The sequence below is a fragment of the Oryctolagus cuniculus genome, chromosome 9 (assembly GCF_964237555.1).
Source record: "Oryctolagus cuniculus chromosome 9, mOryCun1.1, whole genome shotgun sequence".
Taxonomy (NCBI): Eukaryota; Metazoa; Chordata; class Mammalia; order Lagomorpha; family Leporidae; genus Oryctolagus; species Oryctolagus cuniculus.
This window is the reverse complement of record NC_091440.1, coordinates 25,548,310-25,620,398: the sequence shown is the minus strand read 5'-3', so window position 1 is coordinate 25,620,398 and position 72,089 is coordinate 25,548,310. Positions and strand designations below refer to the sequence as shown.

The following is a 72,089-nucleotide window of genomic DNA, read 5'->3' as shown; positions in this document are numbered from 1 at the left end:
TCTCTCTCTCTCTCTCTCACTCTCACTCTCTCTTGCTCTCTCACTCTTTCTCTCTAATGAATATATATTATTAAATTCAAGGTACCAGGTGGAAAGATGAGGCAGTACTCATGTTCCCTTGCTCCAAAGATAGGCCTACACAGGTAGTTTCCACACTCATGATGTGAAAAATTTGAAGAGAAATCTCTAATAAAATCTACAAACTAAGCTTGTATAACAATTTAACTTCTATAAAGACTTTAATATTAAAATTGAAACCCATTTGGTTTTAAATGGTATTGTACTTGAATGTATCTAAGACATAGGCCCCACTAACTACTATGCAGAAGCTAGTGTACATTCATACAGCATAGTTACATGTTAGGTACATGGGTAGGTAATCAGTGTCAACTAAGTAAGCCAAAAAAATAGATAATGTTTTCCAGTTTGCCAGTGGATAGGTATACCTGACACAGTCCATAAAGTATTAAGGAAAAATATTTAAATCTATACATATACAAATATATACATATCTATATGTAAATTTTTATTGAAGCAGATTTTAATCAAAATAAATTATGAAAAGAGTACAACTGATGGACCAGGTGGGCATCTCAGTAAAGAACAGAGAGCCCAGTCTGCATTCAGATTGAAATTTTTAATGGATTCAGTATGGGCCCTCTCTCTCTTCCCCGTTTGGTATGTGTCACTGGGTGGAGGGCTTTTTGGGTGTGTAATTCCCCAAAATTCCTAAAGAACCTCATAGTAGCCCCTTTGATAAAAGGTAGGAGAGACCACATTCAGCTGTCTCCTTCCCCAAAAGGCTAGGACCCAATGAGCCAGGTTATTGAAAAATGACAAAACTTTTGATATGTAAATGCTGGTTTGTCACTACATTTCTTCCCTCATTCAACCACATAATGGTTTAATTTGCAGTATTAATATATTCCAATCAAGACCAGTTGGCCATTTTATTAACAACTAATTTATTGATTTCTGTCAGTAAATGGGTATGATCAAATAGCCAAATGATTATAATTTTGCTCATTATTTGTGTTTTTGAGGCATTAGACATGTTTAAATAATTATTTGTAGTATATTACATATATTGGAAATATCTTTCGATAGTACCCTTTATAAAATGACTACAAACATAGTAGTATTGTTTGTGAGACATAGACCATTTTGTTAAGAATGGTACTTGTAAGAGTTGACTATTTGGGAATTTCTTGAAGAATATGTTGAGGTGAAAGGAATTAGTTAGAATGGAAATGGTAGTAAAGTAGAAAGGACTAAGGACCCCTTTGGCCATATGAAAATTTTCTTAACCTAGCTAGGAAACCAGCCTGGGCTAGGAAGAAAGTTTAATAATGGACACATAATGAATTTTGTTGGTGAGTCAGGAGAAAAGTAGGCTCTGATGTCAAGGCTACATGGAAGGCCAGGTGGCTGTGGTTGTCTGTGACCAGTCTCAGGAGTATTGTGAGGATAAACAGCTCCCCTCACAGGCCCCAAAACAGAACATTTTCTTTTTTTCTGTGAGAAATGTTTGATGTTTTTATATATATATATATATATATATATATATATATATATATATATAAACTCCACACACAAGAAAGCAGTGGAATTCTTCACTCCTCGCTATATTCACAGTTTTACCATTCCTTCCTAATAAACTTCTTTTTAAAGATTTATTTATTTGAAAGGCAGAGTTACAGAGAGGGAGGAACACACACACACGCATGTACGCACACACACACACACACACACATACACACAGAGGAGAGAGAGAGACAGATCTCCCATCTGCTAGTTCACTCCCCAAATGGCCACAATGGCCAGGAGAGGGCCATATTGAAGCTAAGAGCCAGATACTTCATCAGCCTCTTCCATGTGGGTGCAGGGGCCCAAGAACTTGAGCCATTTTCTGTGGCTTTCCCAGAGTGTTATCATGGAGGTGGATCAGAAGTGGAGCAGCTGGAACTTGAACTGTCCCTAACACGGGATATTAGCATATCAGGATGAAGCTGTAACAGGCTACAGGCTATTAACTGGCCATAGGGCCAGACCCCAAAGTAAACTTATTTTTGAAAATCATTTCATAGCTTGTCACAGATACAGCAAGTTCTTAGGGGTCATCTCAGCTGTTACAGAGGCATTGAGGCATATTGATAATTCTTAATTGAAAATGAGATACATTCAAAATGCTGATAATCAAGTCCTTTTTGATAGTCAAATATTATTGTATTGACCACACAGCCTGTCAATTAAACCTGACACCAATATTGAATGTAGTTAAGACAAATATCCATGTTTTAACTATTTCTGAGTATACCATTTTATGAGCACATTTGAGAAATACTATTTTAATCCCCAAAAGCCTATTAATAAGCAATTTTAGAGACTATATTTATTAAAAGTAATATTCTTTGTCAGTCTACTTATTGTATAAATGAAATAAAAATCCAAAAAATTATCTTGAAACAATTCAAGTACTTAACTCAGATTCTTCTCTCTCCATTATCTCCTTTATGAAATCAATTTTAATACTAGTGGACATTGGTACTATGTAGAATCCTATTTCTTTACTCCTTATTCATTGAAAACATTAGGAAAACACCTGCTGACCTCTTTTTCATCTATTATTTCTCCATGGTCAGCAATATCTTAATTAATTTAAAAAAATGATACTTAGATCCCAGTATCCCTGAGGAGTGTTGCATGTTGATGCCTTTTTCAGTCATGAATTGTTTGTAAGTAGAATTAGACACTGAGGACAGAATAAATGAAATTGAGAGGTATCTTGTAATGGGTGTTGCTATATATTGAAGTCTATATCTTCTATTATACATTATTGTTAAACAAAGTTGATATTTTTGTCACTCTCTTTTGTCCTTTTGCAGCTTGCCATCTAACACCATATCTTTAAATATGTTTTAAAATGTTCTTAAATTTTAATGTCAGTGTTCTTAAACTTAAGTGTTCTTAAATTTTAGTGTCAGGAGACAAAGACAAAGCTACACAGAGCTCATGTATTATGTTTCCCAAATGTCCACAAAACTCAGGGTTGAGCAGGTAACTCCTTCTGAGACTTTCTGGTGATTAACATGGAACCAAATACTTACACAATCACCTGCTACCTCTAAAGGTATGCATTATTAGGAAGCTGAAATCAGGAATGGAACTGTTTCTTGAACCCAAGAAGTCCAATATGGAATGCTGGTATCCCAAGCAGTATCTTAAAAATTTCCCCAAAAGCCCAACCTGACATCAATTTAAAATTTTTCCTTACAACCAACAGAAAAAAAAACAAAAAAAAAACAAAACAAACAAACAAACAAAAAAAAACTTTCTTTCAAAATTCCTGTCTCAAGTGACTTTTCATTTTCTTAACAAAAAATCATCCTGACTTTTTACTTCCTTTTCTTCCCCTCTGCAATACTAAATGATCTACTAACAAGCCCTATGTGAGATTTCGTTGTAATTAAGTCAAAAATACTTCTCAGTACATCTACTCCTATCCTGAAATCCCAAACACCAACATTTCTTCCCTGGACCATTTTAATAAACCTCTAGTCAATATCTTCACTTCTACGCCTGTCTAATAACCACCCATATAAAGAGGAGACAAAATGTATATCGTTTGGAGAAATAAAGGGATGTCCAAATACAGGAAGCACATATAACTCTTAATAGACAAGACCAGAAAATATTGTGAACACAAAACGTTGTAGTCAAACTTCCCATTATAAAACATAAAGATTCGGAAATATGCATGAGTGAAATGCCTGATAACAATCAGAAAATCTCCAATTACACTCACAGATGGCTTCTTATCAGAAATGATCCAGGCAGTAGAGAATGGCAAGATATATTGTAAGTAGTAAGAAAAAAATTCTCAACCCAAAATACTGTACCCTGGAAATTCAAAGAATTTGTCACCACTTTTCAGCCTTACAAAAGATGCTTACAGAAACATGGTAATCACTATGAAAGAAGGTGAAGGCAGAAAATATTGCAATAAAATTACAAAGGAGGTCCAAAGTATACAATGGGAATACTTATGGGAAAATGACACAGTCAAATTGTTACTTATCAATAATCACTTTGAATATAAATGTCTGTAACTCTCCAGTTAAAAGATACAGACTGGCTGAAAGGATTAAAAAACAAAACCTTCTGTATTTTGCCTACAAGAAACATATCTCACCAACAAAGACACACGCAGACTGAAAGTGAAAGGATGGAAAAAGATATTCCATTCTAGCAAAAAACAAAAAAGTGCTGGTTTAGCCATCCTAATATCAGACAGCATAGACTGTAACAGAAAATCCATTAACAAAGATAATGATCAATTCAATAGGAAGATATTGCTATTATAAATGTATATGCATGCAACTACAGGGCACCAGACTATTTAAAAGAAATGTTAATGGATCTAAAGGGAGATATACACTCCACAGTAATGGGGAACGTCTATACCCCACTTTCAGCAAGGGATAGGTCAACCAGACAGAAAATCAGAAAAGAAACAACAAAGTTAATAGACAATATAAACCAAATGGACCGAATGTACCTCTGCAGAACTGTTCTTTTTACAGAATACACATTCTTCTCACCAGTGCATAAAATGTTCTCTAGGATAGACCACATGCTAGGCCATAAAGAAACTCTTAGAAAATAAAAAAAATCGAAATCATACCATGCATCTTCTATGACTGCAGTGGAATGAAGCTGCAAATCAACAACTCAAGAATCTCTAGAACATATGCAAACACATAGAGATTGAAAAATTTGCTCCTGAATGAATAATGGGTTATAGAAGAAATCAAAAGAGAAGTCAAAAAATTCTGGAAACAAATGAAGACAACAACACAACTTGTCAGAATTTATGGGACACAGAAAAGCAGTTTAAGAGGGAAGTTTATGGCAATTGGTGCCTGCATCAAGAAATTGGAAAAGACAACAAATAAATGAGCTATCAATGAATTTCAACTACAACAAATCAAACCCAAAACTAGTAGGAGAAAAGAAATAATTAAAATTAGGGGAGAAATCAACAAAATTTAAACAAAAAATTCAAAAGATCAGCTAATCAAATCTTTTTTTTGAAAAAGTGAACAAAAAATTAGAGATGAAAAAAGGATTGCAACAGATACCATAGAAATAAAAAGAATCATTAGAAATTACTTCAAAGAGCTGTATGCCAACAAACTGGGAGACCTAGAAGAAATGGATAGATTCCTGAACACATACAACCTACCTAAATTGAGCCATGAAGACAACAAAACCTAAACAGACTCATTACCAAGATACAATTGAGCCAGTAAAAAAGACCCTCCCCAAAAAAGAAAAGCCCTGGACCAGATGGTTTCACTGCTGGGAGAAATTATTTGCAAATTATGCAACTGATAAAGAATTAATAACCAGAATATATAAAAGGATCAAGAAACTCCACAACAAAACAAAAAACCCAGTGAAGAATGGGCAAAGGACTTAAACAGGCATTTTTCAAAAGAGAAAATCCAAATGGCCAGGAGACCAATGAACGAATGCTCAGGATAACTAGCCATCAGGAAAATGCAAATCAAAACCATTATGAGGTTTCACCTCAACTGTTAAATTGCTTTCCTACAGAAATCAACAAATAACAAATATTGTTGAGGATGTATGGAAAAAGGTACCCTAATCCACTATTGGTAGGAATGTAAACTGGTCCAGCCACTGTGAAAGACAGTATGGAGATACTTCAGAAATCTGTATATAGACCTACCATATGATGCAGCCCATCCCACTCCTTGGAATTTACCCACAGGAAATGAAATCAGCATATGAAAGAGTTATCTTATCCCCATGTTTATTGCATCTCACTTCACAATAGCTAAGATATGTAATCAATTTAAATGTCTGTAAACTGAAGACTGGATAAAGAAACTATTGGCTATGTACACCATGGAATACTACACAGTGGTAAAAAAAAAATGAAATCCTGTCATTCGCAACAAAATGGATGAAACTGGAAAACATCATACTTAGTGAAATAAGCCAATCCCAAAAGGAAAAATACCATATGCTCCCCCTGATCTGTGATAACTAATAGAGCACCTAAAAGGTAATCTATAGAAGTGTAGTTAACACTTTAAGATGCAATAACTTTGAACAGCCCTTGTCTTGCCTGTTAAGGAACATTTTTTCATACGATTTGTTGAATTCTTTGCATAGTATAGAGTTAATCTTATGGTATAAAGTTAATTGAAAATAGATCTTAGTGAAAAGTAAGAAAGAGAGGAGGAAGAAGGGTGGGAATGCTGGTGGGAGGGTGGGCATGGTAGTAAGAATTACCATGTTTCTAAAATTGTATTTATGAAATCATGACGTTTGTACACCTTAAATAAAATATTTCTGGGAAAAAAAAAGGCAAGATGGTGTGATCTATTTCCTTAGATATTAACAACAACACACAATAGTCAGAGAGGGCTTTAAAATGTGTATAAGAATTTCAGAAATATAAAGCAATATTTATACTGGCTTCTAAAATTGTTTTATATACATAGAAATTTTATTTTAAAGAAAATGTGAATTCTTTAGTACATAAGAATAAAAAAGAATCATGACACATAGGATATTGACCACTTTGAACAACATTTTAAAAAAAGTATAATGATGTTTTTACAAATCATTAAAGATATTCTTCATAGCATGAAAGTATGTGGTGATATTTGGTTGTAGCTCTGTGGTAGTCAAGTAATATAGCAGGGAACTTCCTTTGAAACTAAATGGCAAATGAAAGTTCCATTTTAATATTGTTCAGGAATAGCCAAAATCAAATGGCTAATTATAGAATCACTAAATAGAAATGTAGCATCACTATATATAAAATGTGAGTTTTTATTTGATTCATTTATTTATTTTGAAAGAATTACAGAGAGAGAGAGAAAGACAGAGAGAGATCTTCCAAATGCTGAATCATTCCCCAAATGTCCAGAATGGCCATTATGTCTGGCCAAAGCCCAGAGCAGGGAGCCAGGAGCCAGAAGCCAGGAGCATAATCCTTCTCTTCCGGGTTGGTGCTGGGGCCCAAGCATTAAGGTTGTCTTTTCCTGATTTTCCCCAGGTGTTAGCAAGGAACTGGATCAGAAGTGGAGTAGGTGGGACAGGAACCTGTGCCCACATGGGATGGGTGTTGTAAGTGGCAGCTTCACTGGCTATGCCACAACACTGACCCAAAATGTGATTTTTTTTAAAAAAAAGAAGCAGTGAATTTCAATATAACATTATGCAAAATATTATAGTAAGTATTGTTTGAAAATCCCTTTAAAGCCACATAGAAGTTCTGGGAAAAAATTGTATTGTTTGGCTCAATTTTTTTTTACCATATCGTAGAGAAAGCATAATGCTAGCTCTGTGAATACTGAAAAGTCCTCTCCCTTGGTGGAAACACTTAAATCCCTGAAAGATGTACATTTCAATTTTGAAACTTTATAATTAGCTTTGCATTAAATTCACATTTTCAGTAATCAAACTCTAACTTGTGGTACAGAACATCACTTTATTTAGAAAGCATTGTTTATGGTGAATATATCCCTTTAGGCAGTGCATAACTTGAACAACATAAGTAAATAGACAAGAGTAGCCTGCGGGGAAATTTAAAGTTTTATTGTTCTTGCAGCCATGACATTATGATAGCATGCTTTGTACAATACTCACTTATAATTTATGTTATCTCCATATTTTGTTTTTTTTGACAGGCAGAGTGGACAGTGAGAGAGAGAGACAGAGAGAAAGGTCTTCCTTTTGCCCTTGGTTCACCCTCCAATGGCCGCCACGGCTGGCGCACTGCAGCTGGTGCACCGCACTGATCCAAAGGCAGGAGCCAGGTGCTTCTCCTGGTCTCCCATGGGGTGCAGGGCCCAAGCATTTGGGCCATCCTCCACTGCACTCCCTGGCCACAGCAGAGAGCTGGCCTGGAAGAGGGGCAACCGGGAAAGAATCCGGCGCCCCGACCGGGACTAGAACCCGGTGTGCTGGCGCCGCAGGCGGAGGATTAGCCTAGTGAGCCGCAGCGCCGGCCCTGTTATCTCCATATTTTTAAGCATTAATTGGGAGTGAACTCTTGGGATATTGTTTAACGTATCTTAGACATGTATTAGAATTCTCAGCTACGGCATTTATAAAGTATGTTGGTAAAAAATTGGCCTCAAGTTATATTAACTATTAACCTAAATCTGTATGTTTACTTTGAGAAATGAATATTCAATATGTATAGAATGTATTTAAAATTGCACAGTAAATGAGTAAAAATGAATACACAGGAGCAATATCCCATACTGCCAACCACAGAAAACAACTGTTTCAATGTCATTTCACTTTTTTAAGACTGTGAGGAAACTAGTAGCCAAACATTAAAATTCAAAATATAGCTCTAGGATGAACTGTATATGTCTATATAGCAAAAATGTGGAGCTAGTTTAATTTCAAAATGCTCACCATGAACTTGTGTGGGCCAGGGTCAAAGTCAAGAGCCTGAAATTCAATCCAGAGCTCCTGTATATGTGAGAGGGATACAGATACTTGAGCCATCATCTGCTGCCTCCCTGGGTGCACATTGGCCAACTAAAAAGGGAGGCGAAACTGAGACTTGAACCCAGGTGCCCTGAAATAGGATATTTACAACCTGCAGCAGTGTCTTAATTGTTGCACAAAACACCCATTGTCCCACACACTGTTTTTTGTTTTTTTTGTTTGTTTGTTTTGTTTTTTTTTTTTTTTGAACAGCTAGAGTGGATAGTGAGAGAGAGACAGAGAGGAAGGTCTTCCAATGGCCGCCACGGCTGGCGCACTGCGGCCGGCGCACCGCGCTGATCCGATGGCAGGAGCCAGGTGCTTCTCCTGGTCTCCCATGGGGTGCAGGGCCCAAGCACTTGGGCCATCCTCCACTGCCTTCCCGGGCCACAGCAGAGAGCTGGCCTGGAAAAGGGGCAACCGGGAAAGAATCTGGCGCCCCACAGGGACTAGAACCCGGTGTGCTGGCACCGGAAGGTGGAGGATTAGCCTAGTGAGCCGCGGCGCCGGCCTACATACTGTTTTTTTTTTTTTTTTTTTTTTTTTGACAGGCAGAGTGGACAGTGAGAGAGAGAGACAGAGAGAGAAAGGTCTTCCTTTTGCCGCTGGTTCACCCTCCAATGGCCGCCGCTGCAGCCGGCGCACCGCACTGATCCTGGCAGGAGCCAGGAGCCAGGTGCTTTTCCTGGTCTCCCATGGGGTGCAGGGCCCAAGCACCTGGGCCATCCTCCACTGCACTCCCTGGCCATAGCAGAGAGCTGGCCTGGAAGAGGGGCAACCGGGACAGAATCCGGCGCCCCAACCGGGACTAGAACCCGGTGTGCCGGCGCCGCAAGGTGGAGGATTAGCCTAGTGAGCCACGGCGCCGGCTCTACATACTGTTTTGATATACATGTTCAGATAAGGATAAAAAAAGCTGAATCCTCAAACATTTGCCATTTCTTTATGGCGAAAATGCTCAAAATATTTCCTTCTGCTTGAAAACAACACAGGACATTATTATTATCAATGTTGCACCCTTCTGTGCAAAAGAATATCAGAACTTCTTTCTCTTATCTAACTATAAGTTAGTACCTGTTGATCAACCTTTACTCACTTCTCCCTCTCCATCATTCTCCTCATCTCAGATAAACACCACTATGAGATTTTCAATTTTTATAAAATCAACTCTTTCACATTCCACATATTAATGACATCACATACTACCTGTCCATCTGTGCCTGGCGTATTTCACTTAATATAATGACCTCCATTCCCATTCATGTTGTTGCAGATGAAAATGTTTTATCTTTATTAATGGGTGGCTAATATCCCACTGTGTTTATGTACCACATTTTCTTCACCCACACTTACATTGTTTCCGTTGATTTGTGTTGAATACTGCCGTACTAAATATGGCAGTATAAATGTCTCTTTGACAGACTGATTTCATTTCCTTTGGATATACATTCACTAGTATGACTGCAGCATCATATGGTAGTTTTAATTTTACTTTCTTTAAAAATTTCCATATTGTTTTTCACAAGTCGTAGTCAGGTGCATTCATTCCCACATTATACAAGGGTTCCCTTTTCCTTCGCAACCTCATCAGCACTTGTTATCTTTTTCTTTCTTGATAATTGCCAAAGTGACTTGAGTGAGATTGTTTCACTTGCATTTACCTAATGATTAGTGATACTGAACTTTTTTTTTAAATGGCTGCTGGCCATTTGTATGACTATAAAAAATGTCCACTTAGATCTATTGCCTGTTTTAATTGCATTTTTCTCAATATGAAGCTTTTTTTTTAAACCTTGTATATTCTGATTATTAGCTCCCAAAGACTCTTTCAAAAAAACTATTAAAACTAATAAATGGGGCCGGAGTTGGGCATAGCAGGTAAAGCCAATAGCTGTGATGCTGGCATCCCATATGGATGCCAATTTGAGTCCCAGTTACTCTATTTCCCATCCAACTTTCTGTTAATGTGATTGGGAAAGCAGCAGAAGACGGACCAAGTGCCTGGGCCTCTGCACCCACGTGGGAACCATGGAAGAAGCTCCAGGCTCCTGACTTTGGACTAGCCCAACTCCAGCTGATGCAGCCAATTCGCGAGTGAACCAGCAGATGGAAAATCTTTCTCTCTATCTCTGCCTCTCCTTCTCGATCTTAACTCTGCTTTTCAAATAAATAACTAAATTTAAAAGCACCTAATAAGTGAACTCAGCTATGTTTCAGTTTATGTTATTAGTTATTTAAGAGTATGTGTATATACATATATGTACATATATATATATATTACATACATACATACATTTCACTATAGATTGAACATCTATTTCACAAATTCCCTGAATAGTCTTAGTAGTTTTAAAATGAGTCGCTCTTTCTATTTATTTTGCTGTATAGCTAATACTAGTTTGCTAGGATTACAGCATTGTGAACATTTTTCTGTTATATCAAAATTGTCCAAAATAAAATGTTGAGACGAGAATAAATTTCTTCCTTCCATCTTTGACAGATGTAAAATTTCTGCCCAATGCTTCCAAGATATAAAGTTATAATAAATGCATCATTATAAAATATGCAGTGATATATTTAATTCACTTTCATCTATTGAGCATATACCAAATTTTAAATATATTTGATATATAGTTTAATTAGTTACATTTTCTAACACCCATGTCTTTCAATAAAAATATACGTCATAATTATGTCAATATGTAGCCTAAATAGTTCATTATTGTACAAAAGATTCATAACATACATGTGGTTATACATTCTTAGAGATTTGATTATATCAACATACGGTTCTTAACTTTAATTGTGTGCTATATTTCCTAATGGACATCTATGTGAATTTCTTCTGTTTTGGAGTAGAGTATTACGTGGTTCACCCCTAGAAAGATCTAAAATTTACTTCTTCTTTGTTTGGTTTGGTTAGTCCTGTACAGAAGCATGTAATATGGGGTTCTAAAATTTGAATATGTACAGAATTTACAAGTTGACTACTAATACACTAAGGAATAAAAATATTCTAGTAAAATTAAACAAATTTAAGAATAATATAGTTATTAAACATGTGGCTAATTATTTATTCAAAATTTCCACAAAAATTTAGGTGGTGGTTTGCATATTTAATTATCAAATAATCTTAAAACATATAACTATTTTCTTTCTTTTTTTCAGAATTTTTTTTAACTTTTATTTAATGAATATAAATTTCCAAAGTACAGCTTATGGATTACAATGTCTTTCCCCCCCCATAACTTCCCTCCCACCTGCAACCCTCCCCTTTCCCTCTCCCTCTCTCCTTCCATTCACATCAAGATTCATTTTCGATTCTCTTTATATACAGATCGGTTTAGTATATATTAAGTAAAGATTTCAACAGTTTGCACCCACATAGCAACACAAAATGAAGAATACTGTTTGAGTACTAGTTATAACATTAAATCAAAATGTACAGCACATTAAGGACAGAGATCCTACATGAGGAGTAAGTGCACAGTGACGCCTGTTGTTGACTTAACAAATTGACACTCTTGTTCATGGCATCAGTAATCACCCTAGGCTCTTGTCATGAGTTGCCATAGCTATGGAAGCCTTTTGAGTTCACCGACTCTTATCATATTTAGACAAGGTCGTAGTCAGAGTGGAAGTTCTCTCCTCCCTTCAGAGAAAGGTACCTTCTTTGATGACCCGTTCTTTCCATTGGGATCTCACTAACAGAGATCTTTCATTTAGGTCATTTTTCTTTTACATATAATATAATATAATATAATATAATATAATATAATATAATATAATATAATTTGTATAAATCAGCCAGTGATATAAGTTAGTTTTAGCCATGGGTTTATGGCTGCAAATATTTTCCTACTTTGACAATAATACGGTTAATTTACAATGTATGTGTTTGCAAACAACTAAAATAATTTGCTTCTATTTAAAATTTTAATCCATCTTTATTAGTTTCACTTTTTACACATTCAAAATTTATGCAGTGAATATCTGTTACCGCTAAGATATTTGAAAGGCATTTAGAGCACTCCTGCGAGCAGAGAAGAACTAGTCATTAATCTTATTTTCTATTGAGAAAAACAGGAACAGAGAAGGAATATATAATTATCAGTGAAGGTGTGGAAGAGGGGTGGCACTGTTGCGCTGTAGATTAAGCCACGGCTTTGTACACCACATGTCATGTCAGAGTTCCTGGGTGGAGTCCTTGCCACTGAGTACTTACAATCCACCATCCTAGGAATGCACATGGGAGACAATGAATGATGGCTCAAGTATTTGTGTTCCTACCACCCACATGGAAAACCGAAAGTTCCTTGGGGGCAAAGTTCAGCTTGGCTGCCACAGGCGTCTGAGCAGTAAACTAGCAGATGGAAAATCTCTCTCTCTTTCTCTCTGATATTCTGCCTTTTAACTAAAAGCAAACGAATCTTTTAAAAAAGTAATATGAAGGCCAAGACTGAAGTGTCAAATACATTTATAAAACAGAGACCTTACAGGTCCAGAAGGAAAGTTATAGATTCCTGAGTAAGGAATAAATAACCTGACATCTGAAATTTGAGGAGTATTAAAAAGGTAACAGATGCTCTAAACACAAGTAGAAGCCAGAATGTTGGCTCACTAAAGAGGACTATACTGTCCTCTAAGCGCTGGAAGCTCTGACAGTAAGGGTTACGTTACCCAGGATGTTTTTATAGATGTAATTTAAGGATAGGAAGACTACCCTGGGGTATCTGAGTGGACTCAATATTATTACAAGGGTGCTTGTGAAAAGAGGCACAAAAACTAGACTCAGATGAGATGAGACAATAGAGTTCAGCATCTGTATGATTTTTGAAGATGATGTTCTCTTAAGAGAAAAATGAAGGGTTCACTATTCAAGGAGTTGAGGTGACCTCTGGAAGCATGAACTGGAAAGAAAATTTATTATCTAGTAGAACTTCCAAAGGAATACAGAAACCAACATCATAATTTTGCCCAGTAAAGCCTATTTTGGATTTCTGATCTCCAGAATTTTAAACTAATAAATATATTTGAAATGTTTAGGATGCCATTGTGTGTTAATTTATTATAGTAGTAATTGGAAGCTAACACAGAAGCATAAATAGAACATATGTGTACTGAGGTAGGAGTGAACACGATGTGTGCATGTAAATATAGTTCCAATGAAATTGAGAATGCGATTAAACTATTTATTAATGAGATATATGGAAATTTCTTTGCTTTATCTTTAAAAATTTCATATGATATTCATAATAAAGTCGTCAGACGTTTTATATCCAACAAATTGCCATTCTTTTCAGTCCAAATGTTGCATTCATTTTCTGGTATTGCCATAACAAAATACAGCAGGTTACATAGATTATGAAATATAAATACTGGGCTGGCCTGGCACAGTGGGTTAAGCCACTGCCTGGAATACTGTCATCCTATATGGGCAGTAGTTGGAGTCTCAGCTTCTCCACTTAGGATCCAGCTCTGTTCTAATGAGCCTATGAAAGCAGTGGAAGATGGACTAAGTACTCAAGGCCCTGCTGTCCATGTGTGAGACCAGGATGGAGCTCATGGTTCCTGCCTTCAGCCTGGCCCAGCCTCGGCCGTTGTGGCCCTTGAAGGAGTGAAATAATGGATGAAAGATTCCTTCTCTCTCGCTTTTTCTCTCTCTGTAACTCTGCCTTTCAAATTAATAAATACATCCTAAAAATGTATTTTCTGGGGCTGGCGCCGTTGGAGCGGTAGGTTAAGCCTCTGCCTGCAGCACCAGCATCCCATATGGGTGCCCATTCTAGTCCCGGCTGCTCTTCCAATCGAGCTCTCTGCTATGGCCTGGGAAAGCAGTAGAAGATGGCCCAAGTGTCTGGCCTTGTGGTACAGTGGGTTAAGCCCGTGGGAGCAGCCAAGTGGGACACCAGGAAGAAGCACCTGGCTCCTGGCTTTGGATCAGCACAGCTCTGGCCATTGTGGCCATCTGGGGAGTGAACCAACTAAAGGAGTCAAAAATTTTATATTCAGCTCATCTTTAATTAATTTTTTAAGGATTTATTTTTATTTATTTGAAAGAGTTACAGAGAGAGGTAGAGACAGAAAGAGGTCTTCCACCCACTGGTTCATTCCCCAGATGGCTGCAACGGCCGGAGCTGCGCCTATCTGAAGCCAGGAGTCAGGAGCTTCCCTTGTAGGTGCAGGTCCCCAAGGACTTGGCCCATCTTCTACTGTTTTCCCAGGCCATAGAAGAGAGCTGGATCAGAAGAGGAGCAGCCAGGACTAGAACCGGCACCCAGATAGGATGACAACGCTTCAGGCCAGGGCTTTAATCCGCTGCATCACAGCGCTGGCCCCTCATCTTTAATTAATTATCAAAGAGGTAGGCTTTGTAAGAGATATAAGAATTCAGAAACACTAATCCTATAAAACCCTCTCCAAGAAACCAAATGCGAATGAGTGCTTTATCTACCCAAGTAATTACTGTGGAAAACTCAAAACAGGGGTTGAACATTAAATACGTTTTAAAGTATGTAAAAATAAGACCGAAGAACTTACAATAGTTGAGTACTAGTGTTTTTATTCTAATACTAAATATGTAGATGAGGATGATGTTAAATAAAATGAACAAAAATTGTAAAAGAAGTTTTAATTTAAAGGAGAGTATATAAGTTTCTTGTTTACCTGAAATGAAATTTAAAACAGCATCATGTAAAGTTTACAAATTTTTGAGAAACAATAAGCTACATATTAATCCATAGAACAGATGCTAAAGAAGACAATGTCATTGATAAGATGCCTGAAGAGAGTAGGGCTAGGGATGGAGAGACCTTACAAGATAAATTTAGTTATTATGTGCTTGACTCATCTATGAGATTCGTTAAGTAAAATTCAACTATTTTGTTATACAACACCCAGACAAACATGACTAAACATAATAGGATGGATAAGGACATACCACATGAAGTCAAATAAAAAAGAACCAATAATTGTGCTTGCAATAGCCTACAAATGCAAAAAATTCAGGTCAGTGACACTGATCATATAGGCCTTAAAGCATAGCAGAGTTATAAGTATCAGCAACCATGCACAAAAGAGCTCAGTGAGAATATTTGAGAAGCAGAAACGACAAGATACGAAATATACAAAAGTATAGGTAGCAATAGGCAGGAGTACCCTTCAATAAGTCCAAGAAAAGATCAAGTGTATAAAAAAATCACACAAGGGGGTCTGGCACTGCAGCATAGTGGCTAAATCTCCACTGTGCTGGCATCCCATATGGGCTTGGTTTGTGTCCCAGCTGCTCCTCTTCAAATCCAATGCTCTGCTATGGTCTGGTAAAGCAGTAGAAGATGGCTCAAGTGCTTGGGACCCTGCACTTGACTAGGAGACCTGGAAGAAGCTCCTGGCTCCTGGCTTTGGATAAGCTCAGCTCCAGATGTTGCGGCCAATTGGGGAGGGAACCAGTGGATGGAAGACTTTTCTCTCTGCTCTCCCTCTCTCTTTCAAAACTCTACTGCTCAAATTAATAAATAAAATCTTTTAAAAATCATACATGGGGTCTAGTGCTGTGGCAAAGCAGGTAAAGCTGCCGTCTGCAGTGCCGGCATCCCATATGGGCGCCGGTTCAAGTCCCGGCTGCTCCACTTCTGATCCATTTCTCTGCAGTGGCCTGGGAAAGCAGTAGAAGATGGCCCAAGTCCTTTGGCCCCTGCACCCACGTTTGAGAGTAGGAAAAAGCTCCTGGCTCCTGGCTTTGGACTGACGCAGCTCCAGCCATTACAGCCAATTGGGGAGTGAACCTCTCTCTCTCTGCCTCTCCTTCACTCTTTGTGTAACTCTGATTTTCAGATATATAAATATTTAAAACAAAATCGCACCTGGGTATGGAAGGGATAAACGACATAAGAAGACAAGGTAGATTTTAAAATAGATCCTGTTTTAAGAAAAAGCAAATAATATCCTAATATATCTTTTAAAACATTACCCATGCATTCATATTTATATATAAACATATACATACAACATTCATATATATTTAAAACTTCCAAGTCATATTACATTCACCACACATCCTGTTTGTGCAGTGCTCTGTAGAACTGTGAGTACAGCTGGAAAACTTTTTGTTTGCAGCCCCTTTCTAATGGGCTTCTCACCAGACTCTGATTGGCATTCCGGTAATTAGAAGACAGAGCTCTTTCTTCTGGTGAGTCCATTGCAGGCAACTTCTGTTTGCAACCACAGTCATGAGGGGACAGGACTGGAGATCATTTCAAGTCGGCAGCTGCCTGGAAGAACATGAAAAACAATGAGAACAGCATCCAAGAGAGTACAGAAAAAGAAATGCTAAAGGCCAAAGTTATATAAGGTAATTGGTGTAATATTCTAAATAGTAACTACAAACAGCATATTTTACTGCAACTAGTAACCAATTATGAGATAAAAATTAAAAATAAATTTCTTTATAAATAGTAATAAGTCTAGAAAAATAATCAAAATGTACTATATCTATACTTGTAATGTTCTTACATAAGATGACTCTATAAAAAAGAAAAATTCTTCATAAATAAAGTTATATTTCTATAAAATACTACTAAGATCCAACAGGATTCTTTGCAACTTGAAATATTTTTGAAATAGGAAAATAAATAAGTTCAAATAAATCAAACAAACCCTCAAAGTAGAAGAGTAATAGAGAGGTTGGGGCAGAAAAGGGTTAGCTCTAACAAAATATGAATGTTTAATGCAAAGTGCTTACAAGTAAAATTATATAATATTGGCACAAGAATGGATTATTAGAAAAATAAAAGATAAGTCCCCACACAGAGAAATAATATTTTTTAAAAGTGCTTTGTTGAATTAGTGGGAATATATTTTTGCTAAGAATTCCAGGACAATAAATGCCAGTAACTTGAAAAAGTAAAATTTGGTATCATACTTCACAAAACACATTACAAAACTCCAACTCATTACTGATCTTCAGATAATTTTAAAAGAGGAAATTCAAATAGAAACAGACAGGAAAAGATGGTCAGGATCATCAGCCATTAGGGAAATGCAAATCACAGAACCAGAGGATTCTCCTCACCCCGGTTAGCATGGCTCTCATACAGAAATTAGGAATGACAAACGCTGCTTAGGATGTAAGGGAAAGGGTACCCTAACGGACTGTTGGTGGGAATGTAACGTGGTGCAGCTGCTGTCGAAGACAGTGTGGGGATCCCTCAAAAATCTGAAAATAGATCTACAATATAACTCACCCATCCTACTCCTGGCAATTTACCCAAATGGAAAGAAATCAGCATATGAAAGAAATAACTGCACCCCCATGTTTATTGTAGCTCAATTCACAACAGCTAAGATATGGAACCAACCTAAATGTCCATCAACTGATGATTAGATAAGAAATTATGGTGTATATATAACCAAATTGGCCAGTGCTGGGCCAGACTGAGACCTTGGGCCAAGAACTCAACCTAGATCTCCGACATGGGTGGCAGGGAACCAACTACTTGAACCATCACTGCTGTCTTCCAGGATGCACAGTAGCAGGGAGCTCAAATTGGGACTGAAAGCCAGGTCTGAAGTCCAGGATTCCTCAGTGACGTCTTAACTGACAGTTAAAACACCCACTCCTCCATGATTTTGGGGAGCTTTTATCTGATCTAGAGAATCTCTTATCAAACATTTTAGAAAGGGAATTAAGAAAGATGTTTGACTTAAATTGCTTGTAATTTCAATTTTAAAGCTTAGAGCCTACCTCTGGACCCATTTTCTACCACATACACTTGAGAAATATATAAAGCTAGAATGTATGCAAGGCATAGAAATAGAGGATGGTGGAGGTGAGAAACAACACATGAATAAGGAGGAGTAAGACAATCAGGAATAATAATAAGGATAATAAGGAATAAAAGAGATAGGCAGAGAAGGGGGGTGGTTTTGATAGAAAGCTTTTGAGCTGTTTGCATTACAGTCACAACCACATATCCAATGAAGATTTTCATAGTAAATTCCTCTAAATCCTCAGACTAGTGTAGTTTGATATGTCTGTCATGTGGAATCAAAAATGTCCTTACTCATCCAGAGTTATTGTAGAGATCAAATTATTTAAAGTAGTTGAAAGCATCTTATAAACCAGAAAGCTCTATACAAATATACGGGGTTATTAACATAATGACAATGCTTACCTCATGTTGGCTCAGTACTTATGGTCGCCTTTGTCACCTTTATTCAGAGATTTTTAGCAATTCACATTGTGGTGAAAAGGGACAATGAAATTATTTTAAGAACTCTTCAGATACAAGGAAAATGTTCAGCTATGAATGGATATCAAATCTCAGAGTTTAATTGCAGTACCACTATACGAATAAAAAATTTATATCTATGATTACAGAGCTATGAAAATGAACACTCCTGGTGCCTATGCAAAAACCAAAATTGTTTTGCATATATTATCACATATTAATTTTAAAATGTCATTCTAAGAAAAATGAGCATTTTGAACCCAGTAATGTACAGAAAATTCTTTCTGTAAGCTTTGGGAATAGAGTGACACAGTAGATGACTTTGGAAAGCAATCTTACTTAGTAATAGTTTTACAAGTCAATAATTCTTAATGTATTTTTATTAGTTATCTTTCTTTCATTTTACATGAAGTGAAAAATCACATTTTGTATTCACTGTGTCTACCACATTCTTTAAATCTCAAAAATGCAAATAGAATATATTGTAAGTTTTAGTAGTTCTACCCATCTTTAGTTTTTCTCTTTTGTATCCAGTTTCTGATCCTCATTCAGCCATCTATATCCTGTTCCTATTTTTCTATAAATACTAATTAATTCAAATTAAAAAAAAGAAATCAAGTGCTTCTATAAAAAGGTGTTTTAGATCATGAAAAAATAGACATGAATCTATAAAATATGATTTCTAATTTTAGTTCCTCACATTTTATATGAATGAGTACTCCAATATAATAAGTAATACATATTTGCTGTTTCCAGCTCACATTTCCTTTCTCCCAGGATTATCTGCTTAAGATAATAAAGTTTTTGCTTAAAGATATTTTTAAACTATGTTATTTGAACGAATTATAGGAAAAATGAGCTATTCCTATAAACAATTAAACAGTACGGCTGATGGTGATTTGTTGAATCCCATGTTTCTTTTTCCCCCCTCATATTATATGACCATAACACATTCTAGTGGACTAGAAGGGAGCATAGGGAATAAGTGGAAGATGAGTGAAGATGAGCTGTGATGCACTCACAAGGGCATTGGGTCTAGGACAGCATGAAGCCACCATAACCTGAGATTTCCTAGTTACAGAGAAAATAAACACCTTTTTTCTTAAAAATATCTTGATTTAGATCTTACTTAACTGTTAATGAAAATGAAGTGGCAACAGATGCTGTTACATTTTTATCAGTATGTGTATTAAAATGGAGATCAATTCTATTCTAAATATCATGTACATTGAAAGAATTTTAAGCACTACTGGATTTATTGTAACAATCATCATTGTGATTTCTCCAGGTATTTTTAGATTTCTAATTCTGATGTGCAAAATTATTCTTTGTAAATATTATAAAAAACATTTTAGCTTTACTGTTATACACTATGCACTTAAAAAGCACTTCAACTCTTTTTTTTTCTTTAAAGATTTAATTCTTTATTTATTTGAAAGGCAGAGTTACAGAGAAACAAGGACAGAGAAAGAGAGGTCTTCTATCTGCTGCAGATAAATAGCTGCAACGGCCAGAGATAGGCCAATCTGAAGCCAGGAGCCAGGAGCTTCTTCCAGGTCTCCCACGTGGGTGTAGGGGCCCGAGCACTTAGGTCATCTTCCACTGCTTTCCCCAGCCAGAGCAGGGAGATGAATTGGAAGTGGGGCACCTGGAATTCAAGCCTGCCAGCACTACAGGCTGTGGCTTTACCCACTATACCTCAGTGCCAGCCCTGCACGTCAACTCTTGATTACTCAAACTTTTTGTACCTTTTCCATATCAAGGAGTTACCTAGTCCATGTACTTCCAAAATATCTGGTTATCATGACTTCTGTATGATAAATTTGATTATTTACTATATATGAATCTATATTATACATTTGAAAAATTTAAATTTTACCTTATACAACAGGAATAATCTCACTTTCCTGATAACATCAATATTATAGAATAAAACAATTATATACCTTATGCACACTAATTATCTAAATCCCTGAGACAGAAATTCAAGGAATAAAAAATACACAATAAATACATATTTATGTGTATGCTTAACCTTTGGAAGTAAGTAAAAAACACATTTAAGAAGAAAATAGACTATGTGTATGCATTTGTATATTATCAAATCTTTGTTTCCATAATAGAGTCAACTGGTATTGTGGTAGGGATTTTAGAAGCTACTGTCACATGCGTTTCAGCCTTTGCAGTTGCCAATTATGCATTTGTAAACTCCATATATTGGAAGTAAAATAAAATATTATGTAATTAGGAACTCATTCATTCTCTACTACTGATCATTTGGACTATACTTTCTTTTAAAAAAAGTTCTATTTATTTATTTGAAAGGTAGAGTTACAGAGAGAGGAGACACAGAAAGAGAAAGAACTTCCATCTGCTACTTCACTCTCCACAGGGCCACAATGGCCAGGGATAGGCTAGGCTGAAGCCAGGAGCCTCATTCAGGTCTCCCTCTTGGGTACAGTGCGAAAATTGCAAGGGCAATCTTCAGTGCTTTCCCAGGCACATTAGCATATTAGCAAGGAACTGGATTGGAAGTGGAGCTGACAGGATTCAAACTGCAACCCATATGGAACAATGGCATTTCAGCATAACTGATATGCCACATCACCAGCCCTGGACTATACACTTTAATGACTCTTTAGATCTCACATTATGCGCTATATTTTCCCCTTCCCATCATCAGTAATCCAAGAAAAAAGAGCTAAAGATATTAACAATAAAAGAACATATTCAATTACCTTTAATTCTTGGAAAAATGAAGCCCACAATAAGAAAAAAAAAAATTGACAGGCAGATTGGACAGTGAGAGAGAGAGAGACAGAGAGAAAGGTCTTCCTTTGCCATTGGTTCACCCTCCAATGGCCGCCGCGGCTGGCGCGCGGCTGCCGGTACACCACGCTTGGTCTCCCATGGGGTGCAGGGCCCAAGCACTTGGGCCATCCTCCACTGCACTCCCTGGCCACAGCAGAGAACTGGCCTGGAAGAGGGGCAACCGGGACAGAATCCAGCGCCCCAACCGGGACTAGAACCTGGTATGCCGGCGCCGCAAGGCAGAGGATTAGCCTAGTGAGCCACGGCGCCCGCCAATAAGAAACTTTTGTTTTATCTATTGCAAATAAGACTAAAGGGAATACAAATTGAATAATTTAATTCCTTCTTCCTGAAAAAAGTGGTACAAATTGGAGGAAAGTATTAAAATAGTTTTTAAAGATTATCTGTTTATTTGAAAGTCAGAGTTACAGAGAGAGGAGAGGCAGAGAGAAAGACTGATCTATTTACTGATGGAACAGCCAGGATTTGAACTGGCATTCATGGCTTAACTTGTTGTACCACAATTCTGGCCCTGAAAAAAAGTTTTGCAAGAAGATTAATATCACACAACAGTATGGTGGGTGCCAAAGATTTTACAAGTATTGAGGCTCCAGTGAAATGATAAGCATGGAGCAAATACCAAAAGCCTTGCAACATGGAAGGTTTTTCTCCAACCTATTTCAAATAGACAGGCAATTGATTTGTATTTCTTCAGATTTCTAATCAATGTATACAATCTAGTCTACAATGTGAGTTTTTTTTAAACTTTTATTTAATGAATATAAATTTCCAAAGTACAGCTTATGGATTACAATGGCTTCCCCTCCATAACGTCCCTCCAACCCGCATCCCTCCCCTTTCCCACTCCCTCTCCCCTTCCATTCACATCAAGATTCATTTTCAATTCTCTTAATATACAGAAGATCAGTTTAGTATACATTAAGTAAAGATTTCAACAGTTTGCTCCCACACAGAAACATAAAGTGAAAAATAATAGATGATTTTTTAAATGATGATGAAATCAGATCAGACCTATTGTCATGTTTAATCCCAGTGAGAGTCAAGTGGGGAATTGATAATTTCTTTCTTTTTTTTTTTTTTACAGAAGATCACTTTAGTATACATTGAGTAAAGATTTCAACAGTTTGCACCCCCATAGAAACATAAAGTGAAATATACTGTTTGAGTACTCATTATAGCATTAAATTTCAATGTACAGCACACTAAGGACAAAGATCCTACATGAGGAGTAAGTGCACAGTGACTCCTGTTGTTGACTTAACAAATTGACACTCTTGTTTATGGCCTCAGTAATCACCCTAGGCTCTTGTCATGAGCTGCCAAGGCTATGGAAGCCCCCTGAGTTCACTGACTCTGATCATATTTAGACAAGGCCATGGTCAAAGTGGAAGTTCTCTCCTCCCTTCAGAGAAAGGTACTTCCTTCTTTGATGACCCATTCTTTCCACTGGGATCTCACTCGTGGAGATCTTTCATTTAGGTTTTTTTTCCCCCCCAGAGTGTCTTGGCTTTCCATGCCTGAAATACTCTCATGGGCATTTCAGCCAGATCCACATGCCTTAAGGGCTGATTCTGAGGCCAGAGTGCTGTTTAGGACATTTGCCATACTATGGGTCTGCTGTGTATCTCACTTCCCGTGTTGGATCATTCTCTCCCTTTGTGATTCTATCAGCTAGTATTTGCAGACACTATTCTTGTTTATGTGATCCCTTTGGTTCTTAGTCCTATCATTACGATCAATTGTGAACAGAAATTGATCACTTGGACTAGTGAGATGGCATTGGTACATGCCACCTCGATGGGATTAATCAGCCCTCACCCTGACTGTTGATGAGCAGCTTAATATGTTATCCCTCTTAGTATTTTTTTTTTGTTTGTTCTACTTAATACTTTTGGTTGAATACTGTAATCAATACACAATTCTTCTTAAGTGCTGAAACTTAACTGAAAAGTGATCACTGTTAAATATAAGACTGGGAATAAGAGAGGGAAGAGATGTACAATTCGGGACATGCTCAAGCTGACTTACCTCAAATGGTAGAGTTAGAAACATACCAGGGGATTCGAATTCAATCCCATCGAGGTGACAATGTGAGTTTTTTTTTAAAAAAAAAATGCATAATAGTCCAGACTGACAGAGCATGTCTTGAGTCAACAAGAAGACGCTTAACTAACACCAACTCACATTGCACCATTGATGCAAAATGGTCTGTGGTGCAATGAACATGTCACTGAGAGGGGGGACATGCTCATGCAGTCTCCTGCAGAGGATTTTCCCGGAACTGGCTCACTCACTGTGGATTTCAAATTTGAATGTAGCACACATTTGAGTTTCACCACTTTTCAGATATGCTCTAATTTATGCATTTTCTTAAATATGCTTGTAAGTTTTGTTTACCTAAACTTCTGTAAGGACTTATAACATGCTACATTAAACATGTACTAAAAGGAGGGATTTCTTATACAAACATTTTTTCTGCTTTCATTTAAGAATGGAGGATTAGCTTTAACAATGTTTCTGTTGAAGTCAAGAGTAAAGAAAAATATGTATCTGGGTTTATGAAACAAAAAAAATCACAATGGGTGGATGAAAAAATGTGAGAGTTTCAACTTGTAGTAGGAAAGCATCAGTTAAGGTTTGAAAGAATATTAACAGCATATGAAACATTAAACATAAGAAGAAAAAATTAAATTGCAATAAAATCAGATTAGGCATGGTCCTAAAAAAGAACAAAAACTTGGAGGAAAAATATTTATTTTTTTTTTTTAAAATAAAGAGGTTCAAGAATGTTTACAACTATATTTACTAGAAATAACTAGAAAACTAATTATTTTAAGGTGTAATCATGTGACTATGTATTATTTTCATGTTTTAGAGGTTGATTGGAAAAGATATATCAAGATACGAAAAATCAAATTCATAAAGCAATGGAATGGACTGACCAGATAATCTAAGGTAATGATAAAGTTTGCAAAGGTGATCTTAAAATGCACAAATAGATATTAAAGATAAAACTTACTTGGGTAATGTTTTTGAATAACTGGAATAATTAAGTACTAGCCATAAAGTTAAAGTTTTAGTAAAGGCAAAATTTACATGAGACTCATTACACTTTAATGGACTTAGAGAATAATGTTTGTAGGTTTGAAAACAGAAATTATATTTTCTATGAGGAAACACATCTAGGGATTTATAGTATTGGAATATATAAGAAACAATCATGGAGCAATTAAAATCAAAATATATAAAATATAGGTTAAGATAGTTGTTGGTTTCATAATTGACACCTGTGTGGACATAACCTTCTCTCGAGTATAAAATGAGAAATTCTGTTGGAAAGTGAATTATATTTACAGCAACACACTGGACTTAAGTATGCACTATCTGGGACCAACTACAAATTTAGAAAGTGAGTCCTTTTGTCTTCTTTTTTAAATAAATCTTTAGCAAATTTAAGATGGAGATATCAGAGCGTTAATACACAAGCAATCACTTCTCATATTGGGACCCAATGTGACTGTACACATTACCAGTGAACAATGTCTTAGAAACAGTGATCATTGTTGCAAACATGGATCTATCACATCTCTGACTGCAGGGAACATAGTTGATCAGTGGCCACAGTTTCTGTGACCTGAAATCCTGTCACTGCACACTCAGTAAGATCAAATATTCTGTTGAATACTTTATTCCTCTCTTCAACGTTTCCCTCTGTATTTAACAGGAGTCGGACCTGTACCATTGTTACTGGGGATGGCTGGATTTTTTGTCTTCCTACAAGAAAGAATTTCAGATGCAAGACAGAGAGTATGGTAAGTAAGGTGTCAAAATTTAATAAAGAGATTACAATTGACAGACCAATCAAGCATATCAGGCAATAACTGAGAGCCCAGTCTTCTTTGGACAGGAGGTCTCATAGATATGGGTATGGGACCCCCATTTTTCCTCTCACTTCCCTTTTCTTTTTCTCCACCAAGTCTCTGCCACATCCATGAAGAAAGAAGAACATGGATAAGAAAGAGTTAGCAAAGTTAAGGATGTTTATTAAGTGAAAAGACAGAAGAGACTAAAAGAGAAAGCTCTTGGCAGCACCAAGGGGGTCCCAGAAGGGGTGACCACTGAGGGCTGATTTCTAGGAGATTTATAAGCTGTAAAAGCGAGGTTCTTGTGAATGGTCCTATAGAAACATTACTTTGACAAATGTCTTTATCTCACTGCCAGAGAACCACATTCTATTGTAAGAACAATAAATAAAGGAGCAAATAGCAATCACTAAGATCAGAATCACTAGGAAGTTCAGCATGATCTTTCTATTGCAGGTGAGGTATGGCAGTAGGACAGATAATTATAGTTCTGAATTCACCAATACTCATGGTGACTAACAGGCATGGAGGCAAGGTGGCAGCTCTTAATTAAGGGAAGTCTTAACTCTACAGTTCTGTATTGAATAGTAAGGTTGGAAGGGATGACAAAGAAATTTTCAGATGGGATTGAGTGGATAGTTAACAAATTACAGTGTTCCATGGAAAATTCAACAATCATGGCAGTGCAGACAGTTAAAGATGGATGCCTCTGTTGAAACTCCATGACTCTTGATCAGTCCCAGACCATAACTGATACCCAATTCTGTATTCTATTGGCTGAGTAGGCAGCTGGATGCATAGGAGGAACATTATGTAACTGCATAGCATGTTCAATACACCCTTACTCCTCCAGTTTTTCAAAAGAAGTCATGAATATTTACTTAGTTGACCATTCACTGAAGAAAGAATTATCAGACATTTTGAAAACCATGGAATACAAATTTTTGAAATGACATGGGTATCTACCAGAGACCCAAGTGTGCTAAACTGAGTCTTCAGATTCAACTGTGTACTTATGGAGACCAAGTAATCAATGGCATCATGATTTACAGTGGGTTTACTGACTCAACAGACACACATACCAACAAATGCTATGCATGAAGTTACAGAATTTGGAATCATCAATAGAACAATTTGGCTTCAGAAATAATTAATTTTAATTGATTTCTGGTAGTATAAGTGTTCAAATAAGAAGAGTGTTTTCTATAATTCAACATTTTATAGGCCAAGGAACTTAAAAGACAAAAGTAAGAAGAAAAATGAATAATGAAAAAAAATGAGGAAAGCTACTAAATAAAATACACTTTAAAAATCTTTTGAGTTTCTGCAAAGACTGAAGCAGTTCAAAAAGAATAACATGTAATAGGATGAAAGTAAGAACCGTAGCATAAACTCTGGCCTGTCCAAAATTTGGAGTACTCTATTCATCACAGAAAATAATTTTGGGGGGGCCGGCACTTTGGTGTAGCGGGTAAAGCCACTGCCTGCAGTGCCAGCATCCATATGGGCGTTGGTTCAAGTCCTGGCTGCTTCACCACTTCTGATCCATCTCTCTGCTATGGCTTGGGAAAGCAATAGAAGATGGCCCAAGTCCTTGTGAACCTGCACCCATGTGGGAGACCTGGAAGAAGCTCCTGGCTTCAAATCAGCCCAGCACCAGCTGTTGCAGTCACTTGGAGAGTATCTCTGTCTGTCTGTCTCTCTCTCTCTCTCTCTCTCTCTGTCTCTCTCCCTCTCTCTCTCTATTACTCTGCCTCTCCTCCTCTCTGTGTGTAACTCTGTAACTCTGACTTTCAAATAAATAAATAAATCTTAAAAAAAAGAAAATAGTTTTTGTTGGGTAGAAACCATTTCTACACTGTGATTCCTGCATTGAATTGTTACAGAAGAAAACGGATATTGAGTGGTTTTAAATATCCTGGAGATCCATTATGGGGGGACGTTGTCATTAAAATAATCCTTATTGCAGCAAATTTAAGCATAAAAACAGATAAAATTTAATCTTCTGATGCATCATTTCTGTCATTTGATTTTAAAATATCTTCATAGAATCTGATCAGCTGATGAGTATCTAATCTTTCTCCACATATCAGAATCCCTCTCTTCAATGCATTTTTAAGAGAAGGCAATCACATGCAAAGAAAAATACACTATTTGATGTGTTAGGTTGTCACAAAGGGCATTTTCATGAGTTTAGAGTATATCAGTAATTTATAATGCATTATAAGTCTTTAATTCTCTGAAGCTACATTATGAATTTCAAGAAAATGTCTCATAGATAACATTGATAATAGTGATCATTCATGCACCCACCTGTATCTCAAAAATAGCCGTTAACAAGGTACTGAATGATGATAAAAGAATAAATTAATGAATAATACAGGTATGAATAATGTGTTTGACAGAGACTTGGGTAGCTCATGTGACATATAAGTGAGGTTATTTTTATCAAATAGTTTGAACAAGACAAGAATTATTATAAGGTTCATTGGTGGTGTTCATGAATCAAGAGTACTAAAAATAGACACACATTAATAAAATAATTGAATGGCAAGCTCCTAAATCCTCGACCGATTCTTTGTGTCAAATGTTTCCCATATAGGCCGGAGCCACGGCTCAATAGGCTAATCCTCCACCTAGTGGCGCTGGCACACCGGGTATCCCGGTTGCCCCTCTCCCAGGCCAGCTCTCTGCTGTGGCCAGGGAGTGCAGTGGAGGATGGCCCAAGTACTTGGGTCTTGCACCCGCATGGGAGATCAGGAGAAGCACCTGGCTCCTGCCTTCGGATCAGCGCGGTGCGCGGGCCGCGGCAGCCATTGAGGGGTGAACCAACGGCAAAGGAAGACCTTTCTCTCTGTCTCTCTCTCACTGTCCACTCTGCCTGTAAAAAAAAAAAAAAAAAGTTTCCCATATGAATTATGACCTGAACCAGAAGTATTTTATATATGCTTGAAAACATAATTACGTAGTTTGAATTTTCAGTGGAATTGTGTCTACTTTATTTATAATTTAACTTAATGGATAATTAACTATTAAATATAAATAATTCTTAAAATAAAAATACTAGATTAGCATCCCTATGAAAAATGTGACCAACATAATCTCACATATACACACTTCAAAAATCATGTAACATTATGAATTTGAACCAACGAATATTTCAAAGGTCAATAAGCAAATCAAAACAGCTTATGTTCTAATGAAATAAGGTTTAATTGTACTTCACATTTTTTTAAAAAATCAAGTTTATTGGAGGTAGAAAAAAGAAAAAGTAATTTTTTAATGTTTCAAAATTTTGTTATAAATTGATGGAAAATATTCATATAATTTTATATACTTTTTAATACTTTTCCTATTTTTCTCGATCAATTTAATACACTAATACACTTCTATTATTTTCTTTCTTTTTTTTTTTTTTTTTTGACAGGCAGAGTGGACAGCGAGAGAGAGAGAGACAGGGAGAAATGTCTTCCTTTGCCGTTGGTTCACCCTCCAGTGGCCACAGCGGCCTGCTGGCACACCGTGCTGATCTGAAGTCAGGAGCCAGGTGCTTCTCCTGGTCTCCCATGCGGTTGCAGGGCCCAAGCACTTGGGCCGTCTTCTACTGCACTCCCGGGCCACAGCAGAGAGCTGGCCTGGAAGAGGGGCAAGCGGGACAGAATCCAGCGCCCTGACTGGGACTAGAACCCGGGGTGCCGGCACCGCAGGCAGAGGATTAGCCTATTGAGCCGTGATGCAAGCCCACATCTATTACTTTCACACTACTTACTACTATTTTATGTTTTATGTATTTGTTTACTTAATCCTACTTATTTGTTTGGTATATTTACTATATTTTTATTTACTATGCCTTGCCATTGCATTGCCAGATCTGTAACACAACTGGGAACAGTGGTTAGCATATAATGGCTATCCAATAAGTGTTGGAAAACTGAGTAAATGAAATGAACATATGAATACAGAAAGATCATATAAAATTGGAAACTATCGTTTATGTGTCTGAGTGTGTATATTTGACACAGTGAAAGAGAGAGAGATCATATATTTCCCTTGTGTTAAAATAAAACATGACAAAACATTGACAAAAATATAAATTTAAATATGTATTAAAATTATTATAACTTGTTTACAACCCATAATAAATATTCAACAGCAGACAGAATAGAGTGAAATAAAGTAATTAGCAATTTAATTCATATAATTGGCAACAAATAATTGAATGGTTAAGTGGTTCCTGCCACAAGTATATGAGACATCAAAGTTAGTGCTACTAGGCACAGGGAAATCAATATTTGATGTGGGTTTCAGTGAAAGAAATTAATTAGAACTCAACTAAAACTATGGCTTTATATGAGAATAACTCATGTAATGAAAGAAAATACTGTTGAGTAAATACTTTAAAAGTATTCTGTCTTATTAATAGAGAAAATGAATGTATACTAAAAAAGGCTTTCTTTCTGGGAAGAATGTTTTTAAAATTTTCCCTGATAGTAATATTATTTATTTGGGGCTGTAAAGTGATATTTAAATACATGTGTGCAAAGTGTACTTTTATTTTTTTAATATACAGGATTTTTAAAAAAATTTTATTTATTTGAAAAGTAGAGTTACAGACAGTGAGAGAGAGAGACAGAGAGAAAGGTCTTCCCTCTGTTGGTTCACGCTCTAAATGGCTACAATGGCCACAGCTGCACCGATCTGAAGCCAGGAGCCAGGAGCTTCTTCCCGGTCTCCTATGAGGATGCAGGGGCCCAACGACTTGGACCATTTTCCACTGCTTTTCCCAGGCCACAGCAGAGAGCTGGATTGAAAGAGGAGCAGTTGGGACTAGAACCAGCACCCATAAGGAATGCCGGTGCCGCAAACGGAGGATTAACCTACTGCACCACAGTGCTGGCCCTGCAAAGAGTACTTTTCAACAAACTCTTTCAATCCTTCTAATCCATTTCACCCAGCCTCTTTTAACTACAATTCTGTGTTGAGATTTTTTTCACTTCCTTATATGAAGGAGAACCTGTAGCATTTGAGCGAGTGTCATTTGTTTCATACAACTACATAAAATTTCATCATATCTGTTCATATTTGTGTCTGCATATCTCTGTGTAAGTGCATGTGTGTTTGTGTGTTTATTCATTTATCCAATGATTCACTCCTTGGTTAATTTCCTGTCTTGGCTGTTGAGAATAGTGCTGCAATAGACATTTGGAGCAGGTGTCTCTCTGATAAAATGATTTTTTTTTTGGTCTCTTGGATATATAACCAGTAGTGGTATTTTGTAAATCACATGAAAATTCTATTTCTAGTTTTTAAAGGACTCTCATTCTATATTAAGCTTCTTTTCTCAATGATTTAAATACAGATATAGGGGTTGGGGCATTATCATGCAGCAGGTAAAGCTGACACTTGACATAGATAGCTACATCCCAAAATAGAGTGCCTGCTTCAAGCCTGGGCAAATCCATTACCAATCCAGGTTCTTGCTAACGTGCCTTTGAAAGCAATAGATGCCGACTCATATATTATAGTTTCTGCCACAAATATGGAAGGCCAGGTTGGAATTTTGGGTTCCTGTCTTCAACATGGCCCATTCCTGACTTTAGTGGGCATTTAGGGAATGAACCAGTGGATGGAATGGAAGTTATCTCTCTCTCTTTCTCCCTTTCTCTCTCTCTGCCTCTATGATAAATAAATAAATGTTTAATTATAGATCATAATATAATATTTAGTTTTCTTTAATATTAAAATACATATACTATTAAATATATTTTAATATTTTATATATTTTAGTATTAAAATTTCAAGGTGCATAGATCGAATTAAATAACAATCATTATTCTAGTATAATTTCACACTATTTTTTTTTTTTTGACAGGGAGAGTGGACAGTGAGAGAGAGAGAGAGACAGAGAAAAAGGTCTTTCTTTGCCATTGGTTCACCCTCCAAATGGCCGCCGCGGCCGTTGCGCTGTGGCCAGTGCACCGCGCTGATCCGAAGCCAGGAGCCAGGTGCTTCTCCTGGTTTCCCATGGGGTGCAGGGCCCAAGGTCTTGAGCTATCCTCCACTGCACTCCCGGGCCACAGCAGAGAGCTGGCCTGGAAATTTCACACTATTTCTATGCATTCAAATTTATATTCAACACAATCTTCATCTACTAAACTACCTGTACAATATTTTCTACAGTTTCTATCTTCATTTTCTCACAAGGAATGTGGACTAATTAAAGGTGGCTATTTTTATCATCTTTAAGTCTTTGATTTAAAAAAAATGTATTAATTATTTGAAAGGAAGAAAGCCAGAAAGCCAGACCAACAGGTAACGAGTGATCTGCTATTCTCTGGTTCACTCCCCAAATATCAACAAGCAGGGAAAGGTCGGGTCAAAACCCTGAACCAACAATACAACATAGGTTCTCCTACAGGGGTGACAGAGAAATCTCCACTTGAGCTTTAGCTTCTAATTCCCAGAAAGCACACTGGCAGGGAGCTGGAGTAGGGATTGAGGCCTGTTCTTGAACCTGGATGCTTTCCTATGCAATGCAAGCATTCCAAACAGCTTCCTAACTGTTAGGTCAAATATCTTCCCATAAATTTTGGATTTTATATGTTAAAATATATCAATCTTTTTCAGTATAAAATACTTGCATTTAAGAAATAGTCTAGCATGTTTATGAGAAGGATAATCTTACTTTATACTTCTTTCAGATGATTAGAGAACCACAACTACTTTATTGATTATGATATATTTTAAAGGGAGGACATATCTTATTGGTACACTAGAGACAAATCCTACATAGTGCAGTATGTGTGCAGATATTTAGCTATAAATCGAATTAAATATAACTAAATAAAATATTTTACATATGACTGTGGATAAATATTATAATATTACCTTGTTAAATTAATAACTATTATTTATAATATATTCTTTGTACCTGTGGGATTGTATTGTATAGCAAGGTGATAGTAATATTGTACTGCGCACCTGAAAATTGGTAAAAGAACATATTTTAAATGTTCTTACCACACTAAAAAATGCCATCCATCTTGATTTAATCATTCTACAATGTATATGTATGTGTTTGTGTGTGTATGTATGTGTGTATATAAATATTTATATAAACAGATATTTTACTTTGTAAATATATGCAATAAAACTTAATACTATTTGGATCTTTGTTATTTTAAAGATTTACTTATTTATTTGAAAGTCAAAGTTACTCAGAGAGAGGGAGAGACAGAGAGAAATCTTCCATAGCTGGTTCACTCCCCAGATGGCTACAATGGCCAGTGCAGGGCCAGGCTGAAGACACGAACCAGGAGCTTCTTCCAGGTATCCCACATGGGTGGCAGGGGCCTAAACACTTGGGCCATCTTCTACTTCATTGGAAATGGAGCAGCCAGGGCAGGAACTGGCACCCACATATGATGCCAGTGTCACAGGCAGTGGCTTTACCTGCTATGCCACAACATCAGCCCCATCCTATCTGGAAATTAAAGCATTTATGAAGCCATTTTTGAGTTGGATATGTTTATTTATAACTTATTTAAATTGTTAAATAATTTTACAGGAAAAGAGCTTTGAAACTTCTATATCTACCTGTACCTACATGTAAATATAAATGTGCATATACATACAAATGTAGTCATTTATAGTTGTACCTTATGTAGTAACTGTACAATTATAGTTGCTCATTAGGTGTTTGCTTAACTTATTAACAACTAGTAAATAGATCAAGAGTGGCTCAAGGATGTCCTATAATATCAGAAGCATCACTAATAGCTGCTGTAGAAGTTCATTAATTCTGTTCAATTTTAAAGCAGCTTTTTTTTAAACGTGTGGGTTGTGATCCTGACAGGCTTCTCAGAACTCTTATCAGATTCTGGTTTCTCCGGTGCTCAACCATCTGTTTAAACAGCTGTGACTTCATTTCTTTGCAAGATAAGAATAAAGAAATGCAGCACTCCTATTCTTGCTTCTTCATCATGCTATTTTGTTATGATGCCTTAGAAACTAGAAATCATGGACACTAGAACATTTTCATAAGAAATATTTTAGTTTTATCTAAAATTAAAATTCTGTGAACTCTAATAGCTTATGGTAATTCACTGATGAAATAAGTTTCTTAAATATGTAAAAATGTATATTAATCTACAATATAGACACAGGTACAGAATAAAGGGAAAACTTTTGAGATACATTTAAATGATTTTCACAGAATAATATTCTATTGAGGGGGCTGGCACTGGGGGGCAGCAGTTTAATGCCCTGGCCTGAAGTGCTGGCATCCCATGTGGGTGTTGGTTCGAGGCCCAGCTGCTCCATTTCTGATCCAGCTCTCTGCTGTAGCCTGGGAGGGCAATGGAGGATGGTCCAAGTCCTTGGGCCCCTGCACTGCATGGGAAGACCCAGAGGAGCCTCCTGGCTCCTGACTTCGGATCAGTGCAGCTCCATCCTTTGCAGCCAACTGGGGAGTGAACTATCCGATGGAGGACCTCTCTCTCTGTCTCTGCCTCTCTGTGTAATTCTGACTTTCAAATAAATAAATAAATAAAGATATTTTAAAAATATTCTATTGAGGTTATTCTCAAGGAAGCAGTAATTATAATTGATCCTTTTGGGGGGCTGGTGTTGTAGCACAGCAGATCGAAGTCCCAGCCTGAATTGCCGGCATGCCATATGGGTGCCGGTTCTAGTCCTGGCTGCTCCTCCTCATATTCGGCTCTCTGGTGTGGCCTGGGAAGCACTGGAGGATGGTCCAAGTCCTTGGGCCCCTGCACCCACATGGGAGACCCGGAGGAAGCTCCTGGCTCCTGACTTTGGATTGGCTTAGCTCTGGACATTGCAGCCGTTTGGGGAGTGAGCCAGCGAATGGCGGACCTCTCTCTCTGTCTCTACCTCTCTCTGTAACTCTTTTACATAAATAAAAATAAATCTTTAAAAAATGAAAAAAATAAATAATTGATCCATTTGGTTGGAAGTATGATATAAAAAGAAGAAACAAAAGGAGAAAAATAGACTATTTCTGGGAGCCGGCGCCATGGCACAGCGGGTTAACGCCCTGGCCTGAAGTGCCAGCATCCCATGTGGGCACCGGTTCGATGCCCGGCCGCTCCACTTCTGATCCAGCTCTCTGCTATGGTCTGGGAGGGCAATAGAGGATGGCCCGAGTCCTTGGGCCCCTGCACCTGTGTAGGAGGCCCGGAGGAAGCTCCTGGTTCCTGGCTTTGGATCAGTGCAGCGGCCAATTGGGGAGTGAACTATCGGGTGGAGGACCTCTCTCTCTCTCTCCCTCTCTCTCTCTCTCTGCCTCTCTTCTCGCTGTGTAACTCTGACTTTCAAATAAAATAAATAAATCTTTTTTTAAAAAAAAAAACTGTTTCTGCTATGCAACTAATAAAAGGATTAACATCCAGAATCTATAAAGAGCTCAAGAAATTCAACAACAGTAAAATAAACAATCCAGTTAAGAAGTGGGCAAAAGACTTGAACAGGCAATTTTTAAGAGAAGAAATTCAGATGGCCAAAAAAAAATACTCAGGATCACTAGCCATCAGGGAAATGCAAATCAAAACCACAATGAGGTTTCACCTCACTCCAGTTATAATGGCTGTCATACAGAAATTAAAAAACAACAAATTCTGGTGAGGATGTGGTGAAAAAGATACCCTGGTCCACTGCTGGTTGGAATGTAAACTGGTGCAACCACTGTGCAAGACAGTATGGAGACACCTCAGAACTCTAAATGTAGACCTATCATGCGATCCAGCCATGCCACTCCTGGGAATTTACCCAAGCCAAAAGAAATCAACATGTGAAAGAGTTATCTGTACCCCCATGTTCATTGCAGCACAATGCACACCAGCTAAAATATGGAATCAAACCAGATGTCCATCAACTGTTGACTGGATAAAGAAATTATGGTATATATACACTATGCAGTACTACTGAGCTGTAAAAAAAAAAAAAAAAAAAAAAAAAAAAAAAAAAGAGTGAAATCCTATCTTTTGCAACAAAATGGACACAACTGGAAACCATTATACTTAGTGAAATAAGCCAGTCTCAAAAAGATAGATACCATATGTTTTTGCTGATCTGAGGTAACTAGTAGAGTACCTAAAATGTAATATATTGGAGTGAAATTAACATTTTGAGATTTGATGATTGTTTATAGCCCTTGTCTCTTCTGTTGAGGAACAGTGTTTTTTTTCCTTCATACTATTTTTTGAACTCTTACTTGGTGTAGAGTTAACTTTTCGATAATCAAGTAAACTGAAAGTATACCTTTGTAAAAATTAAGAGTGGTAATGAAAGAGGGAGGAGAAGAAGGGTTGGAGTGTGGGCAGGAGGGAGGGTAAGGTGGGATGTATCACTGTATTCCTAAATCTGTATATATGAAAAACATGAAACTTGTATAACCTAAATAAAATTTTTAAAAAAGAAAAAAATAAAACAAAAGGAGAAAAATAATCTTAACTAATTGCTATGAAAAAATTTAATTCTTTCAATCATATAAAATTATGTGACAATATTATCAGGATATCTCCTTCTGCTTGGAAAGAAGAGGATCATACATACATATATATGTATGTATACATATATATACATACATATATACACATATACATATATATATACATATATACATACATATATACACATATACATCTATGTATGCATATGAAAAAGTACTAAGCAATAATTAAAAGATGTAGATATTCTGTAACTGAGTACAATAATTATCATGTATTTCTGAAAATGTAGTTCAAATAGAACTTTTAAATTTGAAAATTCATTTCTAAACACATTGCTTGAAAACCATAGAGTCAGAAACAAACCAGGAAGGTGAAAATGATAAGAAGAAAGAAAACATCATTTTAAAATGACAAATTTAATAAAAACTGTATTATAGCTTCTAAAGAAATATATTAAACTATTTATTACTTTAACTCTTTTCACTGTATGGCACAGAGGAGATTTTTCTTGATCTCTTAATAATACACAATGCCAATACACTTTAAATTTCATGAGAGTTCAGAAAATAAGAAATGCATGGTGTGAAATTATCTTTATTATTATCATTACCCATGACCATTTTTCTATTGCTACCATAACAAATTACCACAAATCTAGAGAGTCAAAATAGTACAAATATGGCAACTCTTTTAGTCAGAACTCTGACATAAATATTATTGGACTAATTAATCAAGATATGAGCAGGGCTATATTCCATTCTAGAGGCTACTTGGGAGAATGCACTTCATTATTCATTGTTGGCAGAATTCAAGTCCTTACAGTTGTAGGTCCAAATTTTCTTGATGTTTACAAACATGGGCATCTCTGGAAGTCCATTTTTTCTGCCTCTTTTAACTCTACTTGAAAATTTAAATGTAAAATGTATTTGTATATTATTTATATGTGTATTGCTAATGTTAAGATTGACAGTGTGGGCATTGTGGCATAGCAGGTTAGACTGTCATTTGGGGTATCTGCGTCTCCTATCAGAGTGCCAGTTCAAGTCCTAGCTGCTTCACTTTTCCTCCAGCTCCATTTTAATGTACATTTTGGGAGACAACAGATTCTGGCTTCACTGTATGGTACCTTGTTGCCCATATGGGAGACCAAATGGCCTTCCTGGCTTCTGATTTTGGCCTGACCCAGGTATTGTGAATATTTGGACAATGAACCAGCATGGGAGATTTTTGGAAGATTTTTCTCCCTATCTTTTTCTTGCTGTTTCAAGTAGACAAAAATGAACATTTAATAAAGATTGACAGAATCCATGAGAAATATTGAAATATTTGTTCAAAGCTAAGAACATCAACTCTTGAAATTTGTAAAACAAATTCTGAATAGTAACATTACCAGGCCCTATGTAAGAAAGCTACAAATATGACACTTACTATTCAAATAACAAAACAACACAATGTTCTACTCTATTTGCCAATAATGCACAGAAATACTTTATATGTACAATTATAAATATTTTTACATAAAGTTTGTTTTCTTTTCATATAAAAGCTGTGGAAAATTCTCTATTACAGATAATATTGTTTACTAATTTTAAACATATTAGAAATTATTCTCCTTGACTTCTGCTAATGAGAAAATTCATTAGATAGAGGAACCCAAGAATACATGTAAGGAAGAATCTTGACTAGGGACACACATTTCAAAATGGTTATCACATGAACAATAATTATAGTTATATACTAAGTAATATAAGAATGTGAAATGCAATATTATAAGTGCTACTAATTCTTATATGGAAATAACTGAAAATTAATTGTTACTCTATTTTATTCTAGTAAAATGTGATTAGAGTTGCCTTATAATGTTTAGTGAAGTAGGAAAAATCCCTTTATATATATGGAAAGAAATATTTGTATTTGTTACTTTGTATATCAATAATACAAAAAAGATAAATGCTAAAAAATGAGTTTTGCAAAGCTGCCTTGATTGTGCTCTGAGAAGATTAATTCTCTAAAAACAAATGATATGTAGAGATTTTGTTACTATATACCAAAGTAAGCATCTCTGTATAATAGGCCATATTTTTCGTAATGTGTACTCTTATGTTTCTATCAAATTACATAATGTAATGGACAGTCTTAGCAAGATGTTTCAGAAAGATGATATATAAATTACTAAATATAAACACTTACACATATAAAAACACACAATCACACGCACATACACTGAGTTTGAGATTATTGAGATACAGGCAGATGAAAAACCAGCTAAAAGAACAAAATTAATGTACTTATTGTACTATCTCCAGTAATCCTAAAAGAGAGAGAAAGTCAAACAAAATTTACTGTCCTAAAAGCGAACAGTCTCTTCATCATAGACTCAGTGCTGATAAATTAACTGACCCCTGCAGATAAAAATAATAAAATATAAGACTATATTGAAATATTTTATACCATATGAAGAATGTGATTTAGCCCCTAAGTATCTATTGTTTGTAACATTCTGGACAAAAAAAAATTCATATAATTCCTCAGTTCTTTGTATTTATCAAAAATCACTTCTGGTCCTTCTTCATATTGAAAAACGTAGCAACATCATCGATATCATGATACAAATGAACTGAAGGCACTTTAAGTTCTTTTTTTTTTAAATTATTTTGACAAGCCGAGGTAGACAGTGAGAGAGAGAGACAGAGACAGAGAGAAAGGTCTTCCTTCCGTTGGTTCACCCCACAAATGGCTGCTACGGCCAGCATGCTGTGCTGATCAGAAGCCAGGAGCCAGGTGCTTCCTCCTGGTCTCCCACGCAGGTGCAGGGCCCAAGCACTTGGGTCATCCTCCACTGCCCTCCCATGCCACAGCAGAAAGCTGGACTGGAAGAGGAGCAACCAGGACTAGAACCCGGCGCCCATATAGGATGCCAACGCCACAGGCGGAGGATTAACCAAGTGAGCCACGGCGCCAGCCCTGCTCTTTAAGTTCTTAACTGAAAAGAAGAATTCAAACAAAATCAAGAGGATTGTTTCCATGGAATTTGCAAAAACAATCCTGGATCTGAATTAATTTAACTAATAAAAAGTACACATTATGCACATTTTTCTTAATAATCCAAAAGTCTCTTAAAAGGAAAGACTAAGTGGACTACAATGGAACAAGTAATAGATACATTTAATTGTATGTTGAGTAAAGAAAATAGTTTCAGAGTGACTTAGCCATTAAATTTTTCATACCAATTTATACTTTACCTTCCTCTCAAAATGTTGTTAACTTAAAATTCCAAGATCCAAGATGACAGCACAGAGAGGCTCTGCACTCACCTCTACCACAGAGAATAACCAGAACAAAGGGAGGGTTGTATTTCCAGGAGAACAGAAACTTCTTCTTTACTGAAATAAAACTTCAGTAAAGAAGTCTCAGGGACTCTCACAACACAGAGACTCAGAAAGCTACACAGAGTGAGGAACAAAGTATTCCTCAACTCCTTCCTACACAGCTCCCAGACCGGAGAGACTTCCTCTTGCCAGGAAATGGTAACTGGAAAACTCCCGCAACACCTGTCATCCTCACAGACCAACAGCCATGACTACAGGAAAATTCCACAGTCCTCAGTGCCTTTAAATGACTGGGTTCCAAGCAACTACTTTGCTCCAAAAAAGGAACTTACCTTGCCTCCTTCCACCCACAAAGCCCCAGACCCGAGCTGCTGCCACACAGTCACTGCTTAACACCATTCCCTTTTAGGAAACAGCAGACGGCCCCCAGAACCCATCGAGCTCTCCAGCCAGGGCAGTTCTCAGTGCAGAGACAGAGCTCGTCTACATCCTGAAGCTACGGGTTTACTGGGTACAAGATCCGCAAACTACCTCTGCATCATCCATGGAAGTACTCTTGCTTCTTGGAGCTTACTGCCAGTAACAGCAGATACACAAACCCAGAGGAATGCACATGATGAAGTACTCATTTGCATTTCTTAGCACAGGAAAAATCCCAGCATCATCCATGCATGCCCTGTGGGAACTACAGTGAGTCTCTTCTGTATCATGTAGCTCTGAAAATGGTGACTGTTGATACTGTAATCTCTGGAGAAACTTGGACTCACAGATGGAGACTAGAGATCCCTATTTATTCTTCTGTTGCAGGTTGGTGAGAGCCAGTTCATCATAACTTGTAATTGCCCAGAGAGACCTGGATAAGAAATCTACTGCATCCTGTGGCTCTGAAACCATGACCATTATGTCTATGAAGTCCAGGAACACCTGTGTTCACCTTGGTGGACAGACATATCATCGGGACAGTACATCAACAAAGACTCATCAGAGTATAACCATTCTGTGAAGCAAATGAAACTAACAGACAGTTATAGAGCATTTCATCCAAAAGATAAAAAATCCAAATTCTTTTTATCAGCATATGAAACATTTTATAGGATGCTCTCTATGTTGGTCTACATATCAAGTATCAGTAAATTTAAAAAAATTGAAATCATACCATGTATTTGGTTAAAATACACCAACCAAAATAGAATGAAACTAGAAACCAACAATAAGAGCAACAATAAAAAAATTACAAAAAATGGGAATTGAATAACATGCTCCTGAATGACAAATAGATCAAGAAATAAACTACAAAGAAAATCCGAAAGTTCTTGAAATAAGTGAAAATGAAATACAACATAGCTAAATCTATGAGTTATAGGAAAAATAATAATAAGGGGAAACTTGTAATATAACTGCATGTTAAAATGTAAATATTTCAAATAAATAACCTAATGATGCATCTCAAGTACTTAGAAAAGCAGGAACAATTCAAACACAAAATTACCAGGAGGTGAGAATTAATAAGGTTCAGACCAGAAATAAATGAAACAACAAACAACAAAAAATACTAAAGATCAATAAAATAGAAGGTCAATTTTTTGAAAAATATAATCAAAATCAATAAACCTTAGCCAGTCTAACAAAGAAAAAACTCAAATAAAATTAGAGATTAGGAAGACATTACAACTGATATGAAGAAATACGGAGGATCTTAAGATAGCACCATAAACAACTATATGCTAACATACTGAAAAGTCACATAGAAATTAATAAATTTCAGGATATGCACAATCTACTGATACTAAATTATAAAAGATATTAAAAAATCTAAACAGATCCATATCAAGCAGTAATTAACTGTCTTCCATCAAAGTAAAGTCCAGGATCTTGTAGCTTTAAAACCAAATTCTGGGCCAGCCCATGGCTCACTTGGCTAATCCTCCATCTGCGGCGCTGCACCCCAGGTTCAAGTCCCGGTTGGGGCACCAGGTAATAGTAATGGTTGCTTCTCTTCCAGTCCAGCTCTCTGCTATGGCCGGGGAGGGCAGAGGAGGATGGCCCAAGTGTTTGGGTGCCTGCAATCTCCCATCTCCGCATGGGAGATGGGGAGGAAGTACCCGGCTCCTTGATTTGGATCAGCGCAGCACCAGCCTTAGCAGCCATTAAGGGGGTGAACCAACGGAAGGAAGACCTTTCTCTCTGTCTCTCTCTCTCACTGTCTAATTCTGCCTGGCAAAAAAATAAAAATTAAAAAAAAAAAATCCTGGAAAACATTAAAGAGGAACTAATTCCAACACATTTAAAAACATTTCAAATATTAAAAAGGGTGGAACTCTGAAAAATGTTTTTACAAGGCCACCATTACTGGGATATGAAAGAGAACTCAAGAAAACTACAGGCCAATATCTTTGATGAATACAGATGCAATAACTCTCAAAATAATATTAGTAAACCAAAACTAACAAATGTGTTCTATGTTTTCTTCTTAAAAATTGAATAGAAAAAAGGCCATGCTATTTCTGAAATATGCAGCTAGTAACAAATAATGATTTATTAAAATAAAAAACACTGAATATATATTATTATAATTGTTTATAACAAGTAATTATCAATATGTGATTTGATCCTTGACTAAAGAACTTGGAGCACCACTGTGAATAAATATTGTGGTATATGATCAAAATCAATATGAACACAAAATGACACATTGTTCATATGCAATAAAGACAGGTTAAGTACCCTTATAATGAATTGTATACATTCAATTGTAAGGAACACATAAGTAGCATGGTAGAATGCAGCCAACCCAATGATAGATTTTTTTACTATTTACTTATTTGTAATTCAGAATTATAGAGTGTGAAGCACAGAAGAAGCTCCTGGCTGCTGGCTTCAGATCAATGCAGCTCCAGCCATTGCAGCCACTGGAGAGTGAACCAGCGGACAGAAGACCTTCTCTCTTTCCCTCTCACTGTCTGTAACACTACCTCTAAAATAGATAAATAAAATCTTAAAAAAAAAAAAGATGCCTCTTGAAATGACAGCATCCTTTATCAGAATGCCTGTGTCGGAGTCCCAGCTCCATTTTAGTCCAGATTCAGAGATTCAGAAAGTGTCCACCTTGGGATGCAGAAGTTGATGCCCAAAATACTTGAAACCTGCCACCCATGTGGGGGAACCAGCTTTTGTTCCAGACTCCCCTCTTTACCCAGCTGATGGCTAATATGGGGAGTGAATTAACTGATGGTAGATCTAAGCCAAACAATTATAAATCAGAGACCCCAATGTAAATTCATTGTACATCCAATATAATTGAAACATACAGTTCTTAAAAACACTGTGGATTCTGAAACATCTCATGATAATTACTTTTTTGGAAACTAAGGCACATGACATTTGAAGAACTAACTGAAAATTCTGTGAATTCAGTAGTCAATACAAATGCATGTGACTCACCAACAAGACCGAAAAATAAGCATTGAATGAAATACAAATTATACAAAAGGGAAGAAAAGCACAAAATATTATATTATAGAGAAAGGGATATGTGAGTATAAAGAAAGTTTTTAATATTTTCTTTTAAATTGCATGAAGCAAGGTCCAGCGTTGTGGCGCTGCAGGTTAACGCCTTGGCCTGAAGTGTTGGCATCCCATATGGGTGCTGGTTCTAGTCTCAGCTGTTCATCTTCCGATCCAGCTCTCTGCTATGGCCTGGGAAAGCAGTAGAAGATGAATCAAGACCTTGGGCTCCTGCACCTTTGTAGGAGACCTGGAAGAAGCTCCTGGCTCCTGGCTCCAGATCAGCTCAGCTCTGGCCATTGGGGCCATCTGGGGAGTGTACCAGCAGATGGAAGACCTCTCTCTCTGTCTCTACCTCTTTCAATAACTCTGTCTTTCAAATAAATCAAATAAATCTTGAAAAAACAAACAAACAAAAAAATAAATTGCATGAAGCAGTTAGATGTGGGCTAATTGATAACACAGAAGGGCAGACATCTTTCTGAAGCATGTTCGGTATCAGACTGCTGAGAAAGTGTGAGTTAATTTTCTAGATAAAACTCTGGGGTTTCTACAAGCACACTGTAAGCATGGAGGTAGTGGAAAAATTGGCCTGATAGCAAGTTCTTTCATTGGAGATGGTGCTTTATAATAATCATAACAGTCAGCCATATAACTCCATCATTCCAATATAGAAAGTGTCATAAAGATTAACCCAGAGTAGAAACCTGAGGGCCAACGTGTAGGAGGTGTTGGGAGCCACTGTGCTGGTTTCCCTGTATAGGCCTTTGTTTAAACTAACCTTCAGCTGTGTTCCTGTAAGGAGGATTCACTAGAAAATTCCATGTGTACAACTCACTGATATGGTTAGTGCTTGGCCTTCTGGCTTCAGTGCTCTTTCTTGTACCTTGATAAGCACATCTGGTAGCTGTAAGACCTTGCTGTAACTCCCTTTGTCAAATTGATACTGGTTCCTGTGAAATTATTCCTTTGATCTATGTTGTGAGATGACCCCTGCTTACCCTCGACTGTACAATTCTTGCCTTATACTATATAAGCCACCTCCTTCTCCAATAAAGTTGAGATCTTGATCAGAGTACTGTCTTTGTCTCCCTTCTCGTGTCTGGTTTGTCTCTCCATTCAGGTCTGCCCTCTTCATGTCCTAGTTGATTACCCCGCGGGCCGGGGCAGGAGGTATCAGTGAACTGCTTGGGAACCAGTAGAGATTTGACTTGTGGATATTGGTGCTCAAAACTCGGCTATCCTTTTTTATTTCCCAGAATACTCCTCCTCAGTTAATGTGAATCTCGAGAAAGATAGCCTATTTTTATGATCTATATAACTCAGTTACCACATATTTTGAGAAAAGCTTACTGGAGAAAGAGAACTATAGACACAAACCTAATTTCTAGCAAAAAAAAATCCACTATATATTTTAATATGAGTAACAATAAAGAATATCAGTGCAAAGGTAAAACAGCAGCATGAATAAAAAATTCATCATAGAGGAACAGTTAATAGAAAGCATAAACACGTATACCCTTTAGTGTCATCAGAAGAAAGCATGAAATATATGCACCCACATTATATATATACATATATGTATAGTATGTATATATATGTGTGTTTATATAATATGTATATATGTGTATTTTGAATAATATATTAGTTTGATAAATACATATACACTTTGATAAATGTTGGGAAAAATAGTATCTTCTGTCCTCAATGGTTGATTTTTGATAATAATATTCATCAAAGAAATAGTTCTTTTGATTAAACAGTTAATGACATGCCATTCAATCTTTTAATGACTTTCATCTAATGTAATATCATTATATACATATATATATATACTGAATTAAAAATAGGCAAAAATAATAATGATGGCCCAATATTTGAGAATAAGAGATTCCGAGAGAACAGAAAACAGAGAACCATGCATGTAATCAAAATATTCAAATCCCTTTTTTTAAAATTTTATTTTGGCCAGCGCCATGGCTCAATAGGCTAATCCTCTGCCTGAGGCACCGGCACACCGGGTTCTAGTCCCGGTCGGGGCGCCGGATTCTGTCCCGGTTGCCCTTCTTCCAGTCCAGCTCTCTGCTGTGGCCCGGGAGTGCAGTGGAGGATGGCCCAGGTGCTTGGGCCCTGCACCCCATGGGAGACCAGGAAAAGCACCTGGCTCCTGGCTTCAGATCAGCATGGTGCGCAAGCCGCAGTGCGCCGGCAGCAGCGGCCACTGAGGGCTGAACCAACGGCAAAGGAAGACCTTTCTCTCTGTCTCTCTCTCTCTCTCACTGTCCACTCTGCCTGTCCACAACAACAAAAAATTTTATTTAAGTTAAACAAGTCTCATGTATTTCATATAAAGAGATTTAGGAACATAGTGATACTCCCCCCACATCCTTCCTCCCACCCAAGCCCTTCTTCCTCCTGCCTCTCACATTCCCACTCTTAATTTTTATAAAGATCTATTTTCAGTTTACTTAATGATTGTAAGTTAACCCTACACTAAGTAAAAGAGTTCAATAAATACTATGAAGAAAATAAGAAAAAAAAAAAAAAAAAAACACTGTTCCTCAATGGAAGAGACAAGGGCTGTAAACCATAACCAAAACTTAAAATGTCCATTTCATTCCTAAACATTACATTTTAGGTAATCTGTTAGTTACCTTGGATCAGGGAAAACATGATATCTGCCTTTGGGACAGGCTTATTAAACTCAATATAATGGTTTCCAGTTGAGTTCATGTTGTTGCAAAAGACAGGATTTCATTTTGTTTACCCCTGTGCAGTATGCCACAGTGTACATACACCACAATTTCTTTATCCAGTCAACAACTGATAGATATCTGGATTGATTCCATATCCTAGCTATTGTGAATTGTGCTAGAATGAACATGGGGGTGCAGATAACTGTTTCAGATACTGGTTCTTTTGGTTTGGGTAAATTCCCAGGAATGTGATGGCCGGTAGTGCTCTCTTCAGATTTCTGAGGCATCTCCATGCTGTCTTCCACAGTGGCTGCACCAGTTTACCTCCCATCAACAGTGGACACATCCCTGTCTTTCTATCCTTCCCTGTCTCTGTTTTTAAAATCATTAATTAAATAAATTGACATTTAAAGTAGTGGATATTTGGCATAGCTTGGGACACATGAATCTCATATGGGAATGCCTTGGTTTGAATCCCACCTTTACTCCCGATTCCAGCTTCCTGCTAATGTGTGCTTTAGGAGGTACGAGGTAAAAGCTCACATAGTTGGGTGAGTTCCCTGCCATCCATGTGGGAAACCCAGATTTAGCTTCAGGCTCCCACTTTAACTTGGATGAAACCCAAATTTCGCAGGCATTTTGGAAAGTAAACCAGTAGATGAAAGATCTCTCTCTCTCTAACTCTCTTCCATCCATATATAAATGTGTGCACACATAAATGTGAATATATATATATCTTCCAAATAAAAATTAAAGATAAATAAGATTTAACACAAATAACTATGACTGAAGAAAATGTAATGACTCACAAAAATATAGCAAACAATATCTAGATGACTCAATTGTTAAAGAAGAAAGCATACAAATTTGTTTACAGTAAGTTTTATGTGACATGGAGCCTTCCTAAGGAAATTAAAACTGAAGAAAGAGGGTGCTGAGGGGCCGGCACTGTTGTGTAGTGGGTAGAATCAGCACCAGCAGTGCTGGCATCCCATATGGGCGCCAATTGGAGTCCCAGCTGCTCTACCTCTCATCCAGCTCTCTTCTGAGCTTGGGAAAGCAGTGCAGGATGGCCCGAGTCCTTGGGCCCCTGCACCCGTGTGGGAGACCAGGCGGAAGCTCCTGGTTCCTGGCTTCAGATCGGCACAGCTCTGGCTGTTGAGGCCAGTTGGGGAGTGAACCAGAGTATTGAAGACCTCTCTCTCTCTCTCTCTCTCTCTTTACTTTTCCTTCTCTGTCTGTGTAACTCTGACTCAAAAAAAATAAATAAATCTTTTTTTAAAAAAAAAGAAGGTAGTGAAATTTAGCAAAGAGAAATGGCAGATGGTGTATCTGTTTAGCAGGTAATCCACTTTTATATAAAATTTAATCTTAAAAATGTTATTCACCTGGCTTGGCCAATTATCTGGTTGTATTCTACTTTCCCAAAGACATTCCATTTATAGGAATCTCTGATTCAATTAATTGTCTAATTACTTTTTCAAATTAAAATTTAAAATTTAAATGATTAATGTATTTATATATCTAATGAATATGCTGTTTAAAATTATAATTTAACTTGCAACAATTCTTCAGGTTTTGTTTGATAATAGATTAAATTAGACATACTGAAAATCACCATATATTTTCTCTGATATATCACATCTTTCCAAATTCATGTTTTCAACTTTAAAATGCTCATTTCTTTATGCTCTAGGTAGTTAGAAGTTTTTTTACACACAGACCATAGGCTACAGTCATATATCATGGGTTAGGTAAGGAGATCTTTAGAAGCTTTTAAAATTATAATCTAGATAGTGGAATCATTTTCTTTTAAACCACTATTCTGACTACTTATATATGTTAATATGGATTTTTGTTTCTTTTTAATTATTTTTAAATTATGGGTAATTGCAGATTCATATGAAATTATAAGAAATTATTCAGAGAGATGCGTACCATTTCCTATACAGGAACACCCTGCAGACTGTAGCACACTGGTGTATTCTGCTATTTATATTCCATATAAAGCACAGTTATTTCACCAAAGTAATCTTTTATATTGACTTTTACAGCCAAACCCTCTTTCAACCCAACCCAAATCCGTCCTAAACACTGGCAACCACTAATCTGTTTTCTCGTCCTTTAATTTTGTCATTTCAAGGTTATAGAGGTGAAATAATGCATCATGCATTTGAGGATTGATTTTTTTCACTGTTTATTTCTTTAGAGACTTATCCAGATCATTGTATGTATCAATAATTCTCTCATTTTATTATTCAATAGTAGTATTACAAATTATGACTGTATATCAATTTGTTTAACTGGTCACTGACATATATCTTCACTATTTATATTTTAAACAATTAGATATTATGCCTGCTAATCACAGCAAATAAATGCCCAAAGGCAACAAACTTTATAATTTGTTCCAGTAAAAGTTTGGAGCTTAAAATCCAAGATGATGTGTCCCCATTTATCTGTCTTCGGTGATGGTGACAGACTGCCAAGACAGGAGCACATGTTGGAGCAAGGGATCGCATCTCCAGCCAAGTGTAATACAGAAAGAGGGGAAAGGAGTCTGACATCCCAAAATCCTCTTTGAGGGCGCATCTCCAAAGGCCTATGGATCTTCATGTGGCCCCACTTCCTGAAAGTTCTACCACCTCCCAATAATGCCTTCCTGGGAGCCAAGCTTTAACACACGGACCTTTGGGTACAATCAACTTCTCAGTCACAACCGTAGCTTTCCCTTGTGTTATACAACTTAGAATTGTTGCAAATACTTCTAATTAAAAGTTGACATCTGATTCCTGCATTGTTACTTATTAAATAATTCTGTTCAATTTATGCTTCATAATAAACACTACATAAACACATAGATAATCTTAAACATCAATACACATACTGTTTAAATATGTAAATTGTTTGTAATACTACTACACATAAAATGATACAAGAGGAAAGAAATTTCTATTCCAAATTTGTTAGTAGCAGTATTGTTGACACAATTACTCTGAAATATTCCTCTCATCAAGTAGTAATCAAAGTTCATTTTTCCCATTTGTGTTTTTTATGCTAAAAAAGGGAAAGTCAAAAGCAATTTTGAAATAAGGTAAGCCATCCTAATGTCTGTAATTAGTTAGCATCCATTTAATTTTAAATGATATGGCCTCAATTATTTCTTAAAAAAAATACTCATCTAAAATGATTTTTTCCTTTTTAGCCTTTGCATTCTTCGTGAGCATGTGTCCATGCATATTTGTGTGTGTGTGTGTGCGTGTGCGTGATCTGCTAGGAAGTTTTAAAATGATACGGAACCCTGCTTCTCCTTGAGTCACCTGCTGAAAAGTATAACTGAGTTGAAGCAGTTATTTCCTCAGGCATGCCTCTGTGTCTCCATACAATGAAGGTACATAGAAAATCATCTGTCTGAAGAGTAAATGAATCCTCCTGCAGACCAGGTCTTACAGTTACAGTGAGGCTATCAAATCTTCCGCTTCATGCATAAAAAGAATTAGCAGGTGGTTTATAATTTTTAGGTAAAATATTCAATAAATTTGCCTTGATTTTTGCATAATTTATGATGTGTGTTTTAACATAATCCTTTATAAATAAAATAGTTACCACAAACTAAAAAGCAATGTAATATTTTATTAATTATTCACCCAAGTGACATTAATTCACACGTCCTACTTTCTCTGCAACAATCGTCCAGTTCCATTTTTAATGTCTTACAGACTAATTTAAAATATATAATTAATAAGAGAGATGGATCTTTTTATGAGCAAAATGTCTGTTTTCTCCTACTTAAAAGTAGGAGAAAGAAAATCAAAACATCACTGTGAAGTAGACACACTGAAATCCTCAAAGTAGTATCTCTATGCCACATGGAAAGAAGTAAAATATTGATTTGAGACTCATCTAATTTATTTCATTGAAGAACTATGTTTTTTTTCTTTACAATAACATTCATTGTTTTTTTTCTTTTTTATATTTATTTACTTGAAAGGAAGAGTTACAGAGAGAGAGGGAGAAATGGGGGTAGGGGTCTTCCATGTGCTGATTTAATCCCCAAATATTTGAACTGGCCAGGGCTGGGCCAGGTCAAAACTGGGAGCAAGGTGCCACACCCAAAGGAGTGACAGGAGCCCAATTAATTGGACCATCTTCCACTGCTTTCCCAGGTACATTAATAGGGAGGTGGATTTGAAGCAGAACATCTAGGACTCAAACCTGTGTCCACATGGTATGCCAGCTTTGCAGGCAGATGCTTAACCTAGTGCATCAAAATGCTGACCTCAATAACATTGATCTTCATAACAAATACATGATAGACACAATGCCACCTAGGTATGTTCATAAAATATTCTTAGACTTACAGAATTATACAAATTTATGTTTAATGTAATACTTTATTCTAGTTCAGTTCTGTAATTATCATGTAAATTTATTACTGCAGTGACTAATAATAATGTCTTATTAATAAGATAAGCTTTACAAAGTGGGTTAGCTGATGAGAATATTGTATATAAACATAATAAATTATGTTTTATTAGGCTCTCCTTTTTGTTAGGATGATCATGTTAAATTCATAAGGTGACTTATGCATGTTACCTAAAAGATAATCAAGATGCAAAAGTAAGGTTAAAATTAGAAGGAAGAAGCTTTGATACATGGGGGTATTTTTGAGCATACAACTTGTTCCAATTTTAAGGACATCATATTTCAGGTAACTAAGCTGTAGCAGTTATCAATTTATTGAAACACAGCATCCTGTGGCATAATAATAGAGCTTATTCATCTAGTTTTTATTTTCCTGATTTACTTGAGAATATTAAGTGTCATCAGCAGAAGATATTAGAGGGTCACTGAAAGAGGAAAGTGTTCTCTCCTCTGTTCCTTTGGGCTTCTGTTACTCTTCCATCTCATTCCATGGTTTACAATGCTATGTGGTAAGAATGTCCATTGACATCCAACTCCATCAAGAGTAACTACTCCTCAGGGGATGACTTCCCAGTAAATTTCTGGAAGTCCCCCACAAGTTTTATTGGTGCATAGGGCAGAATTTCAGGAAAGACCAGTGAGTCTCAGAATTCTCCTTTTTGTTAGTTCACTCAGTATATTTACTGCTAACATGAACAATTTAGCATAAGTAGGAGTGCATTTCCCTTCTGTTTTGTATTTGAACACTGTAGTTCAGATGTTATCTGATTCTACCTGATCTGATAGTAAATAGTACAATTATTTAAGTTTCCTGAAAAATGAATTTTTAAAATCCTTGTTTCAAAATTTCATATTTGTGTTCTGTTTCTTAAATTATGAATTATCTACTGCTTATATTTTTGTTTTTCCCAAAAAGAAGTTTTAAATGAGAAACTCATAATCATCTTTACTAGAATTTAAAAACCACATGACGTAAAAGCCAAACCTTATTGAGATTATTAATAGTTTTTAAAATTCTGATGGGAAGACAACATTTTATATGGAACACAAACTTATGTAGATTAGAAAAAATTTCAGTTTACTATAAATATAAAGAAAAATATAATTCAAGCATGATAAATGATAACTAACAAATCAGGTCAAATTTGGAATATTTCTAAATTTTAGCTTGTTTTCAAGACACAATTTTCAAATACTTCATTTTTGTGTTTCAAAAATCTATCTGATTTTGTTGTATTGTAGATATTGCTTCCTTTTTTTCTTCTTGAGTTAGATTATCTTCTCTTAATAAAATCAACTGTGGGCAGGAAAGAGATTCACAATACTAAGAATGAACCAAATGCCTGCAATTGGGACAGAAAAAACTGCGGAAACACTAACAAACAATTTCTAGAAAAAGTGGTTTACAATATAGTGTTGTCCTATTTTATACCTTACTTTGTATCAATTAAGTGTTCTTTTGCTTACTATGCGATTTATGAAAATACACACTAATTTTTGTTAAAAAATAATAAACTACTTATGTAATGATGAAGCATTTTATATGAATAAAATCTGTTGGGTTATAATACTTATTATGTATCTGTTGAATCATATTTGTGTTTCCAGTTGATTCAATTATTTCCAGGAATTATGTTTTCTTATTTTGGAATTAAAAGATATATTTATTTTGTTTAAAGGTTTGAAATTTAACCATGGTATTTCTATAATATGCAGTTTCCTTTTTAATATTTATTAAAATAAAGCATATATGCCGAGAAATGCACTTAAGTGTATAGATAAATTTTTGTCCACTAACCACACTCATAACCAATACCCAAGTTCAGAAAAAAATATTACTTGGACCCTATGAGTTGTCTCTAGTGCTCCCTCCCCAATATCTTCTTTTTTAATGCAGGAAAGATGAGTATACTATCATTTACACAGTATTTCTCAGTAAAGCAATGTTTGTGACTATATAAAAAATTATATGACATCCACACAATTTGTTATACCCTATCTATATACTAACTATCACAAATAAGAGAAAACCTGTAATATTTATCTTTTTGGATCTATCTGGCTTATTTCACATAGCTAAAGATCTTCAATTGCATCCATTTAGCTGCAAATGTCAGAATTCCATTCTCTTTTATGAATGAGTTATATTCTTTCATATATATATCACATTTTCTTATGCAAATATCAGTTGATGGACATCTAAGTTGTTTGTGTATCATATATATCATGAACTGAGCAGCTATAAACATGGGAGTGCAAGTAACTTTTTACATGTTAAGTTCATTTACTTTGGATATATTCCTGATGGGATAAATTGGTCATATGATATATTTTTTGGTTTTCTGAGAAATCTCCAAACTGTCTTCCATAATGTTTGCTCCAATTTACACTCTCACCAAGAGTATATTATGGTATCTTTTTCTTCACATCCTTGCCAGCATTTATAGCTATGATTTTTTAAATTTTTTTAATAAATATAAACTTCCAAAGTACAGCTTATGGATTACAGTGGCTTTTTTTCCCCATAACCTCCCTCCCACCCGAAACCATCCCATCTCCTGCTCCCTATCCAATCCCATTCACATCAATTCATTTTCAATTATCTTTATATATGGAAGATCAATTTAGTGTATACTAAGGAAAGATTTCAACAGCTTGCACCCACACTGAAACACAAAGTGTAAAGTACTGTTTGAGTACTAGTTATACTGTTAATTCATTAAGGACAGAGATCCTATATGGGGAGTAAGTGCACAGTGACTCCTGTTGTTGATTTAACAATTGATACTCTTGTTTATGGCGTTGGTAATCACCCTAGGCCCTTGTCATGAGTTGCCAAGGCTATGGAGGCCTTTTGAGTTTGCCAACTCTGATCTTATTTAAACAAGGTCATAGTCAAAGTGGAAGTTCTCTCCTCCCTTCACAGAAAGGTAGAGTTAGAAACATGCCAGGGGATTCGAATTCAATCCCATCAAGGTGGCATATACCAATGCCATCTCACTAGTCAAAGTGATCAGTTTCAGTTCATAATTGATCATAATGATAGGACTAAGAACCAAAGGGATCACATAAACAAGACTAGTGTCTCCTAACACTAACTGATAGAATTATAAAGGAGAGAATGCTCCAACATGGGAAGCGGGATACACAGCAGACTTATAGAATGGCAGATGTCCTAAACAGCACTCTGGCCTCAGAATCAGCCATTAAGGCATTCAGATCTGGCTAAAAAGCCCACAAGAGTATTTCAGGCATGGAAAGCCAAGAAACTGTGGCAAAAAAAAAGATAACTTAAATGAAAGATCTCTGTGAGTGAGATCCCAGCGGAAAGAATGAGACATCAAAGAAGGATGTACCTATAGTTATTATTTATGAAGCTAGTTAAACATTAAATTATTGAATACTAGTTACTCCCATATGAAATGCAAGTTTAGTTTCTCATCAAATTCTAGTGAGAAAATCTTTGTCAACCAATCACTATATAACATTGTTTTATGTGCATTACAGTTAAAAAACATCATATTTATTATATACTGTCAATTCACTAACATTAAACTCTTGGCTTATAGTGCTTTAATCTCTGCATTATGATGCTTAACAATCACATGCATTTTATCCATAGGTATATCATAGTCATTTTTTTATTTAGTAAAAATAATTTTTCAAAGTACAGTTAATGGATTACAATGGCTTCCCCCCCATAATTTCCCTCCCACTCACATCCCTCCCATCTCCCGCTCCCTCTCCCATTCCATTGACATCAAGATTCATTTTCAATTTTCTTTATATACAGAAGATCAATTCAGTATATATTAAGTAAAGATTTCATCAGTTTGCACCCACACAGGAACATAAAGTGTAAAATACTGTTTCAGTACTAGTTATAGCATTACTTCACATTGGATAACTCATTAAGGACAGATCTCACATGAGGAGTAAGTAAGTACACAGTGACTCCTGTTGTTGACTTAACAATTTGACACTCTTGTTTATGGCATCAGTAATCTCCCTAGGCTCTAGTCATAAGTTGCCAAGGCTATGGAAGCCTTTTAAGTTCGCTGACTTCGATCTTATTCCGACAGGGTCATAGTCAAAGTGGAAGTTCTCTCCTCCCTTCAGAGAAAGGTACCTCCTTCTTTGATGGTCCCGTTCTTTCCACTGGGATCTCACTAGCAGAGATCTTCCATTTAGGTCTTCCTTCCTTTTTTTTTTTCCCCCAGGGTGTCTTGGCTTTCCATGCCTAAAATACTCTCATGGACTCTTCAGCCATATCCGAATGACTTAAGGGCTGATTCTGAGGCCAAAGTGCTATTTAGGACATCTGCCATTCTATGAGTCTACTGTGTATCCTGCTTCCCATGATGGATCATTCTCTCCCTTTTTGATTCTATCAGTTAGTATTAGCAGACACTAGTCTTGTTTGTGTGATCCCTTTTACTCTTAGACCTATCAGTGTGATCAATTGTGAACTGAAATTGATTACTTGGACTAGTGAGATGGCATTGGTACATGCCACCTTGATGGGATTGTATTGGGATCCCCTGGCATGATTCTAACTCTACCATTTGTGGCAAGTCTTATTGAGCATGTCCCAAATTTTACATCCCTTCCCTCTCTTATTCCCACTGTTATATTTAACAGGGATCACTTTTCTGTTAAAATTTAAACACCTAAGAATTATTATGTGTTAATCACAGAGTTCAACCGATAGTACTAGAACAAAACAAAGAGAAAATACTAAAATGGATAAAGTATTACATTGTACATCAACAGTCAGGACAAGAGCTGATCAAGTCACTGTTTCTCATAGTGTCCATTTCACTTCAACAGGTTTCCCCTTTGGTGCTCAGTTAGTTGTCGCCGATCAGGGAGAACATATGATATTTGTCCCTTTGGGACTGGCTTAATTCACTCAGCTTAATGTTTTCCAGATTCCTCCACCTTGTTGCAAATGACCAGATTTCGTTGTTTTTGACTGCTGTATAGTATTCTATAGAGTATATGTCCCGTAATTTCTTTATCCAGTCTATTGCTGATGGGCATTTGGGTTAAAAATAGGACATCAAGTCTACATGTGGAGTTTACTTTAAACAGGAAAATGAACAACAAAATCAAAAAGCAAAAAGCAAAAAAAAAAAAAATCATGCATTTATTTACAGTATGAGAGCTGAAACAGGAAATTGGTGCATCATTTTATTTCACCTTTGCTGAGAATATGTGTAACAGGTGACTATTCATGTACATATCAGTAAATCATCATGAAATATTTTTTTAAAGATTTATTTATTTATTTTCAAGTCTGAGTTACATAGAGATAATTATTATTTTTTCTTATATTTATTACAAACCAGCTAGATAGAGTTTGGCAAATCACCAAAAATGTTCACTGATTGCTCATATATTTGCCAAAGCCTTACCCTGTGAGAAAATAATAATAACATTTTCCCTTAATTCATGTGCTATCATTTGCCTGAATTACAGTTGAAATTAAACATGAAATTTTACTCTTTATAATGCATTTGGATAAAGCTGTTTTCATCCAGTGCAAGATGAAGCAAGATGTGAATTTAAAATTCAGCCAGACAGTTAAGGTACAAGAAGACAGGAGGCAGAGAAGTGCCTCAGAGGAAGTCAATAACATGCATTCTCTGATCCCTTTTTCTTTGCAGGTTTGTGATTGGTGTCTTCACAGAAGGTTTTCAGGCACATACTGAGAACTCTAATTAAGAGAGTTATTTCCATTTGTGCAGGCTTGAGGGGGCCCTTCAATCAAGTAGAACCTGTTGAAGTGCAAATAGGAAGAGCAGGGGAAGTCAAAGTGTCATCAGGAGAAATAAGTTGGCTGTCAACCAGAAGGCACACAGGACAACTTTACTATGACAAAAAAATGTCCCTGGTCTTGTATAGATAGCTGGGCAGAAATCTACTTTTAGTAGCCCACTGCCATGGATCTGTTTCTCATGAGTAGGCCAGATTGACCGAGCTCTCAAACACCAATATACAAATTCACATGTCAATTTATCATTTTATGACAATGCTTTGTGCTACTTACTTCCCACTTCATCCATATGTTTCATCCTTTAAGATAGATTTGCATTAAAATTTAATTGCATTAAAATGTGATACAATTTTTTTCAAGCATTGCTGGGTAGTCATAAAATATAAATAAATGGAGAATGTTAATACTAATAAATTCTGATTGTTGGATGCATCTATCCCCTAAGTGGATATGCACTTTTTTCCAGAATTAGTGAGAACATACATCTTCTAGTTATGCTACTTGAATAACACCAACATTGTTTACTTCTTTAGCTCTCATTCTTTTTCTGTTTTTAATAATGACCAGTTCTTTCAACTGACATGTTTCAGAACACCTAGCTGTGCTAATATTAATATGTAGTTCCTTCTCCAAACCTTGGAGACAAATTAGGTTTTTCTGAAAACAATGAGGCAAATCTGACAACTTAGAAATTATTAGCAATTTGTAGAAATAAAGAAAAAGTTTGTTTACCAATGTATGCTAAGTAGTTTGAGATACCTCAAATTCTAATTAAATTTTTCTGGCATTAATATCATGGAAAGTAATTCAAGGATTATCTCATGATTGTTTTGTAGGCTAAAATTTTATATAATTTTTTTCTTTTCATCATTATTTTCAGTTGATATTTTTTGTTCTCAACACTGAAATTATGACTCCCAACTTACATCCAGCATTGCTCCATGTAAGACTATATTTAATGTATCAATGAGTGTATATATCATACATATGTCTATCATTTTATCTACCTCTCTGTCTCCCCTAGTGAAAAGTACCATATATTCAAATGCTAGACCCAAATAAGATAATCCTCTTATGATTCTTTCCCATTTCCTCTCCTTCATTACTCAACCACAGTTATCTGATTGCTGAATCCTCGGCCCATCCCTTGCAATTCACGTATGCAACTTAAAACTATCCAAAAGTATGATGAGAGTACACGTGAGATATTTCAACTATACCTGTAAAGAACCCGCAAGCTAAAATCCTCAATTAGTGAGAGAAGCAGAGATTGTGCAAGCAAATATATGAAGGTGGGGATTTTCCAAGTTTAGCTGAGAAATCCTTCATAAATAATTTTTTTCTGATTTCAAGCTCACCTCACAATCTAATAAAGTAGTAGTTTTCCATGTAAATGTCTAGAAATAAAAGTGTTCCAAGAAGTTTACAAATATTTTTGCCTAACTGTTTGCATTTCTCATTACAAACTTGAAAGGCATTGCAATTATAATTTGGCATCATGCAGTATACCTACAGGGAGAGAATATACAGAATATTTGATTCTTTAACATTAGTATTGGAAATGTGATTCTCATGTTGGATGCTTGATATGAAATTAAAATGCCCTCCACACTATTTTGAGAAAAATTTATCTTTCTAAATCCATTCTCCTTTTTCAAAAAGATAATAAAAATAAGAATTAGTACTCAATACATGTAAAAAGCATAAACTTAGGACTTGTACTCAAAACTATGCCACATAAATGTTATGCTCACCCTCTGACACACATAGCAAACATTTTGATAATTTAAAGTATGATTGATACGCAAAAAGTTGTACACTCTTAATGTGTAAACCTAGATTAATTTAAGAACCCATATTATATACCTGGGCAAATCCATCACCAGAATCTAAGCTGGAAACATCTATCCACTACCTTCGGTAGTCCCTCTGCCTTCTTATTTATTACTGCTTTTTGAGATAAGAATATTTATTATAGTGCCTATGCTCTTCGCAAGTTTTTAATTATGAATACAGAATTCCTAACCATAGCACTATGTTGCACAGTAGATCTCTAAGTGTTATTCACCATGGGTAATCAAAGCATTGTAGTTTCAAAATTTAATTATAATAAACTCCCAGTGACTATGCTATAAAGGGCCTATGATAGTCCTGCAAAAATAACTAGTGCTCACTATATGATTTTTCTCCTCTTCCTTTCCTTTGATGTAAGGTATACATTTTTGATAATTTGATTTATGTTTTTTCTTTATATCAAGTTCAGTCAATTCATATCAATATAAAATAATTACTATGATCAAAACACCGTATTCTTGGATATGGGATAAATTATGTTATGGATCATGTCAAAGTCATTTTCTCTAGTAACACTTAATATCACTTGCAATGGCTTGGAATCTTTATGGTTATAGAACTTAAATTACTCAGAAACCTACATCCGTGTTGTATCAGATCTGCTCAGAGGTTAGATCATTGTTTCTGAAATTGCAGACAGGTAACTCTTCAATACCCTTGCCCAGAAATTTATCAGTATCAGAATTAACCACAGAAGCCACACACACAATCTACTGGGGGAAAATGAATTGAGACGCCAGCACATCGTATTGATCTACTAAGCTAAGTACCCAATCATTAGTACTAATCAGACTTAAGGACATAATTAAGAATGTATATTGATTTGGAGATATCTATTAAAAAGAAAAAAATTTTAAAAAACCTTGTGATCAATACAATACTATCTACAAAAAATAAGTTATGGGATCATTTAACCCTTACAAGGAATTAAGAGTCTTGCTTGTTATTTAAGTATGGAAATATTTCAGAGAATATAACTGTTTATGCCAAACTGTTATATGGAATTCTGTGTATGGATTTACAGCTCCAATCCTTTAGTTTCAGAACCATTTCATTAAAAATAAACTACCCTGCAATACTGCAAACATAAAGCTAAACTAATCAATAATCCAAAAGCAATATGTCTCAAGGTATAGCTCATGGAAAATCTGCCAAATGATCATCGAACCTGCTTCAGAAAATTAAGATACGTATTATCTGCCTCTGTTAATTGGTATATAAGCTCTAGAATTCTACATATGTTGAAATACAGATTCTTTTGTATATCTCAATGTGAGTCCAAATGTCCTAGGAATTGTTTCTTGCATAATAGCCCAAACAAGGAGAGAGATTTTATGGTAGAGACAACAAAAAGAGGGACTGTTGAGGTTAGAAGTGAACACTGGGGCCGGCACCGTGGCTCATTTCGTTAGTCCTCCACCTGCTGTGGCCCGGGAGGGTAGTGGCTAATACTGCAGATGCATTTATGCCTTAAATGACCAATCCATTTTTTAAAATCAATCCAGCAGGTCTTTCTGTGTTTACATAATTGTCTGTATACTGATCTCTTCATTGCAACATCTTTTATAATTACAAAAGACTGGAAACACTCTACAATGCAATAGGAATCTCAATCAATAAAAGTGTTGAGTTTACTCAGTGAAAAAACTAGTGTCAAAAAAAATGATGTTGGGGCCATCTTTGTGATGCAGAGGGATAAGCCACTGCCTGTAACACCAGCATCTCATATGGGAACCAGTTCAATCCTGGCTGCTTTCTGCTAGTGTGCCTGGGAAAGCAGCAGAGAACAGCCCAAGCACTTGGGCCCCTGCATCCACGTGGGAGTCCCAAAAGAAGCTCCTGGCTCCTGGTTTCATTCTGTCCCAGCCTCGGCTGTTGCAGCCATTTGGGGAGTGAACCGGTGAATGGAAGTGTTCTCTTTCTCTCTCTCTCTCTCTCTCTCTCTCTCCTTCTCTCTTTCAAATAAATAAAGTTAATCTTTAAAAAATGTGAGGTTGGTTTATGTGTTCTGAAATAAAAGTAGTACAAGATATAAGATTTTTAAAAAGACAACTAATTATACAACATGCATACATGAAAGAAAAGAGATTTAGAAAATTAGATCTAAATTTGCAAGTGGAAAATCTGATCTGTTTTATAAGATATAATTTTATATAGATTGTTTCCTTTGTATTTTTATTATAAATTGACAAAGTCATTAACATTTGTGGAGTACAAAGTGATGTTTTGGTCAGTGTACATAGCGTTTTATTATATCAGGCTAATCATCACATTCTAATCTCCTAAAGTATTTGTCATTTCCATGTGAAGATAATAAATTATAGGAACTTGGGTAGTAAATCAGTATCTCTGTCATTAGATAAAACAGAATCAGTAATTTTAATTAGCAATAAATTAATCCTTGTGGGCACTGATGATATTCTTCTTCTTTTTTTTTTTTTTTTTTTTTTTTTTTTTTTGACAGGCAGAGTGGAGAGTGAGAGAGAGAGACAGAGAGAAAGGTCTTCCTTTTGCCGTTGGTTCACCCTCCAGTGGCCGCCGCAGCTGGTGCACTGCGGCCGGAGCACCACGCTGATCCGATGCCAGGAGCCAGGTGCTTCTCCTGGTCTCCCATGGGGTGCAGAGCCCAAGCACCTGGGCCATCCTCCACTGCACTCCCTGGCCACAGCAGAGAGCTGGCCTGGAAGAAGGGCAACCGGGACAGACTCCGGTGCCCCGACCGGGACTAGAACCCGGTGTGCCGGTGCCGCAAGGCAGAGGATTAGCCTAGTGAGCCGCGGCGCCGGCCAATGATATTATTCTAAAACATCAAATTATTGTTGCTTTTATTTTGTTTACAAAATTCTTGTCATTTTAAAGAAAGCTGTAGATAATGGTTTTCTGTGTCATATTAATTTTGCAAATCCTTATTTTCTCTTTTCAGTTTCCTTAGAGGAATGAAAGTTCTCAGACTATAAAGAGAATTTTTCACACAGACCAGTGTTGGAAATACAAAGTTTAGGTGAAGAAACTGAAATTGGAAAGAACAAAAATATCTATAACACTGTCAGTTCCCACTGGAAAGAAATAGATTGAACAATAATTTTTAGTTTATATCCATTCTTTATGCTTAGTCTAGTCAGTCAGAATACAAATCCAAATCTGTCTCAGTGAACACAATAGACAGCACTCTAGCAACTGAACATTATTTAAAACCCCAGATGTATCTGCCTATGCCATCTCTATCAACCAGAATGAAGGCAGGAAAACATATGGTAAACCTGTTCTAAGAATTTCCTTTTAATAGCCAAAATATTCTTTAGCTAAAAACTTACATGTAAATACAAAGAAAATATTTTTCAAATTTACTAGGGATAATTTTTTTAAGATTTTTGTGCTTATTTACTTGAAAGTCAGATTTACAGAGAGGTAGAGAGTGGGATTTCGATCTCCTATCCATTAGCTCAAATATAAAAACACATACAGTTCTTTTTCATTTTGGAAGTCCTCAATTTACCTACAAAACTGAAACTTTAAAAGTATTAGTATAAACAAATCTTAATGTCTTATTTACATAAAATATACCTAAAATACACTTATCGAAATGATTCATGACATTGTATGAAAAGATTTTCAGAGTGGATGAATTTTCTGATAGAATCAGTTTTCCTACCTCTTGAACGTATTAGTATTGTGATATTGAAAAAAAATTAATCCACCTATGCTTCACTTTCCCTATTGGTAAATTTAAACTTTAATTCAAATAACTTATTCATTAAAATAACTATATAGTTTGAAAATCCAGGAAAGGGAGAGACAGACAGCGATCTCCCATCTGCTTAGTCCCCAAATGCTGAAAACAGCTGAGGCTGGGCCAGCCTAAAGCCAAGAGCCAAGAACTCAACCCAGGTCACCCTTGGTGGTGGTAGGATCCAAACTAGTTCAATTATCACTTAACTGCCTCACAGTGTGCTCAACTGGAAGAACCTGAAATGAAGAGAGGAGCCAGAAATCAAACCCAGGCCCTCTAATATGAGATATGGGCATCCCAAGTGGTATCTTCAGTATTACGCCAAATGTATACGAGCATCTAATCATTTTTTAAGTTATATGATATTCTGTGGTTCTTGAAATCCTTTTTAGTAACTTAAATCATGTAGTCTTCATGATATCTCTCTGAGAGAAATTATTACTATTTCCATTCAAAGTGAGAAACCTGAAATACTTGTGCTTTAAATAATTTTTCCAAGTCTTATGCATAATATAATTTCTAATATGCAGGATTGGCATTTGGAATATAAATCATTTCCTTTGGAATAAGGTGTGCAAACTTTTACATAGAAATTTATGGAATATTATACTTCCAAATTTTTGCAGAAAGAGTATTATGTGTGGTTATTACTCCTATGGTTTTAACTCACAACGTTGAATTGTGACTTAAAAAAAAAAGATTTATTTATTTATTTATTTATTTAAAAGCCAGAGTTACAGAGAAAGACAGAGGGAGAGTCAGAGAGAGCTCTTCTATCTGCTGCTTCACTCTCCAAATGGCCGCAACAACCTGAGCTGGGCTGATCCAAAGCTAGGAACCAGAAGCTTCTTCCAGGTCTCTCACGAGTGCAGGGGCCCAAGTACTTGAGCATTCTTCCTCTGCTTCCCCAGCACATTAGCAGGGAGCTGGATCCAGAATGGAGTAGCTGGGACTTGAACCAGGGTCCATATGGGATGCCGGCACTGCAGGTGGTGGCTTAACTCACAATACCACAGTGCCAGCCCCCAAATTGTGACTTTTATACATTCACTATTCATTTATTTTTCTCATTTACTTTGATATGCATGACAAATTCTGAATAGAACCATCTATAAATTATTCATTGGACAAAACATACAAAATTTGTGGTTCAGGTCAGATTCAAAGACATGTGTCCTTAAATGTTAGGCACTGTCAGTTTTAAAATGAATTATAAAACAGGGGATTGGCATGTGGATTATGAATGCATGTAAGTTTTTAACCATTATCATCATCGTAAATTTCAATAACACTCAAGGTTTGCAAGATAAAATGGATATTGTGCTTCCTTACAGTTCAAGTTTATATATAACTGATATATTTCCTGGGCATATTTTGATAAAAACAAAATATATGCACATTTTCAAAAAATATTTTGATAAATAATTAAGTGACTGTAATCAAGAAATGTGGACAACAGACAGAAAGTCAGGAAGAATTTCTTCTTTGACTAGAACTGGAAAATAATAAATTAATCATATCTTTTAGAGCTTGATCCATTTTTCCGGGAGCTGATTTTGGGGACTAGAGAGACAAGCTTTCAGCTCTTCTTTCCAGGGTTCCTAGATTCAGAGAGCTCTGTTTTATTGGAAGCTCTTCACAGTGCCACGCTCCATTCTCTGATATTTCATTCTACCCTTGGCCCATACTGTGTGAGAATTAAAATTCAATTAAATGCTTCTAGAGTGAAAAATGAGCTGCTCTTCTCCATTAACCCTTTGGGAAAATACGTGATTGAACTTAATCTGAGATGAATCTGAAATTTAAGGAATTTTTTCTTCATTATCCTTCACTCCTTCTCTTTAAATAGGAAGTGTGGGGAGTAGGGCACCCCACGGAGCACCTATAAAGGCATTTAACTATCCCCAATTCTTTGATTGGGAAAACTGTTAAGAGATTCATTTGGGGCCTCTTGGCTTCTACCCAGGAGCTGGAGATGATATGACAGAAACATTGTGACATGGGAGCCTGTGGCAGAGGGTAAGTCATAGCAGAGAGTTTCCCCAGTAGGAAGCAAGACACCAGGCTTCACAAGGGTAGAAACCCTTGGAGGCAGTGCTTTGGCTTCTGAAACCCTCAAGGCACAAAACTATTGTGAGAACAAGGGGATGTACAAAGCTTTGCTCTAATTAGATTGGCAGAGTTATTGAGCTCATTGACTCATATAATGAATGAATATTGGAGTTAGGCATCTGAGATAATTGGTAACTGGTGAGTGCGGAAATGTTTGAATTATTGGTGACAGTACTGCAGGATCTCTAACTTTTGCTCAAAATGAAGTCAATAGTGTACAGGAATTCTTTTTAAGTCCACAGGGAAGGGGCTGAATTTATTCCATGCTGTTCAGAAGTGCATTTACAGGACAATTGGAAAGAGACAAGAGATAAAAGGGCATCTCCTTTAATTAGTAACAGAGTAAAAGATAACATGGAGTTACTGATTTTGGAAACTATTGGAAAAAAATATAAAGACTTGACATTGGAATGAATTTCATTAGGTTGGGATCAAATTTATATGTGGAGTCCAAAATAAAAGGGTACTCTCATAGAAGATAAAATTAAAATGGAGTTTGTTATAGGCTGAACATCAAAAGAAAGGAAAGTATGCTGAATTGTTGATTAGTGGGTATGTACTTACGGTGATATACGATTAAGGAATTCTGGGCCCTACTGAACTGTAAGGTGACCACAGATAGTATATGTTTCACTATTTAAAAAAACTAGAAGATAGAGGTTTGAATGGTTTTTCAATAAAGAAATGGTAGATGTTTGACAAGACAGATCTATTTATCATAATTGGACATTACATAATGTATGGAAGAGTAGAAAGACCACATGGTATCCCATAAAAAAGTACAATTTTGTGTGTTGTTCAAATGTTTAAATAAAAAAGTAAAGTTAAAAGCTTACTGCCAATAGATACAGTGTGTTCTTTACTGTCACCTGAGAATTGTTTGTACAACTCTCAGACCCTTTAGCATTGAGCACAATAATATTCAGTGTTTACTTCACATCAAGCAATATTTTAAGCATTTCCCTTTCATGAGTTCCTTTAATTCTAATGGCAAACATGCTGTCGATTTTCAGGTCCTATAATAAGTCCCAAATTACATGTGAGGAAACTACAGTAATATCAAGCAAACACACAAACAAAACCACATTGCTTCTTGAAGCGCTACTACAATTTTCAAATAGCAGAACTGATCGAAAATTCTAATTAAATAATCACTATTAATAAGGCTCAGTCACTATATTTATATGCTATCTTTTTAAAATAATAAAGTATTAGCCATTCTTAGCAAAATAAATTCTTAAATGGCATTTTGCATACATACAGTATTTGAATGCTCTAAATAGCATATTACTAATATTGAAGATTAATCTGCTTAACCACTTATTTAAAGATTTGCTCATTTTTATTTATTTATTTGACAAGCAGAGCAACAGAGACAGAGAGAAAGGGATCTCCCATTCACCAACTCAACAGCTGAGGCTGGGCCAAGGGGAAGCTAGGAGCCAGGAAGTCCAGCTGGGTTTGACAAGCAAGTGGCAGGGATCCTTGTACTTGCACTGCCATCTACTGCCTCTCAAGCTGCACATTAGCAGTAAGTTGGATTCAGGAGTGGAGAAGATTGGACTCAAACCCAGGCACACTGATATTGGATGTAGATATTCCAGGTGGCTGTTTAAGCACCATATTGCCCATTCCCAAATTTTAAAAACGAACTAAATTTATGATGTTACGTTAAGAAATTTTTCCATCAACAATCTTTCATTAATAAATTATCAAAAAACACAATATGAAATGAAAGATTATTGTTCCAAGATACAAGACAAGTTGAGTAATTTGTTTCTATACAAAATTCCATTACATTAAATGAGCTGCATCATCTTGTAAATAAGATAACTGAAGCAAACTAAGATTCTTTGACTTGTATCGGCTTACTCAGAAATTTTTTTAGGGAAAGTACATAGAGAGGAATTTCATCATGTGTTCTGTTGTACATGGACATTTGGATTGTTTTCTATACTTTACCATAATAAATATACAAAGGGCAACATCTTACACGTGCCTTTTTGTATAATTGTGAATGAATATTTCTAGAAAGAGTTGTGTTGAATGAAAGTATAAATATATTATGTCATTTAGCAAGATATTGTCAAATTTCCTTTCATGGTGTTTCTGTTGCTTTGCATTTATTCTAGAGATGTCTTAAATGGAGCCAAAATTATAAGTTTTCATCAAAATATATGATGTAATTATTGCATTTTGTCAACTTGAGGGATAATTAATTGCATATTAGAATATTTTACTATTCAAAAAAAAAACCCTTGTTAAGAGCAGCATTCATTGTTCTATATATTAAGAACAATTACATTGCTCTGAATGAGTGTGTTTTAAACTCTTTTTCCATATATTAAGACTATTTGTTGATTTGATTTCTAATCATTGGCTTTCCCATTTTTTTTTAGAATCTCCCTATTAACAATTGCACACCAGGGCAAGGATTGTAGTGTAGTGGGTAGCATTGCCACCTGTGACACACCAACATCCAGTATGGGTTCCTCTTGGTATCCTGATTGCTCCATTTCCAATCCAGCTCCATGCAGTGGCCTGGGAAAAGTAGCAGACTGTGGCCTAAGTACGTGGGCCCCTGCTACCAATGACAGAGATTTGGATGTATCTCCTGTTTCCTGGCTTTAGCCTGGACCAGCGCTGGTTTTTGTGGCCATTTGTGGAATGAACCCAGCAGATGGAAGGTCTCTCCCTCATTCTCTCTATAATCCTGGCATTCAAATACATAAATCTTTTTTTTTTCTTTTGACAGGCAGAGTGGACAGTGAGAGAGAGAGACAGAGAGAAAGGTCTTCCTTTGCCGTTGGTTCACCCTCCAATGGCCGCAGCGGCAGGTGCACTGCGGCCAGTGTACCGCGCTGATCCGATGGCAGGAGCCAGGTACTTATCCTGGTCTCCCATGGGGTGCAGGGCCCAAGCACTTGGGCCATCCTCCACTGCATTCCCTGGCCACAGCAGAGAGCTGGCCTGGAAGAGGGGCAACCGGGACAGAATCCAGCGCCCTGACCGGGACTAGAACCCGGTGTGCCGGTGCTGCAAGGCGGAGGATTAGCCTAGTGAGCCGCGGCGCCGGCCTCAAATACATAAATCTTAAAAAGAAAATGATTGCACTCCATTCATTATACAATTTTCCCATGATTTTATCTCTTTTGTTTAATTGTTCTGTTTATCAATCTGTTCTGCCATAAAACATTTCTTATATTAAATTTTCCAACACATTAACAATTAGACATTTTCCCCAATATTTTAAGATGCACCCTTCTTAGATGCAACTTTCCCAAATGTTTCAAAGTATAGGTCTGGGCCACACCAAATCCAGGAGCCAGGAATTCCATCTGGGCCTCCCACATGATGGACAGGGATCCAAGCATATAAGTAACCATCAGTTGCTATGCAAATACATTAACCAGAAGCTAGATCAGAAACAGAATAACCAGGACTGAAACAGGAAACCTACCTTGTAGTACCACGATGCCTGCCTTCAAAATTAGATCTTAGTAACTCCATTTTCAAGATATTTCTTAAAAAATGATAGTGGGTGATGCATTCTCTAAGCACAAGTAGATGGCAAAATAAACTTCCATTTATCAAACTAAATTTAAATCATTTATAAAATTTTAAGACACCTACATAGCTCTAATGTATCTGGGAACTGTCTACATGTTTTTCACGTATTAACTAAATATCATAGAGACCTTGTGATGCAGATACCCTCATCCTACTCATTTACGAAATTCAGAAACTGAGACACATAATGTCACAGATTGAGTGCAGGAAGGCAGAATTGCTTTGAGAACAATTACGACTCACTGTCGTTCAACGTATACAGGCTGCCACCATGCTACCTACTTGTATTTCTTCATGTCTTGAAATATTTATCACTTAAAGCTAAATATACTGGACATCGCCCCCCCCATTTGAAAAACATAGGACAATGTTACACAGATACTATGAAATTCATGCAATATAAATTTAATATTATGATAGCACTTCAATATATTCTATAAATCTTATCACTTGGGAAACTTGAAAAACCTATTCAGAGTTAACTGTACTATGCTACTATTAGCAATAACTAAAGTATCCTATTTGTAAATGTCTTTTACCTCAGCAGGCACTATGATTTAGTAATCGTATCTGCTATAGTATAATGAAATACAGTGGTTAAATGTTTCAGCTTAGAATAAGTTTAGGTCAAATATATACCAAGCCATTCAATTAGTTCCATAGTCACAGATGTATATTTATTAATTTAAATCTGAGCTTTCTTCTCATTTAAAAGGTAGAGAAAACACCATCCCTCATGTTTTTCCAAAAGTTAAGCAAAATTTTATAAAAGTTTCACATGTAAATACTATACACAATTTAGCTATTATATCAAAAGTTAGACAGTTTCTATACAAAAATAAGAACAAAACATTAACTATATTTTATAACTAAGATAAAATGAACAAAAGATTTGTATTCACTGTATTTAATGAATTTAAACGAAAAGTAAAATAAGTTTTTACATGTGATTAGACAAAGAGTATATAGCACGCTACTCTGTTATCTAATTTTGAGACAATATTATGTGATATTTTAAGTGTCTGTAAAATCAACACTGAGAAAAACTAAAATAATAGGAGAAACGGGAGAGAATAGATGGAGATTTTCTCCTCATTATCCTTGAAATCATGAAGAAGGCAGATACACATGGATAAAAACCATTCTCTCATAATAGAATGTGAGAGAATAGAAATAAAATGAAAGTATGGTCAACCTATTGTCTGTTCCATAGCTTCACATCTCATGTGAATGACTTGGGTCTGGAATGTCCCTTGGTCTGTTCCACAACAAACATTGTGATAGCATTATGTAATTATTTTTCCAGTTTTCTACTTGACAATTTTGTTAAAATTGCATTTGATTAATGTTTACTCTTACTTTTTGAAGATTTGTTTATTTGTTAATTTATTTGAAGCAGAGTGAATTAGAGGGAGAAACATGAGAGCGAAAATGAGAGAAGGAAGGGAAGATGGAAGTGAGGAAGGAAGGAATGAAAGAAGGGAGGAAAGAAGGAAGTCAGACAAGAAAGAATCTTTCGTCTGCTCTCCAACAGCAAGGTCTGTGCTAGGCTGAAGCTAGGAATCAAGACTCTACCCTGGTTTGCAAAATTGATTTCAGGGGTCCAACATCTCGAGCCATAATCTCCTCCCTTAGGTGCATTATCAGGAAGCTGGATGGGAAGTGGGAGTGCCAGACTCAAACTGGCGCTCTGATACTGAATGCTGACACTGCAAGGAATGACATAATGCACAATAACACTGGCACTCCAACTTTTTAAAATTATTATTAAAACTGGTATTTTAATGACTAATTTAATTTAGTTATGTTTGAATTTTAGTATGCAGTGATAAAATGGATCCTTTCATACACACTATTATTTGTACATTTTTATAACCACTTGGAAAAACGGAACAAAAAATTCAATAGTTTCTCCTCTGATGAGCTTATCCAACAAAATTGTTAAATAAGTGTGCAGAGGCTGGCGCTGCGGCTCAATAGGTTAATCCTCCACCTAGCGGCACCGGCACCCCAGGTTCTAGTCCCGGTCAGGGCGCAGGATTCTGTCCCGATTGCCCCTCTTCCAGGCCAGCTCTCTGTTGTGGCTAGGGAGTGCAGTGGAGGATGGCCCAGGTGCTTGGGCCCTGCACCCCATGGGAGACCAGGATAAGTACCTGGCTCCTGGCTTCGGGTCAGCGCGGTACGCTGGCCGCAGCTCACCTGCCACGGCGGCCATTGGAGGGTGAACCAAAGGCAAAAGGAAGACCTTTCTCTCGGTCTCTCTCTCTCTCTCTCTCTCACTGTCCACTCTGCCTGTAAAAAAAAAAAAAAGTGTGCAGAGACATATTCATGACAATACTCTGTGAAGAATTGTATGCAATAGTAATTATATCTAAAATTGTAATTTTTAATAGTATGACTCAGTAAATGACCTTAGAGCAATATTAATTGTTATTAATTATTATCTAGTTGGTATATTCTGATACAACAGGGTATCATATTTACAGTATTATCTAGTTTAATGTATATAAGCTATATACCTATGTATTAATCTGATCATGTTTATGCATAGTTATATATAATGCATATGTATTTATGGTTATATAAGCACATGTGCTTATGAAAATGTGTGATACATAGCAGTTTTTTTTCTGGTAGGGTATTGCAAAATAGCATAAAACATAATTTAATCTATATTATGTTCAATCTGAAAACTACATAAAAGGTTAATGTCTTGACCTGGAGTGGGTTGGGGCAAGATGGTGGTTTTGACAGTTTGACATTTGGAGTGGCACAGGGAAAAATGGGTAATTAATGAATAGAGGGGATAAGAGCAGGTGGCAGAATCACAAAAAGTTCTCGTGGAGTGGCCCAGGAATCTACCAGAGACTTCTCAAGTCCAAGCCAGGGGAACCAGAGAGGTGGCTAAAGCACAGAGAAGGAGCAGCACAAGGACCCAGCAAGGAGACAGGCGCCACTTCCTCAGCAAACCAGGTGAGAGGTTGCAAGTTCTTGGAGATGCACACAGTGATGAGTGGGGAAATTTGATGAAGAGCACTTGGAGCTCTCAGTGGGAAGGAAGAGAAATTCTGGGGGGTGGATGGAGAGGTAGAACATGTCACAATCCATTGGTGTCTCCTCCCTCCCTCCAGTGGAGCTACAGCCTTCAGGGAGAAGCTATATTGATTGCTTACATTTTTTGAGTGTAGGCAGTGGGCTGCTACTTTTACCTCTCGTGCACAAACCCAACAGTTGTGGTCGCCACCTCACAACACACCCCACCCAGTAACAAGGATCACAATTCAGAGTGACTTCCCCTCTATCATGCAAGTTGTACAACTACAAATAATACTAAACATCAAAAACCTACGCTCATTTTAAGAACAAGTGAGCAGGGACTCCAGCCCCAGTAGGTGTGGTTTAGCACACCAAAGTCCTGGTACCTGCCTCCATATGGACCCAGAAAGAAACAAAGGTCCAGGAGATGGAATGTGTGCTTCTACTTGCAATGGGCACACATAGTGGCTCATAGCAGAGGGAAATCAATTTAAAAATAAAACCAAACAGAAACCAAACAGAAATGCCAAAGAACAAAGGTAAAATCCTGAATAAGAATAAGGAAGAATTTTTGAAATCACCAATGGAGCAATCTAAATCTTCAATAATAGAGGCTAAAGAAGATGATTGAGACCATGCCAGAAAGGAATTCAGAAAATTAATAATGAGACTACTTAGAAGCAATTAGAAACAGATTCAAGATCTAAATGAAAAGCACTCCCAAGAAATTTAGATTTTAAAGAGAAACCAAAATGAAATACTGGAAATGAGAAATTTAATTACCAGATAAAAAATGCAGTGGAATTTCTTAAAAATAGAACAGATGAGATAGAAGAGAGAATATCAGAACTAGAAGACAAACTTCTAAAAATAATGCCATCAGACCAAACACAAAAAGAAGAAATTAGAAAATTAAAAATTATGGTTGAAAATTTACAAGACTCTATCAACTGATCCAATGTACAGATCATGGGAGTTCCAAAAAGTGTGGAAAGAGAGAATGGATTAGAGAGCCTTCTTAATGAAATTATATCAGAAAACTTATACAATAGGAAAATTGAAAGAGAATTCCAAGTACAAGAAATACACAGAACTCCCAACAGAGATTATCAGAAAAGGAATTCACCATGACACATTGTGTTAACACTCAGCTCAGTGAAACATAAAGAATAGATTTTAAAATGTGCCTGGGAGAAATGACAAATCATATTCAGAGGTAATCCAATTAGATTCACACCAGGCTTCTCATTGCAAACCCTACAGGTAAGGAGACAATGGCAAAATATATTCCATCTTATAAAGGAAAAAATAAAACTTCTCAACCCAGAATACTGTAGCTTGCAAAACTCTCATTAATGAATGAAGGAGAAATAAGGATTTTCCACAAAAACTAGAAATTCAAAGAATTTGTATCTTCACATCCAGCCATATAATGCTGGCTCAATGATGTGCTACACATAGAAACGCAGAAACAGGAACTTCATTACAAAAGATGAACATAGAAAATGACCCAGCAAAAGCACAAACTAAATCCAAAATATATAAACAGGTTTATTTAAGGAAGCATGTCAGGGAAAATACAGTATTTAACAATAGTCACACTGAGTATAAATGGTCTCAACTTCCAGCTAAAAGACACAGACTAGCTGAATGGATTATAAAAAAAGAACACCCATCTATCTGCTGCCTACAGGAAACACACCTTGCCAACAGACACATGCAGAATGAAAGTGAAAGGATGGAAAAAGATATTCCATGCAAACAGAAATCAAAAAAGGGCTGGTGTAGCCATCCTAATAAAAGACAAAATAGGCGTTAACACAAAAACTATTAAAGGAGACAAAGGACACTATATAATGATTAAAGGATAATTCAACAGGCAGATGTGACTATCATAAATGTGTATGCCCCTAAGCACAGGGTGCCTGGCTATTTGAAAGAATGATGAGGGATTTAAAGGGAGATACAAACTAAAATACAATAGTAACAGGGACTTCAATACTCCACTTTCAGGAATCAAGCAGACAGAAAATCAACAAGGAAACAACAGACTAATTGACACTATAGACCAAATAGACCTAGCTACAGAGCCTTCCACACTACCGAAAAGACAA

The 72,089-nt window shown here is 36.3% G+C and overlaps 1 long non-coding RNA gene across 1 annotated transcript; it reads left to right on the top strand.

The window, feature by feature from the left end:
• Positions 1 to 23,280: 23,280 nt before the first annotated feature.
• On the top strand, positions 23,281 to 44,179 carry LOC138843682 (uncharacterized). Its single transcript, XR_011378612.1, has 3 exons — positions 23,281 to 24,560; positions 25,330 to 25,417; positions 42,103 to 44,179. It is a non-coding gene; the product is annotated as an uncharacterized lncRNA (long non-coding RNA).
• The last annotated feature ends 27,910 nt before the right edge of the window (positions 44,180 to 72,089 follow it).